This window comes from Apodemus sylvaticus, chromosome 9, assembly GCF_947179515.1.
Source record: "Apodemus sylvaticus chromosome 9, mApoSyl1.1, whole genome shotgun sequence".
NCBI classification, from domain to species: Eukaryota; Metazoa; Chordata; class Mammalia; order Rodentia; family Muridae; genus Apodemus; species Apodemus sylvaticus.
In genome coordinates this window covers 78,839,122-78,901,239 of record NC_067480.1, presented here as the reverse complement: position 1 = coordinate 78,901,239, position 62,118 = coordinate 78,839,122, and the positions used below count along the sequence as shown (strand labels likewise).

General features: G+C 46.7%; 2 long non-coding RNA genes across 3 annotated transcripts; both read left to right on the top strand.

Annotated features, from left to right (window-relative positions):
- The first annotated feature begins 11,398 nt into the window (after positions 1–11,398).
- On the top strand, positions 11,399–20,214 carry LOC127692403 (uncharacterized). The gene is made up of 3 exons (XR_007979457.1): positions 11,399–11,691; positions 19,503–19,560; positions 19,998–20,214. It is a non-coding gene; the product is annotated as an uncharacterized LOC127692403 (long non-coding RNA).
- Positions 20,215–37,752: 17,538 nt separating this feature from the next.
- On the top strand, positions 37,753–47,734 carry LOC127692444 (uncharacterized). 2 transcript variants are annotated; one of them, XR_007979466.1, is made up of 2 exons: positions 37,753–37,975; positions 47,021–47,734. It is a non-coding gene; the product is annotated as an uncharacterized LOC127692444 (long non-coding RNA). The 2 variants fall into 2 exon arrangements; XR_007979467.1 differs by having other exon boundaries at positions 37,753–37,984.
- The last annotated feature ends 14,384 nt before the right edge of the window (positions 47,735–62,118 follow it).

The window sequence follows — 62,118 nt, the reverse complement described above, 5'->3', positions numbered from 1 at the left end:
GCTGGTGACTCTCATGCCTGACTCACATTGCAGAGCTGAGATCACTGTGTCTGTTGGTGACTTCTGTGGGTTCAGCACTGTACGTTGTGATTTGGGGGGGCCTCAGACCAGCAGTGATCAGACCTTGCCAGAAGGGAGCTTTTGTTTGCAGGCTTTTTCTGGGTCACAGCTACTGGCACCCCATTTCCATTCTGGAATGGGAAGCTGAAAGGGAGGCAGTTTATTTCCCTGTATTTTGCCTCCTTATCAACAGGGACAGTTTGTTTTTCTTTCTGTTCCTTAGATCCGAATTTCAGGACTGAAAAGGCTCCCCTGCTGTTTCATTCAAGCAGACAAAAACCTTAGAGCTTAGTTCCCTACAGTGCATCTTGGCGATTCAGCATGAAGACTATTTTTAATTGTCATTCCCAATTAGACACTCCGCACTTCCTAGTGTACCACCTAACTTTGATGTGTGAACAGGTCCATTCTCTACCTGGCTCTGTTTTGTCGTTTTTTTACTAGCATTAGCAGGGTCTTTTGTGAGCTGGTAATTTGGTCCCTGGTCTCTTAGCAACCAGGAACTTTTCCAGCTCACTGCTGAACCAGACCTTGGAGTTGCAAAGTTTATCGGAGTACTTGCTGAAGGACAGAGTCTGTCCCAGAGCCAGTGATTTTACATGAATATCTGGATAAGACATTTATCTAGTGCTTCAGGACAGGACTACTCACAAAGACAGCAGGCACAAAGTGTGTATGTGGAGACTGGTATGGTCCAGATTGTCTCCTGTTCCCAGCTGGTCCACTGTTCCCTGATCCAGTAGTGCTAGGCACTTCCTGTCCTCTGAGATGTATCTAATAGGAACTGGGTCATTCAGGCCTTAGCCTAGGAGAGGTCCCCCAACGTGCTCCTTCTCCTCGGAGCCATGGCTAACATGGTCCATATACGTTTAGTACCTGTGCACCGTGTGTGAGGTGTTTGCTCAGAGAGATATACAGAACTCACAGTTTACGAGGGAAGACAGACAGACAAACGCCCTCCAGTCCAGGTTATAGACAAGCACATTCCTAACTTGGCCGTCTCCTCAGTGGAGGACTCAATTCTGATGCAGGCTCTTTATTCTCCAGTCTGGCAGTGGGCCAGGCCCGGCTCTCAGATAGACTCTGCTGGACAGTCTTCAGTGCTATGCACATCTGGCTTGCCCAGGGTAGATTGCTCGGAGCCCCTGGACTTCCTCTGTGGAGGCTTGGGTTCTCAGAGCCAGGCAGAATGTGGATACTCATCTATGCGCTCACCTTGGTGAGTACCCAGCATTACTTCTAAGCATGCTGACAGCTCAGAGCATAAAGGCACTTCTTGACGAGCCTGGCAACCTGACTTCCTCCCCTAGAGCCTACAGGGTGGGAGGAACTAGCATACTCTGGCAAGTTCTTCCTGGGTTGGACAGACAGATGCTATGGCACATGTTGTGTTTCCCTTTGAATAAATAAATGCACATAAATTAAACAGTGCTATGTGGGTAGAGGGGGTCTTGAGCAATGGGAGACATAGACCCACGTCTTCATAGGAGAGTGGAAATATTTATAGTTATGTTCAAAGGCACTGCAGTATTTTGCAGCAGGAGTTATGGATTCTAGGGTGACACTGTCCTGCTCTTCCTCACAATGTGACCTTACGTTAGCTACTTGTCTGCCTGGAACCCTTGTAAGGAGGATATGCAGCAAGATGGTGGCTCACAACCACTTATTATGTGTGAGTAGTGTTTGCCACGAGAGTGATTGAATAGATGAGTTGGCTAGATACAAGACTTTTCACTCTAAGGCTCAAGGGCTGTGATCTAGTTCTGTGGTTTTATAGACAAGAAAATTGAAGTTTGGAGGGGTTAAAAGTCTTAGGCATGGTCCAGGAGTAGGTTAGTAATGGCTAGAGATAAGTAGGACACCAGCCACCAAACCACATATTATACCAGGCCATAAAACTCATGTATTATACAGTTACACATGGAATGTCACCCAAACATTCGCTGTCTCAAGGGCCTTCCTTCCTTGGGCCTAAAAGATCATCCCTAAGAAGCCATCTGGAATTCCCCATCATGTGAAACCCGGAAGGACATCGCCTGTGCTTAGAAGCTTGCTGGCCAGATCTGTGTCTGTAGCCGGCTTTTCTGGGGTCCTTAGTCCGATAGCAGCAGAATGAGAATAGACCTGAGGAGCGGGTTGAGGAGAGGTGAGTTTGCTTCCTGGTTTGGGTTCTGATGTGTCTCATACCAGCCATATTCAGAAGTGGTTCTTGTGCATATATCATAGAGTGATTGAATTAAATAATAGATGACAAGAGGCCACGGGAGGTGGAGGAGCAAAGGAGAGGAAGTCTAATTTCGGATTAAATTGGAAAGGACACCAGGCCCCTGAGAGACGGCGCGGCGAAGGCAGATGAGGCCAGCGGTACCAGGAACAAAAAGAGTTGGCGAGATGAGTCACTGTGTGGTTCATTAAGGCCCTAGGAGCAAGGAAAGAGGAGGAGGAAGAAGAAGGGAAAGATGGAGAGAGAGGGAATGGGGGACAGAAGGAGTGGGGGAGACAGATGAGGGAAAATGATGGAGAGGGAGAGGAAGAGAAAAAAAAGGGAGAAGGAGAGACCCAGCCTAGTGTGGTAACAAAGGGTGGGAAAATTCTGTAGTCACTTTTCAGGGAATTGGATTACTGTGTTTGAGTTTTTAAATATACATAGACACACAAACAGACACACACAGACTCACACAGAGACACAGACTCACAGAGACAGAAACACAAACATACAGACACAGTCATACACACAGACAGACAGACACACAGAGAGACATAGACACACATAGACACACAGAGACACAGACACACAGACACAGTCATCGACAAATAGCCACATAGACATACTCAGACACAAAAATAGGCAGACACAAACACACACAGAGACACAGACATACACACAGACACACACAGATACACACACACACACAGACACACAGTCACACAAAGAGACACAGACACACAGACACACAGTCATGCACACAGACAGGCACACAGACACAGAGATAGACACACACATAGACACACACACACACACAAAATTATCCATTGAGCATATTTCCAAATCCACATTCGTGTCACATGCACACATGTGATCTCATATGTCTATGGACAGTCTAAGACCCATGAGTGAGAGACACATAAATAATACTTGTCTTCCTGAGACTGTCGTAATTCACTCAACGTGATGACCTCCACAGCACGCAATTTCCTCTGAAGGACAGAACCTTGTTTATCCTTATAGCTGAAAGGCCCATTGTGCATATAAACCACAGTTTCTTTTTCTGTTCCTCTGGTGTGGGGCACCCAAGTTGGTTCCAGAACATAGGTATTGTGAATAGCTGCTGTCATATTTAGTGCTGGAAAATAAAGGGGGGGAGGACCCAAAACATAGTAAAGATGGAAACCATTGACTCTTGATAACACATGGGCTTTCCAGAGCTCGGTTAGTCACCATGTGGCCTCACCTAGAGCCACAAGGCTGCTGGTTTGCCCATGAGCTGCTGGGCCAGTTTCACTAGGGAGAAACCAGCAAGTTGGAAGCATTGGGGTGGCCAGCCAGCTGGGGCACCGGGGCAGAGTGGACTCCCTGATCTGCAGTACCTCCTCATTCCCACTAGCCTGTTCCCTCATCCTCAGGGCTAACCACTCCCTCCATTGTGAGCACACAGCTTAGGGAAGGGAGATCTGTTAGGCTCCCGGCATGGCATGAGGAGGAGACAGTTGCTCCTCTATGGCAGAGGAGCTACGGAGGAGAGAGCATGAAGCCAGTGGCCACGCCCCACCCGTTGTCAGGAAACAGAGGTGAAGACCAGTGCCCAGCTCACTTTCTGTTTTTTATTTGGTCAGGACCCCAGCCTGTGTCACCAACCGTCAAGGTGTATGTTCCCAGATCAAGGAACTCAACCTCAAAACTCCCTCATAGACATGGCTGCAGGCTTGTGTTCCAGGTGATTGATTCTGTCAGCTGAGTTGATAACCAATCACGCACCAATTACCCATCAGTCAAACACCACACCATCTACTGACTCCTAAAGCCCCTCCTTCTGGTCGTGCCACTGTGCAGACTAGACCCACCTCCACTAGTTCCCCTGTAACCCAGTCCTGTCTCTCTTAGCTTGTCACAGCTGTCTACTTCAGTTTCCAACACACCCACCCTCCTCCCCACTGTTCCCCTCTCTTCTCCTGTGTCACTTAGCGACTCCGTTATCTTGTCACTTCACAGGACGACTGTCTTTACAAGATTAAAACCCTGATGGTGTAAAAAAAATCCTGTACAAGATTAAACCCTTTGGGTTCTAGCTGGACACCCCCAGAGCGTGGATTTCCATCATCTTTGCTCTCCAGAGTACACTAGAAATGCTATTTGTATAGCCCATGGGGCCAGCTCAGCACAGGTTCTACCTGGACTCTCTCCTACAGAGGTTTCCAGCCATTTGAAAAGCCCATTCTTAGCCCAGTCTTTCAGAGGTCTATGGGATTTAACACACCTCCAGTCCCAACAGATACTCATTTTAGAGTTGTATGTGGCTTGTTTGGCCTTTGGCTGCTTCTACAAAGGACATCAATCCCAAAGACTTGAAAGGCTGGTCCTCCATCAGACCAGTGTGGTGCCCAGCAGGACAGAGTCACCTGCCTTAGTCAGGAAAGTTCAGCCACTGAACACTGGGGGGTGGGGCTTTCAAAACATCACTCTAGTTACAGTTTCCTGGGTCTGAAAGGAGATAGACAACCCCGCAGTCTCCATGTTTGCGAGTTTTCATTTTGTCTGGCAGTAGGGGCCTGACAAGCCTGCGGGTTCCAACAGATCTCAGGAAACCTGTGAACCTTAGAGAAGGCTGCAGCCCTTGGGTATTGAATGGAGGCCGAGGGCCAGTCAGACTGGGAGAGAGCTCTGCTGAGAGAAACTAAAGTCACTCCTTCACGCTTCCGCTTGGGCCCAGGGTGGAGTACAAGTCCCCAGGAGGGTGGCTGGGGAAGCACCATTCTAGGTCCAGCCAAGGACAGAGGCAGAGGCTTGGCTGGATTCTGATGAAGCACCCCCCTGTAGGGTGAGGGCCTGATTCGGAAGACTGTGGGACTGTAAGAGACCTCAGTTGCAGGAGATGTGGGGACCCCTGGGGGTGGGCCTCGAGGTTTTACATCTACCTTCACTTCCTGTCTCTTCTGCTTCCGGAGTGCGGATGTGATGTGACTTCCCGGCTCAAGCTCCTGGTGCTACTCCTTCCTAGCATATGGTTGAGTGGGGCAGAGTGTGGACCCATGATTGATGGGGTGGCTGGAAGAGGCCAGAGGTTGAGCCACTGTCTTTCTGGGTAACTTTACTTGGACCCCATAATTAACTGTGTTAATTATTGTGTTCAGCTGTGTGCCATTACTGACCTGGGGTTTCTGGGGTTTTCATCCTCCTTTCTCTCCTTTCCTTCCTTCCTTCCTTCCTTCCTTCCTTCCTTCCTTCCTTCCTTCCTTCCTTCCTTCCTTCCTTCCTCCCTCCCTCTTTCTTTCTTTCTTTCTTTCTTTCTTTCTTTCTTTCTTTCTTTCTTTCTTTCTTTCTTTCTTTCTTTCTTTTCCTTCCTTTCTTCTTTCTTTCTTTCTTTCTTTTCCTTCCTTTCTTCCTTCCTTCTTTCTTTCTTTCTTTCTTTTCCTTCCTTCCTTCTTTCTTTCTTTCTTTCTTTCTTTCTTTCTTTCTTTCTTTCTTTCTTTCTTTCTTTCTTTCTTTCTTTCTTTCCTTCCTTCCTTCCTTCCTTCCTTCCTTTCTTTCTTTTCCTTCCTTCTTTCCTTCCTTCCTTCCTTCCTTCCTTCCTTCCTTCCTTCCTTCCTTCCTTCCTTCCTTCCTTTCTTTCTTTCTTTCTTTCTTTCTTTCTTTCTTTCTTTCTTTCTTTCTTCCTTCCTTCCTTCCTTTCTTTCTTTTTTTCCCTTTCATCTCATGTAGCCCAGGCTAGCCTCATCTCACTATGTAGCTGAGGATGGCTTTGAACTCCTAATCCTCCCTTCTTCAAGTGCTAGAATTACAACTATGAACCACTACAGCCGGTCTCCACTGACTTTCAGCAACACATTTTCTAAGCAACCCTCAGGTCTTCCTTCTAAGACAAAGCCTGGTCTCTTGATTGTTTTTCTTGAATCTTTCTCACAGGCTCCCAGTGCAATGGTGAGGCTCTTGACCTAACCTCAAATTAGAGTCATTTTCTTGGGAAGGCCATTCTTCCCTGCCTCTCCAGTTTTGGGATGGAAATTTTTCTCTGGGTTGAGGGGTGGGTATTTATGGAAAGCTCTCCTGGTGAACCCAGAGTGTAGCCAGAGTTGAACCTTCTGTCTCACACGTTCAAGTGTGACCGCCTGTATGTCCCTGTCCCTGCAACTTTCTTCCCCACCTCCTGGTCTTATCTTCCCTTACTCCCTCCTTAAAGCTCCAGCCACACCAAACTCGAGCTGTTCCTGAATGTACAGCTCCTCGGCAGGCTCCTGGGGCTTCACCTCAGATGCTGGGCAGCGCTTCTGTGGCCTGGCCTCCCGATGCCTTTATTCTGGGCTCTCCTAGTGTAGCATCTCCTCTACCCGCAGGACGTCCTTGGCCCCTGTCTTCTGGGTGCCTCACCTGGCTTCTGGGTACCTCACCTGGCACACTTCTCCATTGCAATGCCCACCACGGAGTCAGCCAGATGTGGCTGCTGCTTTCTAAGGGCTTTGAAGCCTTGCAGTCTCTCAGCATCACTCATTCACTTATGTGATTCACCAAGGCTACTCAGCCTCCATTTTATCTGCAAAAGAGACTAGCAATGCTTTTCCTTATTTACTTATAGTATTTGTGTGTGTATGTGTAAACAGGTGTCTCACTCAACGTCCTATTGCTTTGAAAAGACACCATGACCACAGCAAGTTTTATAAAGGAAAGCATTGAGTTGGGGCTGGTTTACAGGTCAGAGGTTTAGTCCATTGCCATCGTGGTAGAAAGTACGGCAGTGTGTAGACAGACATGGCACTGGAGAAGGAGCTGAGAGTTCTACATCTGGATCCACGGGCGGCAGGAGGAGACTTGGGCTTTGAAACTTTAAGGCCTGCCCCAGTGGCATACTTCCTCAAACAAGGCCACACTTCTTAATCCCTCTCAGGTAGTGCCACTTCCTGATGACCAAGCATTCAAATAAATTCTTGGGGACCACTCTTAGCCCAACCATCACAGCAGGTGCATGTGAAAGCTGTTCCTGGTTGCTGTCCACCACTTTGCCTAGAACTCGCTCATTCACTGAGCACTGGGCTGGCAGGACAGCCAGCCTCTTCTATCTCCACCTCCCCAGCATAGGGAGTATAAGCAGGCTTTTTTTTTATTTTATTTTATTATTTTTTACATGAGTTCTGGGGCTGGCCCTCAGTTTATGACGATTATGTGACAAGCACTTTAACAACACAGTCATTCCCCTAGTCCTGTGCATGTGTTTATTATAAAGACTCATGGAAATGGCCCAAGTAGAGAACATCTTAAAGAGAGATGATACAGGCCAGGGTCAGGTACTTCTAAGCCTTAAATAAATGGTAGTTTCTGATATTATCTGGTCTTTTGCCACTACACTAGGGCTGTTCAATAGAAACGTTACAAGTGTCACAGATGTAAGCCACATACATGTATTCTGCTTATTAGTGTATGTGCTTGTGTATTTGTGTGTGTGCATGTACATGTGTGTTTGTGTGTGCATGTGCATATATGTGTGTATGTGCATGTATGTGTGCTTGTGCATGTACAATGTGGCAGTCCTGGGACGACTTCTACTGTGGCATCTGGAAACTGACGTCTGGTCACCAGGCTTGCAGCACGTGCTTTTATTCTCTGAGCTGTCTTGCCAGTCTCACAAGTATAATCTTTAAAAAATAAAAAAATCAGACAAGACTTGAATAGTGTATCTTACTAAATTCAATTGGTATGCCCCCAAATGTATCCTGTTAGCAGTTAATCTGGATATTTCTTTTTGTTTTTTGCTTGTTTTATTGTTTTTAAAGTAAATATTTTTTCTTCTTCTTTTTTTTAAATTTGGTATATTCTTTATTTACATTTCAAATGATTTCCCCTTTTCTGGCTCCCCACTCCCTGAAAGTCCCATAAGCCCACTTCCCTTCCCCTGTTCCCCCATCTACTCCTTCCCACTTCCCTGTTCTGGTATTCCCCTATACTGCTGCACTGAGTCTTTCCAGAACCAGGGGCCACTCCTCCGTTCTTCTTGAACATCATTTAATATGTGGATTATGTCTTGGGTATCCAAAGTTTCTAGGCTAATACCCACTTATCAGTGAGTGCATACCATGATTGATCTTTTGAGACTGGGTTACCTCACTTAGTATGATGTTCTCCAGCTCCATCCATTTGTCTAAGAATTTCATGAATTCATTGTTTCTAATGGCTGAATAGTACGCCATTGTGTAAATATACCACATTTTTTAATCTGGATATTTTTTAATAAGATGCTTTTAGTTTTTAAAGCCTTGTCTTTGAAATCCTCTGTGATTTTGCAGTGACTGTTTCCCCATCTCACATTAGGCTCTTGACTTTTTAAAGTGTTCTGTGGGTGGTGACAACTAGTAGCTACTGTATGGGATGAAGCATTGTTAGGCTCTAGAAGGACTGTGGGTGTCCTGACAACAGGTGCCATGTCTGCGTTCATCTGCCTCCCTCAGTGCACAGCAGTGGAGTAGGGTGTAATAAATATTTATGAGTTGCTTTTGCATTAACTCAGGGTCACAGCATCATCACTAAGGCAGGTGCTTTGTATCCAGTCACTGGCTATAATAACAGGAAATGGAGACCAGACAGTGAACTGGACTGCTGTCAGAGACAGGATGGAATGGGGGAGGGGGTACAGGGAGCCTCTCCAGCAAAGAGCTGAAAAGGCCCAACGCCCAGTCTTTTTTTTTTTTAATTTTTTTTATTCGATATAATTTATTTACATTTCAAATGATTTCCCCTTTTCTAGCCCCCCCCCACTCCCCGAAAGTCCCATAAGCCCCCTTCTCTTCCCCTGTCCTCCCTCCCACCCCTTCCCAGTTCCCCGTTCTGGTTTTGCCGAATACTGTTTCACTGAGTCTTTCCAGAACCAGGGACCACTCCTCCTTTCTTCTTGTATCTCATTTGATGTGTGGATTATGTTTTGGGTATTCCAGTTTTCTAGGTTAATAACCACTTATTAGTGAGTGCATACCATGATTCACCTTTTGAGTCTGGGTTACCTCACTTAGTATGATGTTCTCTAGCTCCATCCATTTGCCTAAGAATTTCATGAATTCATTGTTTCTAATGGCTGAATAGTACTCCATTGTGGAGATATACCACATTTTTTGCATCCACTCTTCTGTTGAGGGATACCTGGGTTCTTTCCAGCATCTGGCAAATGGGGCTGCTATGAACATAGTAGAGCATGTATCCTTATTACATGGTGGGGAATCCTCTGGGTATATGCCCAGGAGTGGTATAGCAGGATCTTCTGGGAGTGAGGTGCCCAGTTTTCGGAGGAACCGCCAGACTGATTTCCAGAGTGGTTGTACCAATTTGCAACCCCACCAGCAGTGGAGGAGTGTTCCTCTTTCTCCACACCCTCTCCAACACCTGCTGTCTCCTGAATTTTTAATCTTAGCCATTCTGACTGGTGTAAGATGAAATCTTAGGGTTAGACCTCAAAAAATGGGAAAACCTCCCATGCTCATGGATCGGTAGAATCAATATAGTTAAAATGGCCATTTTGCCAAAAGCAATATACAGATTCAATGCAATACCCATCAAAATCCCAACTCAATTCTTCACAGAGTTAGAAAGAGCAATTATCAAATTCATCTGGAACAACAAAAAACCCAGGATAGCTAAAACTATTCTCAGCAACAAAAGAAAATCTGGGGGAATCAGTATCCCTGACCTCAAGCAATACTACAGAGCAATAGTGTTAAAAACTGCATGGTATTGGTACAGTGACAGGCAGGAGGATCAATGGAACAGGATTGAAGATCCAGAAATGAACCCACACACCTATGGCCACTTGATCCTCGACAAAGAGGCTGAAAACATCCAATGGAAAAAAGATAGCCTTTTCAACAAATGGTGCTGGTTCAACTGGAGGTCAGCATGCAGAAGAATGCGAATTGATTCATCCTTGTCTCCTCGTACTAAGCTCAAATCCAAATGGATCAAGGACCTCCACATAAAGCCAGACACTCTGAAGATAATAGAAAAGAAACTGGGGAAGACCCTTGAGGACATCGGTACAGGGAGAAAGTTTCTGAACAGAACACCAATAGCGTATGCTCTAAGAGCAAGAATTGACAAATGGGACCTCATAAGGTTACAGAGTTTCTGTAAGGCAAAGGACACCATCAAGAGGACAGATCGGCAACCAACAAATTGGGAAAAGATCTTCACCAATCCTACATCAGATAGAGGGCTAATATCCAATATATATAAAGAACTCAAGAAGTTAGACTCCAGAAAACCGAACAACCCTATTAAAAAATGGGGTACAGAGTTAAACAAAGAATTCTCACCTGAAGTACTTCGGATGGCGGAGAAGCATCTTAAAAAATGCTCAACTTCATTAGTCATTAGGGAAATGCAAACCCAATGCCCAGTCTTTGCAGCTGGTTCTCTTCCTGTGATCTCTGCGTAAGCTCTCACGGCTGTGACCAACATCCATGACAGACCACAAAATTCAGAGTTTTAGGGGGCTTTGTCCATCACCGCGGGAAGGCTGTGGTGGCAGGGGTGTGAGGCAGCAGGTCACAGTGCTTTATAGTTAGGAAGCAGAGAGATGAATGTTGGGGGGCACTGAGCCCGCTCTCTCATTCAGTCAGGATGGGTCTTACCTCTTTAGGTTAACCCCTTCTGAAACACCTTCATAGACACCAGCGATTCAAAATCCAGTGACTGACAATTAGCATTAAGCATTATCACCTCCCTTTGAATGACTATCATGCTAAACTAGAGACTGCCCTGTCTGACCTGCTGACAGGATGGGGTAACATCTCAGGACAGAGGGAACTTGGGGAGGGGGTCATACTAACAGGTTTGTGTTTGTGCTCTAAAATGGCCACTCCAAGGGAGATGGAGCCCTGGGAACTCTAGTTCTAAGTGGCTTCCAGTTGACTAATATAGATGTCAGGCGCCAAAGTTTCATCCATTGGAAAACCCTCAAGTGCTTTCAACTGCTGAGCCATCTCCAGCGCCCTCTGTTTTGGGTGATAGTCACTGAATTAGGAGTTTGACCATTCGGTTGGACCGCCAGCTAGCCCTGAGGTTGGAGACGCCATCTTTCTTTGCTGGGGTCACAACACTCATCACTGTACGTGGCTTTCCTGTGGGTGCTGCGGATCCAAACTCAGGCCTTCAAGTTCTTTTGGTGAGTACCTTTAGCCACCAAGCCATGTCCCCGGCTTATAATTTGTTTCAACAGTCTGGTGCACTACCTCGATGGGAATCAACATTTGCTCATTCACGCTGGCCTGGTGTCCTCCCCACTGTATGTACTGGCCCTTGAGTCTCTGAAGAACCAACTTGAAGTCTCCAAAGAGTGATGGGCCTGAGGATACGTGTGAGGAGAAAAAAGTATTTTCTTTTCCGGAATGTGGCTGTTCTCAGAGTGAAAAACTGATCCAAAGCCCTCATGCATAATGGAGGTAAGTGTCTGTAATGGTGAGTTCTAATCAATTGTGAAATCTAATCAATGCTGGTGTGCCTCATCTGGGAAACAAATGTATTAACCAGAGGGGGGTGGTGGTCTGGACATCAGCTAGAGAAAAGAGACCCCCAAGGAGTAGCAATTTGTTAGTGTTTTTCCAAGGGAGCCTGTCTGGCTGACAGGAACATCCGCTTAGCCTGACAGGTGGGCCCAGGAGGACAGGAAGTGCTAGGCATTCATAGCTTCCCGACAGGAAGCATTAAAATCATCCTGCAAGGCTCTGGTACCCAGACTGAACAGGCTGTATGTGAGAACAGCCCCTTTCCCCAGCACTCACCCTGCATCAGTGGATGAGAGGCTCTGGGTTTCTTACAAGCTCAGTTGTCTCTGAAGTAATGCACTGTTTGGCTGGCTCTTCTATTGCTTGAGAACTTGTGGAGTTAGGCTGGTCTCTGACCTGTAGGGAGCTGCCTCCCATCACAGAGGAGAACCTGGTACTGCCATCTCCATTCTGCCCCCACTCTTCTGCTCCTTCCTCTCTTTCTTGTCTTTTGCTTTCTTCAATTCACACACATGCACACACACACACACACACACAGACACACATACACACACACACGTGTATAATCATATACACACACGGTCTCCTGTCAGCTTCTTTCCCTTCTTCCTCCCACTTCTCTTCTTCCGCCTTCTTCCCCACCCCTCTCACTTTTTCTCTCCAGACTCTCATGAATCCACGAATCCCAGGCTGGATGTAGCTGAGGACAGTCCCACATCTCAAGTGCTGGGATTACAGGAGTGTGCTTTCCATATCTGGTTTATATAGTACTGAGGATTGCACCCAGGACTTCCTGCAAGGCAGGCAAGTGTTCTAACAACTGAGCCCCATAGCCAGGTTCATGGCACAGCTTTTTGTTTAAACTCGAGGATTCTGTGGCTGCTTGGTGTTTGAATCCAGGTTCTGTTGCTGAGAAGCTCTGAGATCTTGGATAAGTTTCTTTAGGCACTCAGTGACTTATCTGTAAAGCACAGTAGCACTGGTCTCATGGGCCAATGTCAGAATTAAACAGAGTGGGCTGTGGGCTGTGGGAGCCTTCCGTGTTAGATGAACCATCAAGGCTCAGTGCCCATCCTGGGTCAGGTATGTACTGGGGCTGGTGATGGATGTGCAGAGATGTGACTGGGAGGAGAGGGAGGCTGAGAGCACACCTAGCAAGTGCTGGCATGCTGCTAGGTCTAGTGACATTCAGGGATGTGGTCTCCTTGTTTTTGATTTTTCATTGTCAGAAGGATCACAGCAGAATGCAGAGGTCAGAGTGCAGGGGTCAGAGGAGGACAGCCCAGTGTAGGAGTCAGAGGATAGCTGAGGGCCCTGAGGTCTTAAGATACAGAAGCAGCTCAATAGAAGGATGAAACTCACAGGGAAGAGAAGGGTTGGGGCATGGTTGTTTTGTCCAGGGCCCATGTCTGTCCCTCCCCAAGCAGTGATGAGGTCTTCAGTAAGACCTTGTCTCAAAAAGCCAAGCCAAGCCAAACCAAACCAAACCAAACCAACTCAACCCAAATAAACCAACTAATGAACCAATTGACTGACCAACCAGCCAACCAACTAACCAGCTAACCATCCATCCATCCATCCATCCATCCATCCATCCATCCAACCATCCAACCAACCAAACAATCAACCAACCAACCAACAAGCCAACCAACCAACCCAACCAGCCAACCAATCAGCCAATCATCCATCCAACCATCCAACCAACCAATCCAACCATCCAACCAACCAATTAACCAACCAAACAACCATCCAACCAACCAACCCAACCAGCCAACCCATCAACCAATCATCCATCCAACCATCCAACCAACCAACCCATCCATCCAACCAACCAACCAACCAACCAACCAAACAACCAACCCAACCATACAACCAACCAAACCACCCAAGCACCCATCTAACCAATCAGACCCACCAGCCAAACAATCAAACCACCCAACCACCCAAACCAGCTAGCCAGCCAACCAGCCAAAACCAAAACCAAAACCAAAATCAAAACCAAAACCAAAACCAAAACCAAAACCAAAACCAAAACCAAAACCAAAACCAAAACCAAAGCCAAAGCCAAAGCCAAAACTCAAGGAATTACATGTGTTTAAGATGCAGAGTTAGCACCAGAAAGGAAAGTCGTGTAGCAAAGAAGTTGGAAAAGGGTCTGGATCTGCTGCTCAACTTTCTCCAGCCACTTGGAGGGGGCCTTATAAAATTCAGGGAGTAGCTGGGAGTGGCTTTAAGGCAGAGGTGCTTGCCCAGTGTGCACAAGGCTCTGAGTTTGATTCCAGAACCCCCAATCACATAAGAACTACAACATAGTAAAGTAAGCTTCGCCCCTTTCCTGGGTAGATTTTTAAAAAAGGATTTCTTTATTTATTGTATATATATGTGAATACACTGTAGCTGTCTTCAGACACACCAGAAGAGGGCATTGGATGCCATTACAGATGGTTGTGAGCCACCATGTGGTTGCTGGAAATTGAACTCAGGACCTCTCAAAGAGCAGTCAGTGTTCTTAACTTCTGAACCATCTCTCCAGCCCCGTTGTGGATTGTTTTCTGATTCTGCTTGTGATCTTACAGAACTGAGGTCTGTTTTGGATCATTTGTGCCCCCCCCCCCATTTAACAGATATAATGACAATACCATCAACTCATCATTTAAAAACCTATAATTTGGGTTGGGAGATATCTCAGTTGCATTAAGTGCTTGCCTTACACATTCAATCTCTTATGTAACAACCAATCAACCACAACAAAACCAAACAAGTGACTCCAGGTGTGATGGCAGGCACTTTTCATCCCAGAGCTGGGGGTCAGAAACAGGTCAGTGCCTGCAGCTTGCTTGCTGATCAGTCACCCAGTCTGATTGTTGGGCTTCTGGATGAAAGGCACCCTTTCTTAGAAAAGAGACGGACAGAGCCTAGGGAATGACAGAGTTGTTTTCTGGCCTCTAAACTCTAGAACACACACACACACACACACACACACACACACACACACACACTCACTCACTCACATACACACATCTAATCTACTGTCTTTTAAAACTATCTTATTTTGCACATAAGTTTGCCTTCTTGTATGTACGCAGGGTCCATGGAAACAAGAAGAGGGCATCATATCCATTACAACTGGAGTTTTAGGTGGTTGTGAGCCCCTGTGTACGTTAGAAACTGAACCTGAGTCCTTTGTAGGCAGCAAGTGGCCTTAACCACTGAGCTGTCTCTCCAGCCCCTGACCTAATATAGTTTTTTAAAGTAGGCCATAATGTTCGCCTTTGTCACCTTTTTAGGAAGTCCTTGCAATTCCCAAGAAAATCCCAACCCTTGTATTTATTAAACACCAGTCTCTCCTCCCAGTCCTATGTAGGTGATGGCAACTTTTCAGTCTCTATGAACTTGATGGTCCGGAATAAATACTTTATATAATTGGAAACACATGATGTATTGTGTTTTGTGTACACATGTGTATGAATGTGCACACATGTGTGGTGTATTTTAAAGTAGAATTGGAGTTTGTTAAAAACTTTGAAATTGCATTAAAGGAGAGAAGGATGCTCAGAAAAGACCAATACACACTGCACACATGGGCGCAGCTTCCTGAGAATTGTGCTCAGGTGTCTTAGCCACACATACAATTTTGGTGGCTTCTGCAGTGACATCATGTAAGGGTCCTAAGGAGATTTCCCCGACCCTAAGATGATTTCTGAGGTGCACTGTATTGGAGACAGGTTGATAGATAAAATCATAGACTACAGGACTGGGGGAGTCCTTATGACAACCCGTGCTTTGACTGTTGACAGCATTTATATTCTTGAGGGAGGCTCAGGCATTACATGTTTATGCTGGGAACAGGGGAGACGTCACACTTAAGGCCATGAAATCAGAGGCCTTAAGCTGACCTTCACTAATCAGCATTGCTCCTCAAAAGATCTCTAAAAAATAACAAACAAACAATAATAACAAAACCCAAGTATTGTTTCAACCAACCCACAAAGCAGATTTGATTATTGTGATGGGATTCTTGGCCCTCAGACAAGACTGAGATGCCCACCAGACTCCAGGGTGGAGTTCCCTTCCCTTCCTAAGTCCTCATAGTTTCTCCCATGACTGTATTCTACCGCCACACCCCCCACCTAGTCTTTGTTCTCATCATTGTAAGGGTTGATGGTGGTTGACTGTCCTCTGAAAGGACCTGGCCTCCCCAGGGACTGAGAGTCTAATCTAAGGGGTGAGGGCACGAAAAGGTTGAACTTGGGGACCAGAGGATGATTTTTTTTTTGAAAGAGACTAACAAAAATTCAGAGATGTTTCTGGGTGAACACTAAAGAAGATGGCATCTGTAGAGGGAGCGGGGGTTAGAGATGTAGTTCCAGGATGCACCTGTATCTTCCTGAGGAGTTCTTAGAGACAGAGCTCTGCTCAGGCGCAGCCATGAGTCTTGATTTCAGATTTCTCCCTCTCTGAGCTGGGTAGATGGCCTCCGGTCAGACAAGCAGCCTGTCTGCCTTGCCCTCACTTCTACTGACAGTGACTTGATTCAGTTTTGACCGTGACTCAACAACAACGGGTGGCCTGTCACACTTGCATTTCAGAGAAAAGCTCAACAACTTTGAGGTCTAAGTACGCCCCAGTCAATTTGAAATGAAAGTACATGTCAGTAGTTTTGAAATTTAAGTATGCCCCAGACATAAGCGTGTCTAATGACTGGGACTCACATAGGTTTTAAAGTGATTGCCTTGAAATTCTGGTGTAGCCAGTGGTCCTGTATTTTATCTAGCAAGCCCCATTCTCTGAGTGTGACCTGGGATCACATGGAGGTGAAGAGCTGCTGTGCTACCCAGGTGTGTTAGTGTTTTCATGTTGCTATGACAATGTACCAGACAATAGCAACATAGCCAATGGGAGAAGGAAAGGTTTAGTCGCTGGAGAGCTGGCTCAGTCAGTGAAGCGCCTGCAGTATAAGCAGGAAGACCTGTGTTTGCCGGTACTGCGAGAAGACTCACAATATAACCAGAGAGCTGGGGTTCTCTGTCTGTGTCTGTCCTTTGTCTGTCTGTCTGTCTCTCTCTGTGTATGTGTATACATGTGTATGTGTGTGCAACAGGATCTCTGGAGCTCATTAGCTGGTCAGTCTAGTCAAATTGATGAGCCTCTGATTCAGTGAGAGACCCTGTCCCAAAAGACAAAGGAGTAGAGCAATCCAAAAAAGACAGCTAACATCAACCTCTGACCTTCACACACACACACACACACACACACACACACACACACACACACACACACACTGTGAATACTTGTGCATACTCAAAACTAGCATGTACATACACTTCATACACACATGCCCAAGACATTAATAAAACAGGGGAAAAGGTTTACTGTGGCTCACGGGTTACAGCCCGCCCTGGCAGGACAGGCAGTAGGGCAGGAGCTGGAGGTGACTGCACACACTGCATCCCCAATCAGGAAGCAGAGGAAACAGGACTCTGGCGCTCAGCTCATTGTCTCCTTTTTCTTCAGTTCAGGACCCCAACCCCACCAATTTTTAGGGTGGATTGCCCTTCCTCAGCCGAATCTTTCGAAGACTGCCCTCACTTTTCTGCAGACAGCCCCCAGAGGTGTGTCACCATGGCAACTCTTAATCCAATGAAGTTGGCATGGAAGGTTAAGCCTTACACTAGGTTACAGAGCCGCTCATTCACGTGGGTGTCAGTGTGCTGGCTCTACTAGCCTGCCATCAGTGAGCCCGCCATCAGTGAGTGTTGCTAGGCCTTACAGGACAAGGCTTGGCTCAACCACACCAAAGCCCAGGCAGGTGGAGCTTTTTGTAACTCTTAAAACCACACCGCTGTCTTGGAAATTCTCCACACACCCTGGTCTCCTCTTGGTCCCTCCCAATTAGACATTTCTGTCTTCTTTCCTTCTAAAAAGCATTTGAACTTGGCTTTGTCTGGGTTTCCAAGAAAATTCCAGCCAGCTTGTCATCAAGTTCACATTCAAAGTCCTACAAGTAATCTCTCTTTGTGTGTGTGTGTGTGTGTGTGTGTGTATGTGTGTGTAATAGGTGGATAGATAATAGATGGATGATAGATAGACAGACAGACAGACAGACGGACAGAGGAGAAGCTGCAGTGGGACCCAAGCAGCTCTCCTCAGAAGTGTGCATAAGAAACTGAGAAGAGCCTGGTAAGTGGCTGCCGGCATGGTGCATCATGGTGCATGTGAAGCCGGTCTCCTAGCCACTTGCTCCTCACTCACTCTCTGCACATGAGCAAGCTACAGCTCCCAAAAGGTATACCTAACAGTAATGATATGAGCCCATCTCTCCTCTGTGGGAGCCCGCCATCCCAGACACACTGCTTTGGGACTGATCTGATAAAAGACTTGAGACTGGGTGATTCCCAAATACCCAAAATGCATCATGGTTCAGGAGGCTGGGAGGATCAAATCAAGATGCCTGATGATTCAGAGTCTGGTGAGGTCTGTTTTCTCTGTCTCTCTCTTTGTCTCTCTGTCTCTCTGTCTCTCTCTCTCTCTCTCTCTCTCTCTGTGTATGTGTGTGTGTGTGCATACATGCATGTGCATACACATGTGTGTGTATGTATATAACTGGGTGTGGATGATATGGGAGGAGGCATGGGGAACACATGTTGGGCTGGTTCCCTCCTTCCACCCTTACGTGGCATTTGAGAGATCAAATTCAGACACACTGTAAAGAACACTGGTAGGAAGCTACATCAACACCCCCCCATCCAGACGGCTAATTATAACAGAAAAATGATTTATTTGCTTAATCCTCTTTAAGAAGGCATTTGTTACTCAAGCTGAGGGCACCCTTGCCCAGTCACCTCCCTTGCCACACCATGAGTCCTAGGACTTCAGACATCATGTCTTCTACAACTTAGCTTGCGTCAGAGCAACTGACACCAGTCCTAGATCATAACCAAACTTAAACACTGCTGGAACACGGGGGTCCCTGAACCCTCAAAATATCTACTGAAACAGGCACTACATGGATATTAGATGAAATATTAAGGAGCAAGCGAGTTTTTTTAGACATGACTGACAAAATAGATGTAAATAAATCTTGCTGACCAGATGGCACCCACCTAAAAGCTCTGAAGAGTGAAATTGCAGAAATGGAAGCCAAAAAAAAAAATTTGACCTGTTATGAATTGTTTTTTTTGGGGGGGGGTTCTCCTAGAACTTGGATAATAACCAAAATCTTTCCCAGCCACAAAACCACTTATGAAGAGCCAGGGAGCCAGAGGGCACAGAGTCTGACTTCTACTCCAGACACACATTGGTGCATCACACACATTAGTCAGTCAGTCAGTCAGTCAGTCTGTCTGTCTGTCCGCTTGCCTGCCTATCTGTCTGTCTAATCTTGGCTACCATCTTGATCTTTCCATGTTCTCAATATTGGCTGAGTTAGTCCTGTTCATCCAGACTTAAGCTAGGATGTGGAATTAAAAGGCACAAGGTAGTTACTGAAAACTGTAGTTAGAACCCAAGTGGGAAGTGTCACTTGGTAGTGACCTTCCACCATGTGTGTGTCCTTGTCCTGTATCTGCCTGCTTCTACTCCCCAGTGCTTGATTTTTGCGTGGATTCTGGGATCTGAGCTGAGGGTCTCACATTTAACCAGGCAGCTTCATCCACTGAATTCTCTCTCTACCCACTCCCACCGCGACTTTTTGAGACAATAGTCTCTTCCTGACCTTCTTGTTTTTTGTTTTTTGTTTTTTTACTGAGGTCAACGGCTGACAAGCACCAGCCATCTTCTGTCTGTCTCCACATCGCCAGCACTGAGGTGAGAAGCAGGCACTACCACACCCATCATTTGTACCTGGGTTGTAGGGATTGAATCCAAGTTCTCATGCTAGGGTAGCAGGTACTTACTCACCTGTGGAGAGCACTTGGGACCACTTCTAGGAAACTGGCAAGAATATTTGACACTGGGCTAGGACAAGGAAGTAAACTCAAGACAAATACAAATGAGGAAGGTATTCCTCATATTTTGATCATCTTGATAAGTCCCTAGACACAGTGACCTCAGGACCTTTGCTTATGCCTCGTCTGATCCTTGACTACTGAGTTTGTGCCTTAGAACTGACCCTATTCTTTGCATGTATCTAGAATGATGCAAAGGCAGACTGGGAGAAATTATCACCCCTCAGCACTTGCTGGAGTCATGTTATAATACTGTCTCATTGTCTTTTCTTTCTTTAATCCTCCCCCCCTCCCTAGGGACCCCGTTGACTGACTGAGCTGGCTTGGTCACCCACCTTGCAACCAATGATCATCTTGTCTTGGTTTCCCAAGTGTTGGGATTACAAATGTAAGCCATGACGCCTGGTGAGACTTTCCTTTTAAAACAAATTGAAGACAGAGCCTTGTTAGTCAGGCAGCTCTGTTAACACCTGGCTACCTTGTAAGCTCGTCCCCCCACCCCAACCCTGCATCTTTTGGTTTCTTGTTAAGCATTTCCCAAGGCTTGCTGAGTGAGCTATCGAACATCACTCCAGGACTCTTCTGGACTTCTGCTTTCTATTCTTAGCTCATGCTTGTATTTTTCTGAGTTCTCATGTCAAAGCTCGAGTATTATAGACTCTGCTTCTCTTCTCTGGGATCGCTGGAGTTAATTTTGAAAACAGCTAACATTTGTACAAGGCTTTACAATTTTCCAAGCTCGTCACCTACAATTTTCTTGTTTTATTTCTGCGGCAATTTCAGGAAGCTGTTTAGGTACAGTTGTCTTTTTTCCTCCACCAAGGAGGTGGCAGAGGACCCAGATGGTCCAGAAAATGCCAAGGTGACTGAAAAATTTCCACTGTTTTTTTTTTTTTTGGCATAGTAAAGCTCTTTGTGGGGCGTGTGTGTGTGTGAGAGAGGGAGCGTGAAAGGAAGAGGAAGAGAATGAAAGGGAGAGGGTGAGGGCGAGGGAGAGGGAGAGAGAAAGATATTTGAGGGTGTAGCCTTGTTGGAGTAGGTGTGGCCTTTTTGGAGGGAGTGTGCCACTGTGTATATGAGCTTTAAGAGCCTCTACCTAGCTGCTTGGAAGCCAGTCTTCTCCTAGAGGCCTGAAGATGAAGACGTAGAACTCTCAGGTCCTCCTGCACCATTCCTGCCTGGATACTGCCATGTTCCCATCTTAATGATAATGAACTGAACCTCTGAACCTGTAAGCCAGCCTCAATTAAATGTTGTCCTTATAAGAGTTGCTTTGGTCATAGTGTCTGTGCACAGCAGTGAAACCCTAGCTAAGACAAGGATGATTTAAGGAAATTTGGGTATTGATATAGATATAGGAAAGAATTAGGGCGTGGCTGGAGAGACAGCATTGTTGTTCTTGCAGAGGACCTGGGTTTGATTCCTAGCACTGACATATGGAAGTTGACATACTTCTGTTCTAGAGGAACCGACACCCTCGTCTGGCTTCCATGGCGATGACACAAATCTAGTGCACAGACATACATGCAAGCAAAACACTCATAACCATAAAAAATGAAAATCAAGGAGTTAAAAATAGAATCAAGAAGGATACATATAGGGCAGAGACCCTTTGCTTCTGAACAAAGGGTCATAGGGCACATGGATGAAGGTGCTGTAACAAAATCTGACTTTTTATGCTGACCTAAAATAGTAAACTGTATTAGTCAGGGTTCTCTAGAGTCACAGAACTTATGGGTAGTTTCTATAGAGTAAGGGAATTTGTTGATGACTTACAGTCTGTAGTCCAACTCCCCCAAAATGGCCAGCAGGAGCTGTGAATGGAAGTCCAAGGTTCTAACAGTTGCTCAGTCCCACAAGGCAAGTAGGCAATGGAGAGAAAGGATCTTCCTTCTCCCAATGTCCTTATGTAGGTCTCCAGCAGAAGGTATGGCCCAGATTAAAGGTGTGTGCCACCACATCTGGATCTGGGACTTGCTTTGTCCCAGATGACCTTGAACTCAGAGATCTCCTTGCCTTAGTCTCCTGGGACTCACAGCCACTAGTCCTTAAAATCTCCATGCCAAGATCCAGGTCAGAAACTTGAATCTCCCAGTCTAAAGATCAGGATCACAGGTGAGCCTGGATTGTAGTCAAGATCTAGTCAAGCTGACAAGCAGGAATAGCCACTACATAAACATTTAAAAAGAAGCAAATATATGTGTCTGTTCACTCTCCTATCTAGTAACTAGCATCATCATCATCACCAGAGGCTTCACCCGGCAAGTGATGGGAGCAGATGCAGATACTCACAGCTAGAATCAGGCAGAGCTCGTGGAGTCCCTCAGAAGAGGGGCAGGAAGGACTGTAGCAGCCAGCGGGGTCAAGGACATCAGAAGAACATGGCCCACAGAATCAACCACCCAGGGCTCATAGAGGCTCACGGAGACTGATGCGACAATCAGGAGCCTGCATCATCTGAGCTGGGTCCTCTGCATATTTATTATAGTCCTGTAACTTGTTGTTCTTGTGAGGCTCCTAGCAGTGGGAACAAGGGCTATCTCTGAGCTTTAGGGACCCGTTTTCTCCTGCTGATTTTTTTCAGTGCTACCTTGTATTGGGAGTGTTTGTCTACAGCAGTCTTCTGTGGTCATGCAGGGCCTAATGATGGGGACCCAATCTGAGATACGTATTATTTTGTGAGTTTGCCATTGAAGGGACATCATAGTGTGATTATATAGACAGAGCTGCCTATACCATCACTAGGCCATGCTATCTTTTTAATGCTTTCCTACCATATAGTAACCATAAAATGTAGGGTTTATTACACTATTTCCAAGAACATATGTTATTTTATATATAATGAATGTATATTATATATTTCCTATATAATATATATCACATATCACATATATTTCCAAGAATGTGTGTATGCATATATACTTATATATGTGTATATATATATATATATATATATATATATATATATATATATATATGTACACACATATATGTACACATGTGTGTATGTAATTTCTTTGCTCATGTTGATATACCCTCCATTACTTGCTTAATAACTATTCCCTTTCCTCTTCATTTAATTCCTCTTTCCAATCTTCTTCCTCCCCCTCCTCCTCCCCCTCCTCCTTCCCTCCTCTTCCTCCCTTCCTTCTCCTCCTCTTTATCTTCTTCCATCTTCTCTCCCTCCTCCCCCCCTTCCATCTCCCTGCTCTTTGGTGGTGCTGAGGCTTGAGCCAGGCATGCTAGGTGGGTATTCTCTTGCTGAGATACTCCCCCACTCTTTCATGTCTTTGGCTTTTAAAACTAGATTCCACTCATGAGAGAGAACACAGGAATCATTTGTGTTTCTGAGCCTGGCTTATTCTCTTAACACTCTGATCTGCAATTCCATCCATTTTCTTGCAGCTGATATTATTTTCTTCTTTATGGATGAAAATAAAGCCCTTTGTGTATATGCATATATGGCACATACTCTTTCCACCATGGAAGGGCACCTAACTTGATCCTTGGGTTGTTGTGATTGGTGGGCAGGTATCTCTGTGGTAAACTGCCTTATCTATGTGTATTCTCAAGAGTGGTCCTCCCATCCTCATGTGCTCCCTGAGCACTTTACCCCTGAGCCATCTCCGTCCTCCTATCCTCATGTGCTCCCCGAGTACTTTACCCCTGAACCATCTCCGTCCTCCCATCCTCATGTGCTCCCTGAGTTCTTTATCCTCTGAGCCATCTCCATCCTCCCATCATCATGTGCTCCCTGAGCACTTTACTGACCCGTCCAGCAGGTCCAGTTATTCCAGGGTTTCGAAGAGGCACTACCTGAGGGTCAAAAATAGGGGGAAGAGAGAAAGGGAGGCCAAGCACGCTAAGAAAGGCAAAGTCCGTCTGGGTTGTGTCAAGGCCTCATTTAATGTCGGGGAGGTAAACGAGTTTTAAGGCTTACAGAGAAGGAATTGACCTTCACACAAGAACAAAGGAGGGAAGGGCAGAGACACCCCTAGCGATCGAAGCAGGAAGTGAGGAGGTCATCCAGTGGGGACACCCGGAGTTAACGCCTGGCAGGAACATTCGGAGGTTAGGGCAGGAACTCGCACTCTTCTCGCACCGACAGCTCATGGGGAAGGCTCTAGTTAATTGTTCTCATATTTTAGCAGCCACCACCTTAGGGCTATGAGTAAGCATTAAATCTGAATAGCTCAGGACAGCTTCCCATACTTTACCCCTGAGCCACCTCTGCAGCCCATTGTACATTTCTGTTTTCCTGTAAGACAACGCTCCTCCATTATTACATGACTGTACTTCTTCCTGCCAACTTGCTTTTGTGTTCTTTGTCCTAGAGTCTAGGTATTTTCAGTTCTGCTGATTGATTTTTCAAGGTTTTGTAGGTTATGATGTCACCCAATTCAGGATGCTCCTCCAGGCATCCGTACAGCCTACCCTGCCACGAAATCTCCAGAAGGGATTTCAGTTCTCTCTTTTCAGGAGAACAATTGGCTCAATCAACTCCTAGGAAGTGTAAGTGTCCTATCTTTCATCTCTCCTCAGTAGCCCTCCTGGGGCCTGGGGGCTGCTGTGCTTGCGCACACAAGGTAGGAAGAGCTGCACTTGTGGTTACAGGTGTGCTGAGTAACAACACCCTCTGAATGAATAAATCCCCGTGGTTCCCAGGGATTAAACAGGATTAGGATGGAGGTAAAGGCAGGATGCTCTGGCAAGATAGGTTTCAAATCAATGTAATCTTTCTAATAGACTTAGGCACTTTAAGGTACGTGACACAGCCATAAGCCACCACCAGCTCCCAGACACGGTGTGGGGGGGGTACCCCACACAGAGAATTTTAGCCTCATCCTTGGGGTGAAGAGAGACTATTTCAGACTCGGGGTGGGGGTGGGGGTGGGGGTGGGGAGCTTGTATTTTAGCAGTGGGCTTGAATTCAAATGTTTCCCAGGGTTTCCTCTGGGTGTCTTGCCCTAGGTTGGGCATAGCAAGTATCCATTGTTCCAAGTGTTACTTGCTGGGTACTGGTGGCACAGGGCTGATTTGGGGCTCATCAGGGATATGTATAATGATGGTGTTGGAATGGCCTCCTTGGGTGCTAGTACAGAGGTGGCCAGTGTGGTTGCCATGTTTTCCCCAGAGAATCTGTTAAATGCTGGCTGTGTTTCCTGAACCTGTCTATCCATCCCATCTTCCTTGTCTGCCTCCCTGGAAATTTGGATCCGATTCATATTCCTACCCCTTAGATTTGATGGATGGTAATCAGTGTAGCATCCTGAGAACCTGCCTGTCTTAACTTCCCAGGACCTGATCAGGAAGCAGCTTGCACAGAGTAGATCTAATTGTGATCAGCTTAAAAACAAACAAACAAACAAACAAACAATCAAAACCCCAAAACCCTTTAGGGTTGGAGGGATGGCTCAGTGGTTAGGAGTAGCAGCTGCCTTTTCTGAGGACCCCAGTTCAATTCCCAGCACCGACATGGCAGCTCCAAACTGTCCGTAACTCTAGTTCCAGGGGGTCTGGCATTCTTGTACAGACATACATGCAGGCAGAACACCAGTGCACAAAAAGGAAAATAAATCTTTAGCATTAAAAAAAGGTTTAAAAAGTCCTTTATATATAATTAACATACCATAAAATTCAATATCTAAGTCATACAGTTCAATGCTTTAAGAATGTATTGTCAGGTCTAGACAGAGAGATGGTCCGTAAGCATGTAAGAGTGTTTGCTGCTCTTCCCGAGGACTCGACTTCAGTTACCAGCACCCACACCAGGCAGCTCAGCCTTGTAACTATAGCTCCATAGGATATGTTCTCCTCCAGGAGAACAAACACCCACAGGCCATACACGCACACTACTACATACATAAATACTTTGATTGAAAAAAAGGAGTCCTAGCTGAACAATGATGGCCACATTGATCTTAGGACATTATTCATGTCACCCCTTAGCAGTCTCTCTGTCCCCCTTTCCCCACTGATCCCTAACAACTCTGGTCATTTATTTTCCTGTCTGGAGAGGTTTGTCACCTTACAGATGATGTATACAAGAAATACAGACTCAGGAAGTCAGAGGCAGGAGATTCAAGAGAAGGACAGAGTCAAAGAGTCCAAAACTGAGACCCAGTGCTGAGACCCAGCAGCCCAAGCCAGGAGACCTCAACTGAGCAGCTCCTGAGACTCCACATTCAGTTATCTCCATTTGTGACATTTACTTCAGAATGCACAAACCAGTGGGCACAGGGTACGGGGAGGCAGGAGTGGCTGAGGTCCTGGGAATAGGGTGTGCCCGCTGTACTTGGCAGGCATTGTGCTAGAAAACAGGCAGACACCTGCTGTTGCCGGCTAGCTTCAGGAAGAGCAGAGCCTACTATTCATCTGTGGCATGCCTCTGGCAGACGGACTGGTTCCCAGCACAGCCCGGCTCTCCCGTTCGCCCTGGCTGCAGTGTTCACTGTCTTGTAATTGTCCGCACTACATCCACGCGTGTCAAAAACACCAGTGCTTTTAGAGCACTTGCCGTGTGCCAGGCGCAGTGCACTCTCAGCTTTAAAGCTTTTCATGGCTCGGTGCGACAGATAGATCTTTCAGTCATTTGTGTGTGCTGTGCGTGTGGGCATGTATGTTATGTGCTGTGCATGTATGTGCTTGCATGTGGAAGTCAGAGGACAACTTTGGATGTTGTAGTGCAGGCGTGATCGACTTCTCTCCCACCAGGCAGTTTCTCACCAGCTTGGCAGTTGTTAAGCAGGTAGGCTGGCTGGCCAGTGAGTTCCAAGGGTCTAACTGTCTCCTCCCCCCTAGTGCTGGGATCCCGAGCACAGGCTACCACGTCTGCTTTTTACACCGTGTGCCACGTAACACTGAGATGTCCTCTCAGTCCGACCACCCCTACTTTTTGCATGATCAGACATAATCACTGGGAGCTTAGTGAATTTATTCAAGGTAGTACATGGGAAGGACCTGGGACCTCATAAGGCCTGATGCTGGAGCCCAGTGCTTTCCACAGCTGCCAGCACATTCTTAAACGTTTGGTGTGTATGTTTCTGAGAAGGTGGGAAATGTTGATGATGGTGGTGCAGGAGATGCAGATGCTGCAGATACAGATGTGAGTGCACGTGCATGCGTGTGTATGTGTGTGTGTTTGTGTGTGTAGATGAAGATTCTGGGGATAGAGGTACTGGTGATGCAGATGTTGGGGATACAGGTGCAGGGGATGTAGATCCAGATGCAGGGGATGCGGGTGCTGGGGATGGAGGTTCTGGAGATACAGATGCAGAGGATACAGATGCTGAGGGTACAGACAATGATGATGGGGAGTAGTGCTGGGCCACCCCACTTTCTCTGAGTTCCAATTTCCATACACATTTTCACACATGTAGAGTGAAATGCCCCAGTCTCTAGATCCCTCTTTCCCAAAAATTCTCTGGAAGACAGGACAGCCATGGCTGAAATTTCGTAGCAGTTGAACATCTTCTGGCCCTTAAATCTTAGCTCTATGGAGTCCTCGCTGACACAGTGAGGAAGGACACCCAATAAAAGCCTGGAGACATCTCAAATGATTCTGACAGAAGCGAGCAAGGAGGCCTCCCCACGGGAGGGAAGGGCCCTACGGAGCGGCAACAATCCACATTCCTCCTGGGCCTCTGTCTTCAGCAGAGGCAGGAAGCAGGGCCGCCAGTTCATCACAACCACATCGACCGCATTGATTTCTGTTGCTTTGATGAGGAAGGCATCCTACTGGAGAAGCCCATTGTTCCAGGACTCACACACCCTGCAGGAGCAACCCAGGTGGCTCTTAGATCTGGAGGAGGGAAGAGCCCAGATTCACAGGGTGAAGATTACATGTGTGTGTATGTGTGTGTGTGGTGTGTGGTGTGTGTGTGTGTGATGTGTGTACAAGCGTGAGTGTGAGTGTGGCATGTGTGCATGTATATGTGAGTGTGGTGTGTGTATGTGCCTATGTGTATGAGTGTGGTGTGTGTGCATATGTGTGCATGCATATGTGTGTGAGTGGTATGTATATGCATGCATGTATGTGTGAGTATGGTACGTATGCATGTGTTTGTGTGTGTGCTGGGGTGGGGGAAGGAATCATAAGAGCACCTCTCTCAGGCATGTGCTGCTAAGAGTCAGGCTTTCACATGTATCACATGCTCTATAAGCTTTGGAACCTCAGTTTCTCTTCTATGAATGAGTAGGGCAGCAGTGCTCCCGGGAGGACTACATTAGTGGCCTATGCTGTGACTGCTTCATGTCAAGGATGTGTGAATGGTAGCTCTCTGATGTCCCCTCACAGGTGGGAAGCTTACGATAAGAAAGATCATTTCTCTTCCCTCCCCTTGCTCCCTCTTCCCCTCCCTCCTCCCCTCATCCCTCCTTCCCCTCTCCGTCATCTTTTCTCTCCTCCTTCCCTCTGTCCTCCCTTTCCTCTATTGTAGTTCTCTTCTCTTTCTTCTTTCTCCCCCTCCCCCCTTTGGTCGTAGATCCAGTGAATGAGTCTCACTGGGTCCATTTACAAGAAGATGGAGGACAGACTACATGCAGGAGCACAGGTACCTGTCTCACCAGTGGCTACACCACTGAAGGAAATGCCTCTTCCTTGCCTGCAACCATTAGTGGCCGGCAGCTCCCCAGAGGGGAATGAAGCCTCATGAGCCTGTAACCTGCTCGGAACTGTGAACTGCCTAGAAAGCCTCAGCGAAAAACAGGGTCTCCGGAGCCCCTTCCAAATGGCAGGATCTCCACTGTCTGGAGTAATAGTCCGTATGCAGAGTCCGCAGCGAGTGTCTATAACAGAACCGTAATACATACTTAGTACATCCATGCAGATTGGGTGAGGTCTGTGCTGGCTTGTTTTTAAGTCAATGTGACGCATGATAAAGTCATTGTGGAAGAGGGAACCTCAGTTGAGAAAATGCGCCCACCAGATTGGCTTGTGGGCAAAGCATTTTCTTGATTGATGATTGAGGTGGGAGTGGCCAGCTCCCTGTGGGCGGAGCTATTCCTGGGCTGGTGGTCATAGGTACTATCATAAAGCAGGCTGAGCCAGCCAGGAGAAACAAGCCTTATGTGAGCAGCGCTCCTCCAAGGGCCACCGAGGCAGCATAGCAGGAGGAGCTGGGGATGCGTTTGACTAAATTTGTTTTGGAATACATACACTTAACATGTGGTACCCCTACGGTCCTCGCTGTCTCCCTCACACCCATTCTCCTTCACTCTCCCCTGGTCGTCGGTCCTGACCAGACACCCTTGTGAAAAAATGTGTCCGCCGTGGTGTTGGGAATCCAGTGTGACTGGCACCTGAAGAAGTGATGTCTGCCGGCCTGGGTGAGAATAGCAGTAGCTGAGAGAGACTTCACAACCTTCGGCAGTGTTTGTTGATGTGCAGATCTTTGACACAGAAGCACGGCTCTCGTTTTTAAAGAGATGGTAAAAGCCTTCAGTCTCACAAAAGGCCTCTTAATATTTACACAGCAAATAAGAAAGATGCTTTCAGGGCTCCGCTTCGTGAGTCAAACGGAAGGCCTGTGAGCGCCCCTGTTCAGCCTGCAGCCTCCGGAAGATGGGGAGGTGCAGTTCGGATGAGGCAGCTGGAGTAGTCTGAGAGCGGCCGCTGAGGAAGCCCCCCAGCCCCTCACCCCGTGTTCGCTCAGCTGCTTTTTTCCCCATGGGCGAAAAGGCTACATTTCACAAGGGTGACAGTTCCTGTTGTGGACGCTCAAGGGCCTGGAAGGGAATCAACATTTGGAGAAAACGAGGTACTTGCCTTGAAACCACAGATAGCCTTCAGAGTGACGATGCTGAGGCTCAAATCCAGTCAGCATGAACCACAGGTACCTCTTGCTTAAACCGAGTCCCTTGATTGGTGTGTTCAGGAGGTGGGAGGGTTGGCCCAAGGGGTTCTTAGGTCTCACAGACCTGTCTGGAATCATGGCTCTGCCCTGTGCAAGGAGTATTTGCTTCTCTGACAAGGGATTTTCCCCTAAGCCACATTTTCTTCTCTAGGTAACAGAGGTGGCCGTACAACTGATCTCCAGCATTGGGGATTGGGGGTGGGGGTGGGGTGGGGTGTAGCTGGGGCAGGGACAGTAAAAATTGTATGAGGTCCTGTGGAAAGGAGGTTTAATTTAGAACACACCTGTTCAGAAGTGTTCATGTGCCTATCGCAGGAAAGATACCATGACTCTGTGGCTGAGTCTGTGGACCAGGCTCCTAAGAAGCTGCTAGAAGGATTAGAAGCCAGTGGTACAGGGAGGGCTCTAATCCCAGTACTTGGAGGTGAAGGGAAGAGAGTGATGTTTAAAGCTAGTCTCAGTTAGACAGAGTTACATAGTGAGTTACAGGCTAGCCTGGGCTATGTGGTAAGGCTGTCTCAAAAAAGAAAAGCAGGTAGGTCCATGGATGGTACACAGAAGAGGTAAGAGGCAGAAAGGTCAGGACACCGGACATCGGACATTGATACCATCTTTGGCTACATGGTGAGTTTGAGGCTAGCCTGGGCTGCCTGAGATCCTGTTTTTAAAAAATCAAAGCCAAAAGAAAAAAGAAAATAAGGAGGATAAGACAGAGATTTTTTTCTTGGTAGACAGACAGACAGACAGACACACACACACACACACACACACACACACACACACACACACAGAGGGAGGACACACAGGGGCCCGGCTGGAACAGGATCAGTCAATGTGCAAACATACTTTCTGCTCCTGTAAGTCTGCAGAGTCCAACCCAAGCTTCGAAGGGCTAGCGGGAAGATGTACTGACTGAAGGAATGGAAAGACTGTTTCTAATTGCTGCTGGAAGCAGTGCAGGCAAGACAGGGCGCAGCTGGGAGAAAATGCTAGAAGTAGGCTGGAAGTAAGGGAGAGTGAAAGTGAGAAGACAGTTGGAAGCTCTCCTCAGAAGGGCAGCTGAGAGAGAGAAGGGAGCCAGGGTGGGGGTGGAGAGATGGAAGACACACTCCATGCTCCGTTTGCAGGTTTCCTGCCCCAGGGAAGATTCCTGGTGGCAAAGGAATCACTAGCTGGGGCAGAGAATTGTGTGGGAGCCCAGCACTGTGGGAGTACATGCGTGCATGTGTGACTGCGTGATTGTGTGTGCATGCACACACACAAGAGTGCATGTGCACGTGTCTCATTTACTTAAAACAAACACATTCTGAAAAGCTCGAGGTGCACCTCTGATGTCTAAATGGCTGTGCTATGTGTTAATGCAGTGAAAACGCAGAGCGCCCTTAATTTGGAAATGTTAATGTCTCCTGCAGGTGCTTTCCAGTTAAACACATTTTCTCTCCTCTCAGTGCAGAGAGTTTTAATTTTTGCCTGCGCTGGTTTTAAATGTTTGTTTTTTAGGCCGCTGCTAGAGTTATTTGGCTTAATGAAAAAAAATTATTTGTAAAGCCAACCGAGGTACCAGGGCTTAAAAACTGCTTTGTTTTTCTTTGTGCATGGTGTGTGTGTGTGTGTGTGTGTGTGTGTGTGTGTGAATATGTGTCTGTGTGAGCATGTGTGTGGGTGAGCTCTGCACAGCCCACATGCAGGCTATGGGTCAAGATGGGGTATTTCCTCTATTGATCTCCATGCTATGCTTTGAGCCAGGGTCTTTCACTGAAGTTGAAGTTCGTAGCTTTGGCTAGGCTGCCTGGCCAACAAGTCTCAGAAATCTGCCTTTCTCCACCCTACCCAACACTGGGCTTATGGTATGCATCCTTCTGTCTGCTTGCACCACATACACACACATACACACACACACACACACACACACACACACACACACACGCCTGGGATTGAACTTAGGTCCTTAAACTTGCAGAGGGAGCGCTTTGCTTTTCGATCTAGCACCATTAAAATGCTAAATACTGGCCCCCAAGATCCCCTTGAGCAGATCCTCACAGATGCTATGTAAACTTTGCTCCCTGATTTAAAGTAGGCGGAGTTTCAGTTACCAGGCTGGAGGTCGCAGGCAGGGACCAGGAGGGAAAGAAAAGGAGAGAGGAGAAGGAGGGAGGGGGAGACAGAGAGAACAGGAGGTCTCTGTTAGATGAGGTGGACCAGGAACATGTGAAATGTCCTCCGAGGACATATTGACGGAGCAGAAATAACCCGGGCAGGACTCACACAGCAAGGACTTGGGGAGCACAGGTGGGAAGTGTGTAGTCTAGCATATAGAAAAATAGATTAGGGGTAATCTCCCAGTAATTGTGTTAAGCTGATTAAATAAATCCATAGGACTCTGCCTTGATAATTAGGGAGGGGCTGGTGAAGCCACATTAATAACTAATACAGTTTAGTAAAATCCACTTACAGAAGTGCTGTTGCCTTTACAGGCAGGAAGGAGTCTCTCTGTAGCCCTTTTCCTCTCTTAATTCAACACCTACGAGTTGAGCACCTACTGTGTGGGGGAAATGTTGTAGGTGAGAGACGACTTGGGAGCTGAAGACAGGGCTCAGGGAAGGAAGAGGGGTAGGTGTGTGTGTGTGTGTGTGTGTGTGTGTGAGTGTGTGTGTGTGTGTGTGTGTAGAAGCTAGAGAAAGGAAAAAGAATCACAACAGACCCGGAGCGCTTAGCTCTTTTCCCGAGACTGAGGAGACGGAGTTACAGCAGTTGCTCATCCAAATTTCCGCTTTCTTCCCTCCTTCCGCCCTGCCTGAGTTCCTGGTTCCTCATGGTCTCAACATGGCCCTGCTTCCCACCATTACAAAGTGCCTTCCTGAGCAGGGAGGCCTCTCCTTGAAGAGTTCTCTCTCCCTTCGCTCCTATTGTCTGGAAAATGTTAGTGGATTTTTGGGGGCCCAGTTTAAACGTCTTCCTTCCAACGTGTTGTGAACACGGTTCACCTTCTTCTTCTGAATTCTGGTACTAAATATTTTGTCCCTCCTTATTACAAAGTATTATTATTACTGGGCACCTCAAATCTTTGTACATCCAAGCAAGTCCTACTGAAATTCAAGAATCAACGCCCCAGACACAATGGAATCTTGCTCAGGCAAATCTTCATAGAGTGACACTGGTATTTCCCACACCAGGCAAGCCTGTTCTTTTGGTCTGGAGGCTTAGAGGTTCACAGAGGAGAAAAGTATGCAGCTGGAATCTAGAAAGTTCCTGGATAGAAATAACCTCTCCTTTTAAGGCTGATTTGGTTCAGATGTGTGAGCGAGTGCATGCGCATACGCACACGCGTGAGCGCCAAGGTCAGAGGACAGCCTCAGATGTCAGTCCTCAGCTCCCATCTTGTTTTATTGTAAAAAAAAAAAAAAGTTTGTATGTGTACATGTGTGCCCTAATGTTTGTTCACCATATGCATGCAGTACTGGAAGAGGTCAGAAGAGGGTGCCAGATCCCACAGAACTGAAGTTACGCTTGGTCATGAGCTACCAAGTCCCAAGTAGTCTGCAAGAGCACCAGGGCTCTCAATACCAGAGCTACCTCTCCAGCCCCATCTTCTACCTTGTTTGAGACAGGTGTTTTTATTGTTTGTGGCTGCTTCTTCAAAGTAGCCTGCCTGTGAGGTTTTGGGGGTCCTCTTGCCCCCACCTCCCATTTTGCTGCAGGAGCGCTTGGGATTACTGAGTTATGTTGCTGAGTTCAATTTAGCCATTGAGCCATCTCTGCAGTCTCACTTTGTGCATTTTGATTACACATTTTAAACACATTTCCTGAAAATTTTCTTTGGACCACCGGCCTGGTTAAACTGGGTGGGAAAGTTAAATCCAGCGTGGCTGTCACTGGGTTGTTGGTGTGAGTTCGTGGTTATGTTTGTTCTTTTTTCTTACTGCTGTGAGAGCAGTGTGTACCTGGCAAGAGCAAATTAGGGAGGGAGGAGTGTGTTTTTGAGGGTCTAGTCCTTTATGGTGGGAAGACTTGACGTCAGGAAGATGAGGAGACTGGTCACATTGCATACATCACCAGGAAGTTGAAAGCAGGTTAAGGGTGGGTTAGGGTGGGGTGGGGTGGGAGGCTGGCTCTCAGCCTCTCCCCTTTTCTGCAGTTGGGACCCTACCCTATAACTCAGTGCCACTCGCAGCCAAGATTGGTTTCTTCCTTTTTAGTCAAATATTTCTGGAAACACTGACACAGAACACCTAGATGATTCTAAATCCATTCAGATCTGCAGTGAAGACTGACTGTGGAAGCTGCGCCTGCTCTCTGAAGCCCTTCTTCTGCACACTTCTCTCGTAGAACCCGTGACTTGCCTGGCACACAGAAGAACTCAGCAAAGAACCGCTGACTGAATAATCCTCATGCCCACATGCATCTCCTCCTCCATAGTTGTCACTAACGGACTGTGGTGACATGCTTTAATTAGACTGGTATTAAAAATGGAGCCCTGATGAGTAAACATGCTAATACCAAAAGGAGAAGATGATTCAATAGCTTCCAGCCTCCAAAGTTTAATTAATGCTCCTGTGAAACCGTTGCATGTTTCTTGCATTTAATGGTTTAAATGTTATTGGATTCTCACCATGAAAGGAAAACTGAGGAGAGAAGGAATGCTCTGCCTTCTAGGATTCTCTGGAGCCCAGAGATGGTCATCTACATTTCAGAAGCCCCTTACACAATAATAGTCACTCACTGGGTAATATTGGTTCAGTATTTGCATTTTCTTCAAAGCCTGGCTTTGAATATGAATAACTCTGTAGTCTCTTTTCCTACAGAAGATTGAATTTCTTATCTTTGTCCATTGGCGTGTATTCTTACCTGTCCATGGTGTATTAAAACCATCCAGCCTATTCTCTGTCTATGTGTTATATCCATTCATTGTCAAGTCATCCATCCATCCATCCATCCATCCATCCATCCATCCATCAATCCATCCATCCATCCATCAATCCATCCATCCACCCATCCACCCATCCACCCATCCACCCATCCACCCATCCATCTATCCACCCACCCATCCATCCATCTATCTACCCACCCATTCATCCATCCATCCATCCATCTATCCATCTGTGGGTCATATCATCCATATATTATAATCATCTGTCTGTGTATCTATGTACCTATGTTTCTGTATCAATATATGTATCTTTATATTTATATATGTATCTATATATCTATGTATGCATAGATGTATCCATCAATTGATCGATCCATCCATCCATCCATCAATCCATCCATCTATCCATGTGTCATATCCATTTATATATTATAATCATCCGTCTGTCTGTCTGTTTATGTACCTATGCTTCTATGTATCTATCTATGTATCTATGAATCTTTGTATCTTTGTATCTATGTATCTATCTATGTATCTATATATCTATGTTTCTTTGTATTTTTGTATCTATGAATCTTTGTATCTATGTATCTATGTATGCATGAATCCATTCATCTTTCCATTCACATGCCATATCCATCCATGTGTTATAATCATCTGTATATCTATCCATTCATCCTTCTATCATTCATCTCTTTAATCAGTCCTTCCATCTTTTTATCTATCTACACATGCATACATATACACATATGAACTTACATGTATACATCCCAGTCTCCCTTCTTCAGTATCCAAATGTGACCATCTCTCACCTCCTCTTCTACCCTTCCTCTTCACTATGTTGAGTGTCACCAAGCCTCCTCATTCTCCACAGCCTGTGTGCTTGATGTTCTTGTTGACTGACTATTGCATGTCTCTCTCTCTTTTTTTTTAAAGTATATAAACATGTATTCCACAACATTGTCATAATTTTCTTTCTAAGAGGATAGGTATTAGGGACATTTAAGTGTTCCCAGCCATGGTTCCTTTTATCTAGAATTTTGCTCAAAGTTCTCAGAAGAACCAGTTTTTACTATAGTGTTTTTGCTGCCTTACATTTTTTTTTTTAAATCTTGGAGCCTCTAAGTGCCTCTATAAGGTGTGATCTTTATCCCTGTCTCCACCACTGAGCTGCAACACTCTTGAAGACTTCTCTCATCTCTAGCTTAAGAGGGGCCTGCATATATATGTGTATGTGTGTGTGTGTGTATGTGTGTGTGTGTGTGTGTGTGTGTGTGTGTGTGTAGCAGGTGCTCATTATGGACTGACTTGATGCTGGTGGTTTGTATTTTGTCCTTAAACAGCTTACAGCATATTTAGGGAGCTTAGACCTGATATTTAAGAAGATAAATAAAATAACGTGGCTGGGAGAAAGGAAAGCCAGGTGAATGGATTCTGGATCAGGGCAGGATGATAGTGTCCATGGACAGGAGGGGGTGGGTCATAGGACCTGGAACATCTGGATCAGGGTGGTGTCATAGACATTTTGGCTGCCCCCCCCACCCCCCTTATATCCTCCTGGCTAGTGTTCAGGGTCACATGAGCCTGGTGCTGACGGTGACTGAGCTCCCTGTCACCTCACAGCAATGTGCTCAGATTTATGGCTCATAGATGCTCTGCTCATTGGGAGTTTATTCAGACTGGGTATGCGGGGACAGGAATGGATGGAAACTGAAGGGGTGGGGGAGGTGCTCATCAATGACCATTTCAACTCAACCCAAGACAGTAGAGGTGTAGTCTCCACAGTATCCAAAGCAGGAGTGAGCCCAGGCTTGTAGAGTATCTGCTCTCATAATGCCCCTTGCACCGACTGTCCTTGAATAATTTGCCCCACCCCATTGTCTGTTTTGGGATGCCCTTTCCCAGGGACCACCAACAACCCCAGTCTCATCTTGGTATTGGCTTATAGAAAAACCCAGAGTGAGAGGGACAGAGTGGTCACTCCACACACTCTGGAGAAAGTCAGAGGCCCAGAGGTATCCCCATGGTTCTGGGGGACCTCCCACCTGTGCTAGTGCCATAGGCCACGGCCTAAGGAGAAGGAAGCTTTAGCTCCTTAGTGGTAAAGAAGAAACAGAGAATATAAGAAAGAAATAAGGGGTGTGGAGTCCAGAGCCCTGTGATGCCTCACCCAGCTCTGCCACTCATGTGGTCTTAGTTACTGTCTTGCTGCTGTGACAAAGACAACTTAGGAAGGAAGGACATCCTTCAACTCACACTTCGTCATGGCGGTGAAGACACGGTGGCAGGGGTGCGAGGCAGCTGGCCACACTGCACCCAGCAGGAAGCAGTGATGAATGCTGGCACCCTGCTTCGTTCTTCTTTTCCTGAAGTCTAGACCCTCCCCACCAGATGGCACAGGCCACATGGAGGGTGAGTCTTCCTATCTCAGTTAATCTGCACAAGCCATCACAGTTGCTGTGTGCTGCCAGGGAGGATCTTTGCCCTCTCTGGGCAAAGTCTTATCACTGGTCCAGGAATGCAGCCAGGTGCTCTAGCACCTCAACTTCCTTTTTAATTCTGGGATCCCATAAATTCTTTGCATTTTGCCTTTGCTCCAGTCTCTCCTCTATTCTGACTACCTGCATTGGCTTCTCTGCCTCTGCAAACTGTTCATCCCTAGGACAGTTGGGGGTTTGGCTATAGAGACACACAACATCCATTTCCTGTGAGAGGCCTGGATGAAGTTATATCTGAGTAGCTCAGCTTGGGATCTGAAAGAGAAACCATTTTCTCGATGTCTGAGGTATCATTATGGTTAATAATGATGACATCGATCTACCTCATCAGGGCACACCAGTGTTTAACTAAGAAAAATGTTTTTGTCATTGTGAGAAAATACGAATGCACCTCCTCCATCAGGGTGACACCCCCAGACGGGCGACTCCCTTCCCAGGATCCCAGTGGCTCATTTGCAATCCAGCCCTCCTTGGAACGACAGCGTGCATTCCTTATTGATGCTTTAGCTCTTTGACAAATACATTTTTCCATGAGCAGAAACATAATTAACTTAAGTCATTTATATTAATCACAAGGGGAGAATCATGCAAAACAGGGGTAATTTTGTACTGAACAAGGCACACTGTCTAATGAATATAGATGATGCTGATTTATGTGTTTATCCAAAAAGTGTGTGTGTGTGTGTGTATGTGTGTGTGTGAGAGAGAGAGAGAGAGAGAGAGAGGAGAGAGAGAAAAAGAGGAGAGAGAGAGAGAGAGAGAGAGAGAGAGAGAGAAAGAACCATAAGCCAACACCCAGCTCCACTCCAGCCCCTGAAAAAGCTGGAAAAAAAAATTCTGTCAAGGTCTCTTTTTAATGATGCTTCTGCGCTTGGTGGCATCCTGCCCACAGATCGAAAAAGAAAATGACTTTTCAAGTGTTTACAGAGCCTGAACAGCAAGAGAGATTCCTTCCCAGCGTGGGTGTCCCAGCGTGACTTCAGGAGGCTGGAATGGCCGTCTTTGCAAACGCTTGGCTGCCCGCTCCACAGCTGAGCTCTTGGGAAGGAGCACGAGGTGGGTCAGGTAGGTGCGGTAGCCAGGGCCGGGTCCCAGGAGCTCAGCTTCTCTGATGTGGAACACTTGGCTGCTGTGATTAAGAGCGGCAATGCCTGCTGTTCTGTGGCTCCTTCTGCCCCACCCACTCATGAGTGAAGCAGTTGCCAAGCTCGCTGAAGGAAAGGGAGGTGCCTGGAATCAGGAGTGGGCAGAGAAGAGGACGTGGAACCACTGAGATGCAGAAGGCTTGGGCTGGAAGTCCCTACACTGCGGGACCCACCCCCTCCCATTTTCCCATTTGGGAACTGAGAACAGGAGATTTACAGTGTGTGGCTTCAATCAGGCACCTGTGCTGCCAGATGCTGTAGTGTGTGTGTGTGTGTGTGTGTGTGTGTGTGTGCATATGTGAATGTTCACATGTGTATGTGTACATGTAGAGATCAGAGGTTGACATTGGGTGCCTTCCTCAATTTTTTAATCCACCTTTATTATTATTATCATTATCATCATCATTATTATTTATGATTTAATTATGTGTACCTGTGTGGATATGTGTGTGCAGGTATCCCTGAAGGCCAGAAGAGGGCATCAGATCCCCTAGAGCAGTAGTTTTCTGTGGGTCTTGACCTCTAAAGACCATAAGAAAACACAGATATTTATATTATGATTCATAAAAGTAACAAAATTACAGTTACGAAGTAGCAACGAAAATAATTTTATGGTTGGGATTCATCACAACAGGAGGAACTATATTAAAAGGTCTGAAGCATTAGGAAGGTTGGGAACTGCTGCCCAGAGCTGTAGTTACAGAGCTGTAGTTACAGAGCTGTAGTTGCGGAGCCTGTAGTTACAGAGCTGTAGTTAGTTACAGAGCTGTAGTTACAGAGCTGTAGTTACAGAGCTGTAGTTACAGGTAGTTGTTACTCAACCTGGGCACTGGGAACCAAACTGAGGTCCTCTGTAAGAGCAGTACATATGTGTTCTTAACCTCTGAGCTGTGTCCATTCAGACCATTCCCACCCCCACCCCTACCCCTGCCACCCCCCCCCCTTAACACATGCTTCTCACTGGACCTGGAAATCATCTGTTTCTCTAAACTAATTGGCTAATACCTCCCAGAGACCTTCCTGCCCCTACATCCACACCAATGCTAGGTGTTACAAATGTGGGGGAAATTCAGATTTTTTATGTGGGTGCTAGGGATTCGAACTGAGGTCCTTTATGCTTGCCCAGCTAACGCTTTACTGTCTGAGCCATCTCAGCAGGCCAGGCTTTTGTGTCTGTGGGTCCAACTGATGCCCCATTTTATGAATGAGGAAATAAAGACTTCAAGAAAGGGAGGGACTTCTGCAAGACCTCAGACAAACACCTTCCCTCACAACCTCTTTTGGGTGGGGAGAGAACTAGGTGATCTGTATGTGGCATTCACAGGGAGCCTGTGTGACATCTTGGTTTTATGAGGTCCATTTCCTTTGCTAGATATAAACACAGTTACACGATCTCGGAGGATTAGGTGCTGGCTTCCTGGACACAGAGAAGACAGGTTAATGACCTCTGGGCGTGGCTGACTGCGTTCAGACAGTGTGGGAAAACAATGCAGTGCTGGTTTGGAGAAAGAAGGAAGGGAGCACGGCTGTTGGAGGCTGGCATGCTGCCATATCAGGGGCAGCTTTATCTCCTTTCCTGTCTTGGAGCTGGTGTCTGTTTGTAGCACTCGTGGGATGCTGGAGGAATTGTTTCTGGTCTCAGCTTTCAGAGACCCCATCGCAGGATACTGAGGATTAAAGGGTCAAATGTTATATACTGGTACTGATGATAGCATCATATCAGTGGTTGCACTCACATCCCAAACACATGCCCAAAGGGCATAACTGGTCTGGACCCGTTTCAGGTACCGGATGGGGCCAGTGTGGAGCAGTCCTAGCTCTGAGGAGGCTACGGCAAGTGACCCGGCTGTAATTTGTCTCTAGCCCGGTCTCCGTTTCCTTTGCTTGCACAAACTAGCTCAGCGGGTGCCAGCGGCCTCATCTATCCTCCGCAGCCTGGACAGCAGAGCCAGAGAGCACATCTGTCACTGTCTCTGGTGGCATGGATGACTGGAGCGTCATTTTTGACAAATGTCTGTGCTGGAGAAAGAGAGAGTTCTGCATGGCTGTGGGTACTTACAAACTCTGAAAACTCACAAACACGACGGGGCTGTTCCACAAGCCAGTGGACATAAATGAGCATCAGGGCACGCGGGGATGGTCGGGGGAGAGGGGAGGGGCCGGAGTGTGGGATTGGACAGGAGCTGGGCCCCACGCTCTCTATAGGCGGAGCCCTTTGTACCACGAGGGCTAACTCTCCTGTCTCAAGCCCTCATTAGCGGTACCTGGGAACATCATAGCCTTTTCGCCGCCTGTACTCTGCTTCAGACTGAGTGGGAACCAGAATTCTGCCTGTTGCCAGAGACTTGAGAGGAATGGTCAACGATTTCACACCCTCCTTCACAGCTCGAGCGACTATCGCTTTGTGTCAGCTGCTTTTCTTCTTGCTGGGGAAAAAAAATGTTCTACTGAAGCAACCCAAGAGAGAAAGGGCTGATTTGGGCTTACGGTTCAAAGGTTCGGTCCATCACAGAGGTGTGAGGCAGCTGCCACGGCGTGTCCACATCCCACCTCTGCTCGCACTGGGGTGGGCTTTTCTCCTCAGCTAAATCTTTTTGGAAATGTCTTTGCAAACACTCTTAGAGATACGTTTCCATGGTGAATTTACGGCAATAAAAATTAGTCATCACACTCGTTCAGACCTCTGGCTTGTGCTAATCCACGGGGGCCTCGTTGGTTCTCACATCAGACCCATTCTGCAGATGAGGCTCAGAAAAGGGACTCATCTAGGGTGACAAAGCAAGAGGCAGGAGCTGTTCTGACTCACAGGCAGTATACACTATAGGTGGGGGATCAGTCAAAGCTGCCTGCCAAGACGGGCGAGGTAGCTAATGCTCTGTTACTTTGTGAACCACATGATCTCTGTGCCATCTGCATAGCCCGTCCCTTCTGTGTGCAAGTCAGGTCATGAGGAGAAGGAGCCACCTGCCCCAGATCACGCGGCCCCTGGTGGCAGATTCACATCTCCAGTCTATGTGGCCAAACTTTTTTCCTTAGTTTCTCTCAGGCCAGGTCCCTTGAATGGGTCAAATGAAGCCATTTTTATGAGTCAGGCATCATGGCTGGTGGCCTGAAGGAACAGTCATTGAGTCACCCCGACCCACCATGTCTCAGCCAGGCCCCATTTCTTCACTGGATACTGGAGAGAAGGCTTCTGGAACTGTCCTTGGAAAGTAATGTGGGTGACACTGGATATGGCAGGGAATGCATGTCCAGGCAAGGCAAACATGGCAGGTGTGCAGCTCAGTCGGTGAGTACTTGCCTAGCGTGCACTAGACCGAGAGTTGACACCGCAGGAACCGTGTGTGGTGGCACAAGCCTGAAGTCCCCAATCTTGGAAGGGGAAAGCAGGCAGAGAGATGTTCCAGGTTATTCTCAGCTACACAGCAGGTTCAAGGTCAGCTCAAGGCTGCATAAAATGGCCTAAAATCAACAACCAAAAAGAGACTAGGTATATCACAGTGATTGTGGCTCCTGAGGTTTCCAGCTGTCAGTGCTCCTGTTACATGTTCCAGCTGTTGGTGCCCACTGTAACACGTTTCAGCTATTGGTGCCTATTGTTACATATTCCAGCTGTTGGTGCTCACTATATCATGTTCCAGCTGTTGGTGCTCACTGTTAAATGTTCCAGCTGTTGGTGCCCACTGTTAAGTGTTCCAGCTGTTAGTGCTACTGTTACATATTCCAGCTCTTGGCTCTCACTATAACATGTTCCAGCTGTTGGCGCTCACTGTTACATGTTCCAGCTATTGGTGCTACTGTTTCATGTTCCAGCTGTTGCAGGTACTGTTCCATGTTCCAGCTGTTGGAGCTACTGTTCCATGTTCCAGCTGTTGGAGGTACTGTTCCATGTTCCAGCTGTTGGAGCTACTGTTCCATGTTCCAGCTGTTGGAGCTACTGTTCCATGTTCCAGCTGTTGCAGCTACTGTTATATGTTGAGAAAAATGAAACAAAACCAAGTTAACAACAGGAGGATCTAGGCAGCTGGCCTGCTTCCTAGCACTGCCCCAGTGGTTCACCATAGCACATGAACTATTTCACATGATACCAACATTAGACAGGTGTTCTTGGGGGTCTGTGATGGCACATGAGATGCAGGGTCTGTGTGAGCCACACAATGAGTGATGTCCCTTGCTCCAGCTGGCACAGGAAATGATTGTGTCCTTAACAATGATAATTTGGGTCTGGCTCCCTCCCTCCTGCCTCCTTGATTAAGATAACTGCCTGCCTGGGAAAGTATCCCCACTCTCCCACAGGCACCAGCGGAGGACAGTCCAGTGTCTCAGCCACACCTGGCCATTCTGCAGGAAGTTAAGCCCTAAGAAATACTCCCCGAACCCCACCCACAGATGGTCCCCTGTGACTCACACTCTGCCTGTTTAGGGAGTCTCCAAAATGCTCTTAATTTTTTTGCACATGTATGCGATGTATGTGCACATGTGTTTGTATGTTCACATATGTGTTGGTTTATGTGTGTATGTGAGCCAGAAATTCCAAAGCTGACATGAGGTGCCTTCCTCACTGTCCACGTTATTTTACTGAAGCGGAATCTCTTACTGAGCTCACAATTGGGCTAGCCAGCCTGCTTTCAGGGATTCCCAGTCACTCAAGCTCTGGAATTGTAGGTGCGGCTCCAGACTCACTCTGCATTTACAGAGGTGCTGGGGAGTTGAACTTGTCCTCACACCTACACAGCAAGCACTTCACACAGGGTCCCCAGTCCTCCGAAGCTCACTTTGACTAGGAGGGTGTTTTTAGTGGTCTTTGGACATGGGGTTTTATTAATGCGCGCACAGGGATTGAAACCTGCTGACTGAGGCGGAGGGGAGGTGTTCAGTATAGATGGGATTGGGTGGAGAATCATTAGAGGCCAGTCTTCAAGGACCTTCAGCAGATCTGGGGCTCAACAGTGAGAAGCGGCTCTGACAGGAGGTCCTGCCTGGACTATTATCTCTGTCCTATCCTCTTAACGACCTCGGTGGGATGTTAACATTTCACTTTTATAGAGCAAATCCCCAGGCTCAGCAAGCTCGAAGAACTGCTTGCAGGTTTTTTTTTTTTTTCAGCTAGCTACTGCTGTATCCTGGATCCTAGAATTCTTTTTGAAGCCTGTCAGCGTATGGAGCAAGGAGACAGACTCTGGGCATCATGGTCTTACTATTGATGGTGCAACCAGCTGAAGACCACGGATCTCCTCTAGAATGTGCCGTGGTGGTGTTCCTCTATTTTTCTCAGGGAGACCTGAACAGATACTTATTCATCCCAGTGAGTAGCCCATGTTCCACCTGCCTCCTAGGGAGGCAGTGAACGTATCAGGGCTTCTTACAGAACATGCATGACTTAAACAGCCAAGACACTGAAAGAAAAACCAAAAAATTAAAAGAAGTGGGGCTGGGGTGTACACAGACCCATCATAAGTGCAGGCATCGCCATTCCACAGACCAGGGTCCTAGATCAATCAAAAGGAGGCGAGCTGAGGCCCAGCAGCCAGCTTTCTCTGCTTCCTGGTTGCAGATGCGCCATGACCCCTGCCTGGTGCTCCCACTGCCAAGCCCTCCCTTCCGGGGCTGACTGTATCCCCTTTAACTGACTGTATCCCCGTTAACCAGGAGGTGAACCTAACCTCTCCTATCATGAGTTTCTTCTTGTCAGGTGTTTTGCTACAGAAACAAAGGAAGTAACCAGTGCGATCTTTGTGGTTGCAGCCAGTTCAGCTCTGTGAGTTCATTCAGGTGTGGGGTTGCCCGAGAAGAGAGACATTCTTTCATTGTGTATCACCCTCAAGCGCCAGTTGTGGTACTGGAGGGTCTTTAGGGTCTTGGACTCACAGAGGAGATTAACAACTCTGATGGAAGATCACCCAGCTGGCTTGTAATATGCAACCTACATAGTGTGGAGAGACAACTGGGGTGTGGTAGGATCTGGAGCCAGAGAAGCAGTACCTCCTAGTGACAGCCTCTCTGGGTGTTGACCCTGCTATCCCACAGAGGTTTGGTGAGGCTGTCATGTGTGACAACCCCCATCACTTGTTTCATTTCTTTCTTCCAGTAACACATTCCCTGAACATCCCATCTACATTCTAACTACATTCTAACTCCATCTACAACTAACCACCTGTGGTGGTTTGAACATGCTTGACCAAGGGAATGGCATTATTAGGAGGTGTGGCCTTGTTGGAGTGGGTGTGGCTATGTTGGAGGAAGTGTGCCACTGGGGGGAGTGGGCTTTAAGATCCTCTCATCCTAGCTGCCTGGAAGTCAATCTACTCGTAGCTGCTTTTGGAACAAGAGGTGGAACTCTCAGCTCCTCCAGGCCCATGTCTGCCTGGATGCTGCCATGCTCCTGCCTTGATGATAATGGACTGAACCTCTGAACCTGCAAGACAGTCACAATTAAATGCTGTTCTTATGAGTTGCCTTGGCCATGGTGTCAGTTCACAGCAGTAAAACCCTAGCTAAGACATCCATCCCAGCTTTCCTTGCTTCCCCTTATCCTTTGCAACTAACATGGAAGGAATTTCTTTTCTGCATCTGGTCTATGGCCTTCCTTTCTCGTTAGAATCCAACCTTCATGTTGTATAATCCCCTCACCGCCCGCCCCCCCCCCCCACCTGGGGGAGACATGAACAAATATTAACTGACATTAGACCAAAGCCATGATTCCATCTAAATCTAGCTTGGATCTAAATGTTTAGTAATGTTATCAGTTGGGTGACTTAAAGGTAACTATATTATCTAAAGATCCAATCCAATATAGGCTGCAACTTAAAATAGCTGCAACCTTATAGCTCCTTATTCAACTTGTAGGCAGCTACACTGAAAAATCTTCTCCCCTCCAACAACTACTTCCTGCTTTTATAATCTTGGGAGGGGTCTTGTGAATTTCCCAAGGTTCAAGCACTTCCTGAGCCTTCTAAGTTTTGTGAGCTTCCTTCGTCTTTTTTTTTTTTTTAAAACATACTATTTAATTTTAGATGTATCTATGTGGAGGTCAGACAATGATTTTTAAAAGTTGTTTCTCTTGCACAGCGTGAGTCCTGGGGATTGAACTTGGGTCTTCAGGCTTGATCAAAGGCACCTTTTGTTGTCTGTCTGTCTGTCTGTCTGTTTGCTGCTTTCTGTTTTTTTGTGGGGGTGGACTGGGTTTCTTTGTGTAGCCTTGGCTGTTCTGGAACTTGCTCTATAGATCAAGCTGGCCTTGAACACACCTGCTTCTGCCTCCCCAAAACTAGGATTAAAGGTGTTCCCCTTGACCTCTGAGCTGGGGGAAGGCGCCTTTACCCATGGAGCAGAATCACTGGTCCCAGCCTCTTGAGTCCTAATGATCCTAAGAGGAAGTGTTAACATTTGGGGGAAAATAAGGGGAATTCTTGTCAATTTCAGTCATGGCTATAGTCCCTAGAGTTTAGAAGCTGGTTTCACACTCTGTACTTGAAAATCATTTTTTAAAATAACTTCATGCCCCTATTCATCCCCTCCACCTCCTCCTATGTCCTCCTCCCAAATTTATGACCTTCTCTTCCTTAATAATTATTATTTTAAAGACTTCTTCATTCTTACTTTCTGTGCATAGGTGTTTAGCCTGCATGTGTGCATTGATGCTTGAGGAGGCCAGAGGAGGTGGTGCACAGGTCCCCTGGAGTCGGAGTCACCATAGTTGTTAGCTACCATGTGTGTGCTGGGAGCTGAACTGGGGTCCTCTGTTAGAGCAGCCAGTGCTCCTACCCACTGAACCATCTCTCCAGCCCGCTTTCTAGAATTATTATGCTATGTGCACACACACACACACACACACACACACACACACACACATGTATACACACATACAGTATCAATTGAGTTCATTTGGTGTTGCTCATATGTGCATGTGTCCAGGGCTGACCTCTTGGGATTGGACAACATGTGTGGGAGCTTGTCTGTAGAAGACACTCTGAATTTTGTTCAAAAGGATAAAACTATTCTCTTTCTGTGTTGGAGATTTTTTTTATTTCATTGAATGTGTTGATGCAATGAATTGCATTCATTGTTTTTCTGTTATATAAACCCGTGTGCTCCTAGGATAAACCCACTTGATGCCAACATTTTTCCAGTTTCCATTTGCTAGTGTTTAATGCCCAACTTTCACACAAGACTTCATGAGAACTATCGGTTTACAGTTGCATCTCCCTAGGAGACCTGTTTCAGGTTCTGGTTCTGAGGCGTCGTTGGTCACCTCAGGTGAGCTGCTGCGTTCTGCCTTTCCTTGTGATTTGGAAGAGTTTAATCAACACCAGGGTTATTTGTTCTTTAAAGGTTACACAGAGCTCAGCTGTGAAACCATCTGTTCCTGGTGCCTTTTATAACTCTAGGTTTTAATCATCCTGTAGTCTCTGTACTCTCATTGGTCTGCTTGGTTCCTACTTCTCCTTGGCCAATTTGGGCTTTTTAATGTCTCACTAGTAAATATACATTTCTCCTGGTCTTTCCCTTATGTTACTACAGAGCGGACGCAGAGTTTCTGTGAAAACTCCATGTATCTGCACTGTGTCTCCTGTTCCGGCTTTCATTCTGCAGGGTCTTTTTCATTTCCCTTCCATCAGACACTTAACACATTAGTCTGCTTTCCACACTTTGAACAGAGGCTGTTATTCCCATGTAGAACTTGTTGCCGCACAGAGAGAATGGAGCTGTCAGGAGCTTGGCTTGCCACCGCAGCTCCTGGTGTCGCCGTAGCAGGGGCATGGCAGGTCAGCAGAAGGGCAGGGCTGCTGGCTCAGATTTTTCAAATCCTGCTTTTAATAAGGGTCCTTAAATGCCTTAACCTTCCTTCTAGTCCACCACCCACCAGAGATAGTGGAAAAGAAAGGTTATTAGGACATGGGGGAGGTAGACCTGTTTTGCAATAGTTCTTTGGAGCAAATTCAATCTGTTTTCTCAGGATACCAGCAGTCCAGTTCAGCAGTGTCAGGATCGCAAACAGGAGTCAGCAGTGATGGCAGGACCCAGCAGAAACAACCAGACCTTTTCCAAATCAGCACGGGTCAACAGGATCGTCAAGGACCAGCAGAAATGTCAGGAGGAGTGTCTCTCTCATCAAAGTAAAGATCAGTGAAGATGAAGATGAAGACCAAGGAAGCCTTGTGACATTGGCTCTGCAAGCCCACCATCATTGTCCATTGAGTCCTATTTATAGTCCCTCCAAACACCACATATTCTCCCTCACCTTGAGAGTCTGTGTTAGCAAAACTCCACTTGAGTCTGTATCAGCTGACATCACTCTGCCAATCAGCCCGAGTCCACGGAAGTGCCAAAGAGCCACCAGAATGCCATCAGAAGTTTGTAGTGCATTTCTTTCTATGAAGTCACAACAAATAATGACTAGGGAGGAATGGCAAGGCGCACCAATACCATCCAGCAGCAGCAGCCACAGTCTGTCAGGTCCTTCTTCACCTCATGCATCCTTTCACATGTTTGCTCTAGCAAAACATCCCTTTACCTTCGTCTGCTTCAGGAAAACATTTGACACAGCTGACTTTGGAAGGAAACCAGAAGCTGCCACTTCAGTTGGTGCTGCTGGCGACTAGACTTCGGTGCCTGGTGTTCCCAATTACTGTTTTTATGACTTTAGCAAAATAAAAGTTTGTTCTCTGAACTCTCCCCTGTCTGTCTGTCTGTCTGTGGATGGGGGATTCAAGCAATGTTCCTCATGCTCCGTGGGTGGAAAGGTAGATGCTCATAGACAGTGGGTATCAGCCACCGTCACAGGGGAAACATGGCGGGATAAGCAAGAGGCCGCGGGCTCCTCAGGTGGAATGAGACTTGAACTCAGATCTTCTGTTCTGAGCCCTTGACACACTTTTTATATCTACTTGATAATTTGTTCAACATTTTATTAGCATATTTTTAATATTTAATTTTTATTATTAATTTATTTGTGTATAAGAGAGACACACAGAGACAGAGAGAAAGAGAGATGGGGAGAGACAGTGGTGTGGGATACGAGGGGCATATGAGGGTGTGGGATACCCTGGAGCCAGCGTAACAGGCAGCTGTGAGACACCCAATACAGGTGCTACTTACCTTAGGTCCTTGGGGAGAGCTGCAGCATTCTTAACCAGTGAGACATCTCTCTCTCTCCAGGCCCAAGTTTGTTTGCTTGTCCACATGCTTGTGTGTGAGTGTGTGTGCACTTGTGTGTGCAGGTGTGCATGTACAACAGGCTATTGTTCTTCATACACCATCCATCTTGGTATTTTTTGCCTGGTTTTTATTTTAAGAAAGGGTCTCTCACTAGCCTACTCTCTGAGTAGGGTAGACCAAGGATCCAGCTGGTTTTACTTCCCTGGCATTGTGTTTGTAAGAGTGCATGCCACACCAGAACTGGCATCATAAACATGAGTTCCGAGCTCACACTCAGGTCCTCAAGCTTGCAAAGGCATTATCAACTGAGTTAGTTCCTCAGTTCTAGAGCTAGTTAGATGTGAGATGCTAACTGTACATTCATATCTATCTATGCATCTATGTATGTATGTATTTATCTATATATCTATGTATCTATGTATCTGCCTGTTTGTCTATTTACACATACACACACACACACACACACACACACAAACACACGCATACACACGCCACATCTTTCCTCTTCCCCAGAACCTCACACCCCACAGATTAAGTTTTTGGTGGAACCTACAAGCCTGTCAGTCTCCAACAGTAGTTAACCTAGAACGCTTGCCTGAGACTGACTTCTTTATTACTGTCTCCCATTCAGTCCAGCTCAGGACAGGCTGGACGGCAATCCTTAGGCCATGTGACTTGTTAGTGGACAGTGCTTTGGTTAAATCAGGGTCACAGAGCTGACCTAATGAGACCCCAGAGCATAATCAAAAAAGCAAAATGCTCAAAAGCCATCATTGCCAATTCAGTTCAATGATGCAGCCAGTCCTGACTGCTGGTCCTGATGATGGTGGAGCGGGTCCCGACCACCGAGGAGCTGTGGCTGGCTGAGCTGGGGAGGGAGGCTGAACAGAAGGAAGGGGAGGGGAACAATTGTATTGGAGAGACAGCATAGGGTCTGAAGACCCAATCCCCAGTTCTTTGACCCATGAGTGACAGCCCCGAAGCCACTGGATCTAGCTCAGCAGTGTCTCATTATGAACAGATATTTATTTGCAAGATTCGAGGATTCTTGAAAGACGGGCTACTCCTCGCATGGATCCCACAACTACCACAGCTGCCTGACTGTTATCTACCCTTCCAGTTACTGTGAGAAACACCATAGGGGAGGAGAGATCTACTTTGTTCCCTGGCTGTGGAGAGCCCTCTCCAGTGTTTCTTGGACCCATGTACTGCATGAACACCATGGTACTAGGATTTGTGGTGGAGGAGGTGGACAGGAAGCAGAGAGAAACAAGAAGGAAGGGATAACTTTCAAAGGATAATCCAATGGCCTCCTTCCTCCAATTAGGTCCAGCCTCTTCAATGGTTCAGAATATTCCCAAACAGCCTCACCACCAGTAGCTCACCAGCTTGGGGCAAAGTGTTCAACATAAAAGCTCTCCAGTAGGAAATTTCATATGCAAATCAGTTCTGGCAGATGATATCACTTGAAAACCCCAGCTCTTTACATAGGGCAGTGCTCTCCCAGACAGAAGCTGGGAGGGGTATGGCTGGAGGGGGCAGGGAGTGTGGCTGGGAGGGATGTGGTTGGGGGGGGAGAGTGTAGGGGTAGTCTGTCCATGCCTGATGAATGACAATTCTTGGGGTAGACCCTTCAACTTGGAGTCTTATGAAGTTGAAAAGGGACTTGTTAGTGAGAATGGATTGTCAGGCGATTGTGTGCAGGTGCTCGGCATACAGACACACTCAAGTGCACAGGGATCTTAGCGCTATGAGTCAATCTGTGTGAGGACCCTTCTGACTGGGGGCCGGGGGAACCTAATCTCCATCACTGTCTCTGCACTTTATCAAACACTCACCGAATTCCAGGAATTGAGTTTTGGTAGATGTCCAAGTAGGTGATGATAGCTTCTCCCCAACACATCAAAACTCCTGGCACTAATTCGAAGTTGCCATAACTCTGGTCCTCAGGCAGAGAACACCTCAGGTACCTCCCGTGGTTGGAGTGAATCTTTACCTGGCATTTAAACATCTCTGTTTACAGAAATGCTAGGAATCGCTTGTCTTGCTTGCTGTTATGAAGAGTTCCTTCAGCATCTAAAGCAAACACAGGAGGCCCCACATAGGGAGACCAGGTGGTCCAGGAAGCTACATGGTCAATAAAAGCAGCATCCTTTGATATTCTGGTCTCAGCACACGCTGACAGCTTCCTACTGTGGATGCCCAGCTCTCTGATGGAGGTCACAGGAGAGAGGTCTGCTCACAGGCTGGAGGTATCCGGATGTTAAGATCTAAAGGAAGACTGTTACTACTCATCTAAGTGTGTGTGTGTGTGTGTGGGGGGGGGGGGGGGGGGGTAAGGAGTCCAGTTTTCTCACTCCTGGGTGTGTTCTTTACATGGCTTCTTTTCCACACCCTCTAAGACAGGTGTTCGGGGTAAACTAAACTTAGTCCTGGTGGATAAATCATTAACACACTCATTTTCCACCCTACCCCCTGGCCCCCTCTTGCCGGTTCTTTCTGAGCTCCTCATTCTGCATACTTGCTGACAAATCTTTGTCTTGGGTTTCCCAAAAGCTTCTCAAAAGCTCAACTAAGACATCCCTTCAACATCCCTCCCTCTCCCGGCAGCCCATGCATACTGATGTTCTGTAAATATCAGCAGGTGATTTGCTTCTTAATCTGTTCATGGTCCTCAGGACCCTGGGGTTAGTGGATCTGGAGAATATTAGTCAATCATGTGCTTTCTGCTTCCTGAGCAAACCTTAAGCAAACCCATCTCCTTCACTGCTCAGCTTGTTCCCAGACAGCTGCCGCGGAGCCATCATGGGTGTGTGCACTGGAGGAGGCGTCCCCTGTGCCTTGTACTTGCTCACAGTAGGTGGGAGATGAGTGCTAGGCTTCCTTAGTGCTCCCTGGGGTCTCTTGGCAAGGTGTTGTCCTATGTTTCTTGAATTATGGGTTTTCCCATAATTCAGAGTTCATGGGACTGACCACCTGAAACCCCTGTGACCATCAGAGGAAGTAGTTTGTTAATTCTCAGGTTCAGTGCATGGATCTGATCTGTGAATTACTGACTTGTATGTCCACTGCCCCTTATCTACCACCACCCTGATTGCCAATGGTATCTGTCATGAATGCTACTCTCCCACTGCCTCTCCCTCCACAGTTATTGGCACGGCATTGTGGTCAGTGTAGTTGTCATAGTATGCCACAGAAACCTTGAGGTCTTTCTGATGGCTCTTGTTGTCTTCTGTCTTTTCTTAGGAAAGGCACTGCTGGTACCTCCATACTGGGTATGTGCCTCCCACCTCCTGCTGCTTCCCTGTCTAAGCCACCATTGTCTCCTCATTTTTGAAATAGCAAAATCTTCTTTCTGACCTCTGCCTCGATGATTGTCTTCTAAAAATTTATTTGTTTGTTTATATTTATTATTATAGTGTGTGTTGTGTTGTGTTGTGTGTGTGTGTGTGTGTGTGTGTGTGAGAGAGAGAGAGAGAGAGAGAGAGAGAGAGAGAGAGAGAGAGAATGAGAGAGAACAGGTCCTTGTGCTAAGGGCAAAGTTAACTTTCTGGAGTAGACTCTCTCCTCTTTTGATTCTGCTAATTGCACATACTCAGGGTGATCTCCAGGACAGTCTCCTGTCTTAACCTACCATCTCTCCACAGGGACACTGGTAGCACAGATGCGTGCTTCTTTTTACATGGTTCAAATGCAGGCCATCTGGCTTTGACCTGCTGAACCAGCTTCTTTGCTGACTTTCTGTCACCCACAGCACAGCACCCACTTGTTAGGTCAGAGCAGATTTCTTTTCCACTCAGAGTCTTCCCTTACAGTACTGAAGGCCAAGTCTCTCCTGTGGCCTCAGGGCTCCAAAAATCTATTCCCAGCCTCCTCTCTTTTGTCTGAATTCATCTTCTAGTAGATCCCTCCTGGCTGACTTCTTTTGAGATTACTTCCTTCCTCTAGGCTGATTTACTTCCTCCTTACTTGGTTTAGTCTAGGCTGACTTCCCTTAGCTGACTTCCTCCAGATTGACTTCCTCTTGGTTAAGGTACTTCAAGTTGACTTCCTTCCTCCAGGCTGACTTCCTGTAGGCTGACTTCCTTCCTCCAGGCTGACTTCCTGTAGGCTGACTTCCTTCCTCCAGGCTGACTTCCTGTAGGCTGACTTCCTTCCTCCAGGCTGACTTCCTTCCTCCAGGCTGACTTCCTCTAGGTTGATTTCTTCTAGGTTGACTTCATTCAGGTTGACTTCCTCTTGGCTGCCTTCCCCCAGGCTAACTTCCTCTTGGTTGACTTCCCTCAGTCTTACTTCCTCCTGGCTGACTTACTTCTCCCAGGCCCATTTACTTCCTTTAGGCTGACTTTCCTCCAGGATGACTTCCTCCTGGATGACTTCTTCCTGGTTGACATCCTCCAGGCTGACTTCCTCCAGGCTGCCTCATTCACACATCACTCAAATGTTACCCTACTTCAGACTTCCTCCCTCTACCTCCAAATCAACTTAGGGGAGGAAAGGATTTGTTTCAGCTTCCACTTCCCAGGCCCAGTCCATCATCGAGAGAAGCCAGGGAGGGAACTGAAGCAAAAACATGGAGGACTGCTGCTCTTTGGCTTGGTTTCTCTGGCTCACTCTCAGTCAGTTTTCGGTTACAATTCAAGACCACCTGCTCAGTGGTGGCAACTGCTTATGTGGGCTGAGCCCTCTCACATCAATCTACAATCAGGACAGTTCTCTAAAGACACAGCCATAAGCCAATCGGATCTGGATCATCTCCCAGCTGAGACCTCCTCTTTCTAGGTTACCCTTGGTTGTGCCAAGCTGCCAGTAAAAACTAACCAGCACATATGCCTTCTGCCAAGATGGGCTGCATCCCTCCTCAATCTGTGAGCAGACATTTAGTCCCAGTAATGAGAAAATTACTAAATCAACCTCAGTGACCATTCTTATGGGATAGTTCATTATTATTCTTAAGGTTTCTAGAATGTTCTACAACCAGACCCTCATACTAATGTGAAACCCTCTCATGATTTAGGACACTCCCACTATAAAAAAGTTGTTCTTCTTCTTCTTCTTCTTCTTCTTCTTCTTCTTCTTCTTCTTCTTCTTCTTCTTCTTCTTCTTCTTCTTCTCCTTCTCCTCCTCCTCCTCCTCCTCCTCCTCCTCTTCCTCCTCCTCCTCCTCCTCCTCCTCCTCCTCCTCCTCCTCCTCCTCTTCCTCCTCCTCCTCCTCTTCTTCTTCTTCTTCTTCTTCTTCTTCTTCTTCTTCTTCTTCTTCTTCTTCTTCTTCTTCTTCTTCTTCTTCTTCTTCTTCTTTCTTCTTCTACCTGCCCTTTAGAGCTCTGTGGCTCCTGCTTGTCCTGACCCTTCTCTATTTGTGACTTCTCATGCCTGGTCTGGTTTTTGAACCACAACCATTCTCCCTTGACAGTACTTAGGTAATATCTGGTTTCCTCTCAAACAAAATGGGTAGGAGAACATTGAGCCAAAGGGAAGCATATCTTAGCTTGAGTTGTTAAAACAAAAACCAAAGACTGGGGAGGGAGAGATGGCCTAATGGTTCAGAGCACTTGTTCTCGCAGAGGACCCAAGTTTGGTTTCCAGCCCTGCATGATAACTCACAATCAACTGTCACTGCAGATACGAGAGCTAGCACCCTCTTCTGATCCCTGTAGACATGTGAACTCAGTTTGTATACCCACACACAGATACACATAATTAAAAAGAAAATAAAATCTTTTTAAAAACCAAGAGCTGGGACGTTGTGCTTCACATACCTCTTATCCACTTTCCAGATGTTCTGGATTCTTAGATGTTCAGGATCAAGGAAGGCATAGGAATCCCACTTTTACAGCTATGCTTTGAATGGGTTTATAGCTTAGTTTGTAGAGCACTTGCCTAACATGCACAAGGCCTTGGGCTCAATTCCTGGCAATGCATGAAGCAATTGTGGTGACACACATTTGCAGTATTAGCATTTGGAAGACAGAATTGAAAAGACATGCCACCTTGGGCTACCTGAGGTAAGGTGTGTGTGTGTGTGTGTGAGAGAGAGAGAGAGAGAGAGAGAGAGAGAGCACATACCACTGAGCTAAAGCTACATTTGCCTTATTTCTCTAGATATGTTATTAGATAACAAAATCCTTTACCATGAATTTGAGGCAGAATTTGTTTTGCTGAAAAATGAATGTTATTTTGGTGGTAGGGAGAAGGGGAGAAGGAAATATTTTTGCATCCTTATAATTGGCCCACAAAAGTATTAGCTACTTATGAGCACTCTTATAACCAAGATATTGTGCACAAATAAAACCAGGGTCAGGTTTCTGTATTTGCCAAGGTACACTTCCCCCACATGTGATCAGTGGGTGCTTTGTAACATATAAAGGTTTTTCCTGTGTGTTTGTTAATTTGATCCCTAGAGAGACTCTGTGAGGTGTACAAGACATATCTCATAACCCCATTTACACCAGAGGAACCACAGGAGGGAACTAACCTCTTTCTCTGTCTGCAGTTGCAGCAGGCACATTACATATGGTAGTTTATTTAATTCTCATGACAACCCTCAGTAATGGGTATTATTACTTATTGTATAGGTGGGAGTTATGTACCTAAAGATCTAAAGCCAATTTCTCCCCACTCCCCATTCAGGATGTTCCTAAGGAACCTCATTTTTTTTTTTTTTTTTTGTGCATGATAGGCATGAATTTGCAAGGATGTGAATGACTGTAATAAAGAGACTTTTGTTCTTCTAGACAGTTATGACCTCCTTCTCTTGGTTCAGTTTGTGAAGTCCGGAGTTTCAATCTTGCATAAATAATGTGGAATCAAGGTTTTAGAAACAGAATGGGAGGCAGAGGAAGAAGCTGAGTGGAAAGGAAGAACAGAAGCTGGACCAAGAGAAATGGAAAGGGGTGGAGAGAAGGTAGGAGGGGTTGAGATGTGCTCTTTTGTTGTCTATTGTAATGTTAAGTGCTGAGACACTGAAGACCTGGTTGCCCTAGAAAAAAGAGAGTCTGCACACAGACCCAAGTGAAGCTATGTAACCTTGTCCTCAAATTATTTTTGATTGGTAAATGAAATTGTTGACAGTCAATAGCTGGGCAGGAGAGACATAGGTGGGTTTAAGGTTTCTGGGCTTGGTGGGTTAGAGGAGAACTTTAGGGTCAGGTGTTGAAAGTTTGGTGGGGTTGGTGGGGGTGGTAAAGTGAAGGCTGAAAGGAGAGATGGGAGAATTTCACAGAGAATATCTGTACATATTAGTTTGGATCCCTATTAATATTCTTTGAGTGATGCAGGAAAATTGGAATATATGTAAAATTTCCTTTGGTTGCTGATCAGTGCTCATTTGTATGTGATGCTGGGCAGGGAATGGTGCGCCTGAGACCCCAGATTATATTAAAGGTGTTAGGATTATTATGCATATGTTTGATGAAGACAGTTGAGGGTGAAAGGTCAGGTATGAAAAATGTGGCTCAGTGATCGAAGAGTGAAAAATAAAAGAATTAAGGGAGAATCAAATAAAAGAGCATTAGGTACCTATTTCCTGTGAATCAAAGTCCTCCCAGGAGGGAGGAGGAAGAGGAAGAAGAGGAGGAAGAGGAGAAGGAGGAGAATAAGAAGAGGAGGTAGAGGAGGCAGCACACGGGACCTGGGAAGCTTGAGAAATTTACAAGGCCCAGGAGACTCAGGAAACTTACAAAGCCCAGGAGGCTCATCAAACTTGTAAGAGTAAATAAATTTTTAGGAACTGACCAGACTCAAAATGCCCTCCTAGATGAGTTTATATAAACTATTAATAATTACTAGAACAGGATGAGGAAGACTATTTAAAATGGTATCTGTCTGCAAGTTGTGCAGGGTACCCCAGTGATGAAGCTTTTGGAAGCAGTCACCCATGCTTGGTGGACTTGCTGGTAATTCAGATACCTGGTTCACCCATGATCTTATGAACAACTCTTTGGTGAATAAACTAATTTAGTCACCAACTGTGGAAAAAAACCTGCTAATTAAGGTCAAACTCCACCATGACCTGATGGCCTCTGTCTTGGAGCAAAGTGGGAGACTCTCTTGTTAGCATGTTTTTCTTTCTCTGGACCTTGTCTGGGGAATTCTAAACCCTGACATTTGCCTCTACCTGAGGAATGTCACGTAGATTCAATTAGTTTATAGGTCCAGTTTCTTTTCTCCTGATAAAACCTATTCAGCCAGCAACTGAGATTTCTGAAATGCTTCCCTATGCTAATGAGGTATGTAAGTTACCCTTAGCCCCCAGTCAATGACCTTTGTCCATCCTGGATGCCCCTGCCCTCAATGCCCCCAAAGCCTTCAATCATCCTAAGCAAAGTAGATCTGCCTACTGACAAGTGGTCCCTATGTGATCATTCACATAGGTCCTCACAGGGCTTCTGACCCCTTGTCCAATGTCTCCATTTCCCCACGGCCTTCAGCTAATAATCCATGAGAGGAGGGAGACCCACAACCAACCTGAACTGGAATAGAATGATTTATTGATTTTTTTCATTGCCCTATTTATCTGGGGTGAATAGAAATAGTGCCCCAGGAGAAGTCACATGAGACAAAGATAAAAACAAATCAGAACATAAAAGGCAGTAAATTATTAGAATAATAGACATGGCATTCCTGGGTGTCAGGGAAACAGAAATCAAGGAAAGTTAATTAAAGTCAATTTGTCTTACACAAAGCCTTCTAGTCAAGTCCTAAAGTTCCTGAGTTATGATTCACTATTAGGAATACACTTCCAACTGCCATTCATATACACACAGCCATACAAAACTTTTTTTTTTGAAACAGTGCTTACTTTTGCGTGCCCTGATGAGCCACTCCCTGCTGTGTTCATGTCCTGGGTGGCTGTCTCCCACCCTGCCTCAGCCAGTGATGCTGGTCAGCGTGGTGCAGATGTAGGCTGGATGGGTTGTATGTGCACTGGGACTCATCTTCTTAGAAGGGTTGACTCATGGGGTGTTCCCTCTGAGAATTAAACTGATGTACTCTGGCAGTCTCAGTGTGGCCCTATGGAAAGGCTAGTTGGGGAAACACCAAAGCCTGGCTTAGCTTCTTGCTGACAACAAACACCAATTTGCCAGCCAGACGAATGAATTTCTTGGCAGTAAATCCTGCTGCCCCAGGTAAGTCATCCCATCTGTTGCTGCGACTCTGAGATGAGCCATCTTTGCTGATCCATGGCAAACAGTGGAGTCATCAGCTTGTTTTAGGTACATTTAGTTTTCTTCTGCAGTGCTCGGTAAGCAAACATCTTGATTATGTGTGACACACCACGATCTTCTTTATTCTATCCATTCTCATCTCGTTTATATAAAATGCTAAATTGGTTCACGACCCACTAATGAGTCATGATCCTGTTACGAAGTGCTACTCTAATCCAAAGCAGATGTGTTTGAGATAACCTGTCTTCCAGTGTCAAGTTCGGTTCTGTTGCTCCGGGAATTGTGAAGAGGACAAAATGAAAGTAATATTAAAGTGTCACTTGGTCCAGGGTCCTGTCTCTAGAAAGGGCTACTCCTGCCCAAGCAGACGGTTCTATTCTAGACATCATACCTGGGAAGGTAGTCAACCTTTCCTTATCCTAGCTCCGGATAAGTAAGTGCAACATGCAACCAAGCATGATGTACTGATGCCCAGCCCACCGGGTGCTATATTCATTCCAACCAACAAGTGGAAGAAAGATGTCACCCTTTCCCTAGACACCCATATGTCTCCCCTCGATTGCTCCAGTTCCTGGGATAAGAGGAAGCCACTGCCTTTCTGCACCACTAAACCTTCCTAGAAGTTTTATTAAAGGGCTTATCAAAGGGCTTCTTCCTTTTATGCAATCACTCCAGAATGGGCTCTGTGGATCAAACGGAGCAGACCACCAAGGGAGCTTGGTTAAAGGAAGAGTTTCATGAAGATGCTTTGTCTTAAAAATGCTCCCCAGAGTGGGGTCTGTCCCTCTCTCTGTACCACACCAAGCTCCTCAGCTTGCCTTTGACACCTTGGCCCTCAAGCTCAGCTGCATTGATGGCTTGGGATGGATCCATGTATTTAATAGCCACAGCCTCCAGTTCTAGCGGGGGGATGCATCTGCATTCTGTCCCCATGCCCACATGCAAGTGTGTGCATGTGGAAGAAACAGAAGTTTCATCAGGATGTGTGTGGCGTCCTGACATTTTCTTTGCTTTAATTTTTTTTTTCCAAATGTTGCCTGTGACTCATCGGGAGTTTATGATTCACCAACAGGTCTCACCATACAGCTAAAAACAAACCAACCTGAGCCATAGGTCTGTGCAGGAGGCAGGGCTGATCCTCTTGTAGCGTTGCTATAATGATGGTCATTTAGAATTGTGAGGGCTGCCCTTGGATTTGAATATTACCAGCGCTTACAGTTATGTAGCGTTTAGCTGCTTCATGGTTCAGTGCAGTGAGCCTCATGGGGACTCTGGGAAGTGTGGTTTTCCATGTAGCTGGCTTTCCAATGGAGTCTAGTCTAGGCTTCAGGTTTGAGTCTTAGGGTTCTGGGGTTCCCCCCTGAATGAAGGCATCAGGCTGGGCCAGGACAGAGTAGGAGCTGGTGTGTGTGTATGTGTGTGTGTGTGTGTGTGTGTGTGTGTGACCTCTACTTTCTTCCATGGTGTTCATTCCTGAGTCCTCTGGGAACAGAAGATAAATTCTGTCTTCAGAGAGTGAGGTTTGTGAAAGGCACTGTGCTCTTCTTGTGTCCAGCTGCTCCTGAGTGATGATGGGTCACCATGGGGTCACGCAGAGAGAAGCTGAAGGGAACTGTAGAGACAGAAGTCAGGGTGCTTGTGCCTTTGGTATCAGTGACCCCTTGAATTTATGTTTATCTGGTCACTTCTTGGGGTGAGCAGTTCCCAAGGTTTATTCTGCAGTGTCACCAGGATTTAGATTTCAGAGGCCGTGGACGGCCATGATGGCACTCTGGGACAGGAAGCTGTTCCTCATTCCCTCCCATTCCTCCTATCCTCTGGTCCACTCTTCCCAATCCCTCCCCTACAGTCAGAAGAGGTTCCACATTCTCTGTCTGTCCTCAGGTTCCAGATGGTCTTGGCTTTCCATCATTTTGACACTCCAGACAGCCCCAGAAATCAAAACAAATTCAAAATTGTGCCATTTATGTTGTCCAAGAAAGCCAAACACATCGGCCAGGATTGATTTAGTGGCTGCAGCTGGGCGTGGATGCAGACAGACAGCTAACGAGGTGATTTTTCTAAATGCAAACTGTAAACACTATAGTGGTTCCCTCCCTCTCTGAGCTGCCCCAGCCTCCCTGTCTCTCTGCTTTCTGCAGAGATCTACCACCAATGTGCCTTTCTTCGTGGTTACAGGGAGATCTGTGGCCTTCCCTAAGTGATATACTGGGCTCCCAATTCTTAGTACTTTAGAATGTGACTGTCTTAGTCAGAGTTTCTATTTCTGCACAAACATCATGACCAAGAAGCAAGTTGGGGAGGAAAAGATTTATTGAGCTTACACTTCCATGTTGCAGTTCATCACTAAAGGAAGTCAGGACTGGAACTCAAGCAGGTCAGGAAGCAGGAGCTGATGCAGAGGCCATGGAGGGATGTTTCTTACTGGCTTGCTTCCCCTGGCTTGCTCAGCCTGTTCTCTTATAGAACCCAAGAGCACCAACCCAAAGGTGGTACCACCCACAAGGGGCCCTCCCCATGTGATCACTAATTGAGAAAATGCCCCACAGCTGGATCTCGTGGAGGCACTTCCCCAACTGAAGCTCCCTTCTCTGTGATAACTCCAGCCTGTGTCAAGTTGACACACAAAACTAGCCAGTAGTACAGTGATCTTACTGGAGATGGAGTCTCCACAGAGGTAAAAATGAGGCCATTGCTAGGAGAGAGAGAGAGTTTCCTGAGGCCAGATATCTCAGGAACAAGTTCTACCTTACTGGCAGGGTCCAAATAGTTCATGTTCCCAGGTCCTGGAACCCAGCTCCTGTCCTGCTTCTTCAGATGTTTCTTTTTGTCTCTTATCCAGTAAAGGATGTACAGAGGGAAGCTGTCATTATCCTGTTATCTAAATCAAGGCACACGAGTCACAAACGTGCTGCTGGTCTCAACAGATGAGGCACCCGCTCCCTTGTTCCCTATCTTTCTGGATCCCCGGTCTTTTGCTTTAGTTGACCATGAGCTCCTTGCCCTCCCTTTGCTCCCTTATCATTCTAAATTTTAGGTCAGAGTCCAGCAGGGAACCGGCTGTAAAAGCTGACTCAGGACCCTGAAGCCAGGTGACCCGGATAAGCCCAGTCACCAATGCTAACTTCCGTGTTTAACCCCTTGTGTCAAAATATGATTGATCAAAGCAACAGCCCACCTTTCTCACCCTGGCTTTGTGTTCCTGTCCTTAAAAAATGTACAAATCTCCAGTCGGGATGCAGTTCAGATCCCGAACTGGCGGCCGCCCTGCGTGGACAGAAAATAAAGCTTTCATCTTCAAGCTTCTGTCTCTGAAGTGAGTTTTCTCGGTTTCCACCCCGAACCCAACAGCCACTATGGTGGGAATCCATCCATTGTGACTAGGTCACATCTTGTGACAAAGGGAACCTTTAGATGCTGAGACGTGCATAAAGAGATGAGGGTGGGAAGAGGCACAGAGGCAATGGCCTTGGTTTCACACCCAGGACAGGGGACTGAGGGCTGTGGTGGATATTTACATTTCAAAGCAGACTGGCTTCCAGGTTCTCCCAGCATCCTCAGCGCCTCCCTGGCATGCCCTTCCTCCAGTCCTGAGCTTTCCGCCCAGGGGCTGGGCTGCCCTTCCTGAGAAGTTCCTCCCTATATAATTCAGATGTTTTGCTCCCTCTCTCTCCTCCTTCTCCTCCTTTCTCTCATGCTGTCCTTTCTCTCCTTTCCTCTGTCCCCTCTCCCCATGGCAACTTCTCTGGACTCAATCCTTGGGGCCCGAAAGCAGCTTCTCATTAAACCTGCCTTTAATATATTCTAATTTGACTTGAATTGGCTCATTTCATGGCGGATACATATCCTATCACCAAGTCTGTGGAGCAGACTTTCCTACAGAGGTTTAGGAAGGAACTAGATCTGTCATCACCATGACCGCAGGACCGCAGTAGGACTCCAGGATGGCCAGGCAAGCATGCATGGTTGCAGCCAGCGGTCTAGGGTGCTTTGTTGTCTCAGCTCCAGCAGACACACACAATCATTTAATGGCGGCTCTCTCTCCAGAGGAAGGGAAGGTAGGGGAAGGCTGAGGGAGTTTGCTGAGAAGGTGGCAGGCTTGGGCTCCAGGGATCTTGACTATACCGGGACATCCACAGCCATGCCAAGGTCCTGTGAGGCTTCTGAAAAATCTACAAATGATATCCCAACTACAATCAGTTAGAAACCGTTAACTCATCCTCCATTGTGGCTTTCTCTGCACTGCTCTGTGCCACATCCAGTGGTCTTCAAGTGCTCACACAGTATTGCTTGAGTTGGGCAAGCACGTGGTTAGGGACATGATTATATGTATGGCCATGGTGAACATTTCTGTTTCGCTGTCTACACCTATATGCATCACTGTTGTGACAAAATCTGTTGTATTTAACAGACTCAGCTTAAGGGAGGTTTATTTTAGCTCACATTTTAGAGGGATAGCCCATCAACATGGCGAAAGACACAGCTCTGCCTGTGGTGGCAGCAGTGTCACATCTCATGACCTATTTGCATACTGAAGATAAGGAATCAGGGAACTTGGGATGGACTAGGATCTGGTATAACCTCTTAAGTCTGTCATTAGTGACCTACATCCGTCAGCTGTGTCCCACATCTGGGAGGTCTCACAGCCTCCTATATATCACCCCTAGCTGGGAATCCTGTACCCAGACACGCAAGCCTTTTAGGGACAGTTCAGATGGAACCCGAGGAAG